Source organism: Primulina tabacum, chromosome 3 (genome assembly GCF_025594145.1).
Source record: "Primulina tabacum isolate GXHZ01 chromosome 3, ASM2559414v2, whole genome shotgun sequence".
NCBI classification, from domain to species: Eukaryota; Viridiplantae; Streptophyta; class Magnoliopsida; order Lamiales; family Gesneriaceae; genus Primulina; species Primulina tabacum.
Genome location: NC_134552.1, coordinates 16,578,593 through 16,650,681, shown reverse-complemented (window position 1 = coordinate 16,650,681; position 72,089 = coordinate 16,578,593). Strand labels below are relative to the sequence as shown.

The 72,089-nt window shown below is 35.0% G+C and overlaps 5 protein-coding genes and 1 pseudogene across 7 annotated transcripts in view; 3 read left to right on the top strand and 3 right to left on the bottom strand.

Annotated features, from left to right (window-relative positions):
• The window catches only part of LOC142540842 (1-deoxy-D-xylulose 5-phosphate reductoisomerase, chloroplastic), a 4,819-nt gene extending 3,204 nt beyond the window's left edge, over nt 1-1,615 (top strand). Inside the window, exons 8-12 of the mRNA XM_075647261.1 lie at nt 1-14; nt 274-378; nt 477-598; nt 705-851; nt 1,268-1,615. The exon at nt 1-14 is cut by the window's left edge and continues 98 nt beyond it. Coding sequence (XP_075503376.1) covers nt 1-14; nt 274-378; nt 477-598; nt 705-851; nt 1,268-1,436 — 557 coding nt within the window. The 3' untranslated portion in view covers nt 1,437-1,615. The remainder of the gene's footprint in view (nt 15-273; nt 379-476; nt 599-704; nt 852-1,267) is intronic.
• A 4,868-nt stretch (nt 1,616-6,483) lies between these two features.
• LOC142538519 (uncharacterized) lies at nt 6,484-7,287 on the bottom strand. Its single transcript, XM_075643830.1, has one exon. The coding sequence runs from the start codon at nt 7,285-7,287 to the stop codon at nt 6,484-6,486; it is 804 nt and encodes a 267-aa protein (XP_075499945.1).
• An 8,053-nt stretch (nt 7,288-15,340) lies between these two features.
• On the bottom strand, nt 15,341-18,511 carry LOC142540841 (putative inactive poly [ADP-ribose] polymerase SRO5). The gene is made up of 5 exons (XM_075647260.1): nt 17,295-18,511; nt 16,932-17,173; nt 16,681-16,817; nt 16,490-16,585; nt 15,341-15,842 (listed from the first exon to the last, which is right to left on the bottom strand). The coding sequence occupies exons 1-5, from the start codon at nt 17,828-17,830 to the stop codon at nt 15,792-15,794; spliced, it is 1,062 nt and encodes a 353-aa protein (XP_075503375.1). The 5' UTR covers nt 17,831-18,511; the 3' UTR covers nt 15,341-15,791.
• Nucleotides 18,512-26,464: 7,953 nt separating this feature from the next.
• LOC142538518 (uncharacterized) lies at nt 26,465-40,480 on the top strand (annotated as a pseudogene).
• Nucleotides 40,481-52,556: 12,076 nt separating this feature from the next.
• On the top strand, nt 52,557-54,428 carry LOC142540840 (dof zinc finger protein DOF5.6-like). The gene is made up of 2 exons (XM_075647259.1): nt 52,557-52,800; nt 53,228-54,428. Exons 1-2 carry the CDS (start codon nt 52,747-52,749, stop codon nt 54,134-54,136), a joined length of 963 nt encoding a protein of 320 aa, XP_075503374.1. The 5' UTR covers nt 52,557-52,746; the 3' UTR covers nt 54,137-54,428.
• A 1,740-nt stretch (nt 54,429-56,168) lies between these two features.
• On the bottom strand, nt 56,169-71,710 carry LOC142540839 (pantothenate kinase 2). Of its 3 annotated transcripts, none has more exons than XM_075647255.1 (23): nt 71,593-71,710; nt 70,686-71,049; nt 69,542-69,754; nt 69,341-69,399; nt 68,680-68,796; nt 67,958-68,077; nt 67,787-67,881; nt 67,609-67,702; nt 67,009-67,140; nt 66,146-66,258; nt 65,802-65,994; nt 64,538-64,746; nt 63,795-63,839; nt 63,606-63,654; nt 61,667-61,749; nt 60,453-60,569; nt 59,485-59,548; nt 58,830-58,976; nt 58,568-58,726; nt 57,818-57,901; nt 57,172-57,366; nt 56,972-57,043; nt 56,169-56,590 (listed from the first exon to the last, which is right to left on the bottom strand). In XM_075647255.1, exons 2-23 carry the CDS (start codon nt 70,996-70,998, stop codon nt 56,501-56,503), a joined length of 2,763 nt encoding a protein of 920 aa, XP_075503370.1. In that variant the 5' UTR covers nt 70,999-71,049; nt 71,593-71,710; the 3' UTR covers nt 56,169-56,500. The 3 variants fall into 3 exon arrangements, with proteins under 3 accessions (XP_075503370.1, XP_075503372.1, XP_075503373.1); XM_075647257.1 differs by lacking the exon at nt 71,593-71,710 and adding an exon at nt 71,272-71,424; XM_075647258.1 differs by lacking the exon at nt 71,593-71,710 and having other exon boundaries at nt 69,545-69,754; nt 70,686-71,174.
• Nucleotides 71,711-72,089: the final 379 nt, after the last annotated feature.

Below are 72,089 nucleotides of genomic sequence, written 5' to 3'. Positions count from 1 at the left end.
CACTCTTTAATAAGGTAATTTCCATTGGGTTGTGTTCCAAGTCTTGATAACCCAAGCCAAGCACAAAAAACTATGGGTTTAGAGCAACCAGTATCTTTGGTGGAGAGTAATAATTATCTCAATTATTTTGTTTGGCTGCCTAGATTGCATATCGATTGAAACTCGGCATTTTGGTTGATTTACAGTTGAAAAAATTATAGTTGGATTGTTATTATTAATTATAGTTTCTGGTGCAGCTGCAAAAGATTAAAATCTTTTATTTTGTCATCGCAGGGTCTAGAAGTCATTGAAGCTCACTATCTGTATGGGGCCGATTATGATGACATTGAGATCGTTATTCATCCCCAATCAATCATACATTCAATGGTTGAGACACAGGTTGATTTGTTGTCCCTTACCACTTACTAAAGCTAGCAGTTAACTTCGATTCCTTTTCTGCTCAATATTCTGAATCTACTCTTGTTTTTCCTATTCAGGATTCATCGATATTGGCACAACTGGGTTGGCCTGATATGCGTTTGCCTATTCTATACACCCTATCTTGGCCAGACAGAATCTATTGTTCCGAGATTACATGGCCTCGTCTTGATCTCTGCAAGTAATGACCACAACCTTGCACAAAGATTTTATGACTTGCTGAGTAATTTGTGGTACATGTGTCTTATGACTATGATAATAACTGAAACTATAATTTGTTGGTTCAGGCTTGGATCTCTTACATTCAAGAGTCCCGACAATGTTAAGTATCCATCCATGGATCTTGCATATGCTGCTGGACGAGCGGGGGGAACCATGACTGGTGTTCTTAGTGCTGCAAATGAGAAAGCTGTAGAAATGTTCATCGACGAGAAGTAAGTGTTCACTTTAATTAGTTTCCATTTTTATGTAATTGTCTCAGAGCAAATTAAGATCCTAGACATGGTTATTCTCCCAACTACTGAGGGTGTGAGCGAGTCATTGAGTGTTCCGTTCAAACTGTTTGGTTCATTAGCTTTATGGATGGTAGATTTTGTCGTACTCCCCAACTTCCTGTCCCAGTCTTTAATCAATTGATCTTCGAACTGTTGTTTGCGTTTCATCGTTTGATCTACTCAATCATGGTTCATGTTTTACTCGGTCTCGCTGTTTTAAATGAGAGCTTTACTCTTCCCTAGTAACTTTTTTTTTTTCCGGCAACCGTTGCACACTTTTATATTACATGCAGCATTGTTTTTACCATGTTATCGTCCCCTGTGTTACAGCAAACGACCTTTTGTCCATGTTGCAGGATTGGTTACCTGGACATATTCAAAGTTGTGGAGCTAACATGTGATAAACACCGTCAAGATTTGGTGTCTTCGCCCTCTCTCGAAGAAATCATACACTACGACTTGTGGGCACGGGACTATGCAGCCAGTTTGCAGCCGTCGGCCGGTCTGACGCCGGCTCTCGTATGAGCTATGGCGAGTAGGTATGTAGACTTGTCAAGGGGACATGCAAGAAGCTGTTGTTATGTACCAATGGTGAAAACTGAAATATTTTAGCAGTTATCTGAAAACAGTTGTCCCCATTTATCTAGTGCCATTGAAATCACATCAATGAAATGTAGAATTCATGCTCTAGGAATTGGAACTCAGAGAGAGTTTTGCTGCCATAATAAGACTCTAACCCCTCTCTTCAAATTGGGAAATTTTATGGATTTGTCAAATGTATGGAAATTTCAGGTTCTCCATAAATTATAATAAAGGTATGAAAAAATAGACATGTAAAACCATACATAAAAATGCTATGCAATCACGAGGTGTTACACTCATGGTGCATCAAGAAATCTAAATTTATGACACATGGCTCCTGTGTAAAATTCTTGTATATCTCCCATCACTTTGAAACTTTTTTGGATGTGCCTATATTTATATATATATATATATATATATATATCCAAAGCAATATATATATATGATATCCAAAGCAATAATGTCATTAATAATTTATAATTTCTGCTTTCGAGAAAGAAAATGGTCAAATAAGGTGGGTGGAACTTGGAAGAGTCTCGTAATCTACACGTTTTATTTATTTAATTTAATTATGGTTCACGAATTCTCTCTCTATATTAAATGGAGCGATGAAATTGTATCTCGACTTGCAGTTATTGAATTCAAATTGAATTCGAGTTACTTGTATCGACAACTATTTAGGAGAGTTGCCGAGAAAGGATGCCCAGCTTCTAATAAAAAGAAATGGTGATAGAATCTACTAAATTTAGCCCAATTTTATTTTACATTTTTGAAGCTAAGTTTAAGCCCACTCAAATCTATACTATCTATCTATTAAGTGTGAGAACATGATAATAACTACTTAAAGAAGACACCATCTTTTTCTTCAAATTTTACCCTTATATGATATTAATATTACACTTTTGTTTTTTTTTTTCAATTTCAACACACACTTTTATTTTTATTTTTTTTATTTCAACAATTCAAATATCAATTTAGTCCCTCCATAATTTGTCAAATTTCACTTTAGTCCATCGATAATAATAAAAAATATTGTACACAAACGCATAGCATGTGCATAGTAACTAGTTGTGATTAATGATTTGCACTTGATAATTTAAAAGGTTTTTTTTTTTATTATTCGCTAATAGAAGGTTACTAGTGGACTCTTGGGTGTCCATCCCACTTTACTCTGATAATTATTGATTTTTATTTGATAAAAATAGTATATGGACATTTGGTATAGAGAATTAGACATTTATTATTTATTCAACGTCTAGCTCAAGTTTTATATAAAAATTAAGGCAAAAACTTGTATGAGACGGTCTCACGGATCGTATTTTGTGAGACAGATATCTTATTTGTGTCATCCATTAAAAGTATTACTTTTTATGCTAAGAGTATTACTTTTTATTTTGAATATCGATAGGGTTGACCAGATCACAGATAAAGATTCATGTGATCGTGTCACAAGAGACCTGATCTAAAAATTAAATGATTATAGTATCTAGAAAAAGGAAACTTACCAATACAAAATTATTTAAATGATTATAGTATCTAGAAAAAGGAAACTTACCAATACAAAATTATGAGAAAGTTGAGGTGCATAATGTGCCAAATCTAACTCAACCACTACCAGATTGGGCCTCCACTTACCAAAAGATGAGTAAAAGAACAAAACTAATTGGGCCTTCTTGGTGTTTACTCTCTCTCTTTGGGTCCAATTCCCGACATCATGTATTTCGTTAATCGTTTCGAATTTCCAATGTATTAAAAGATTACATGTATACTTTGAGCCAACGTCTCTAATGACTACTTTCTCCTTCGGTTTAGGATTATTAAAACAAGTTTGTGTAAGCTCATCTGAATTTTGTACCTTGTACGTATTCTCAAGAAATTTTTTAATTCCTTTGTGCTTGCCTCCACCTTTTCATTGGCTAGTCGCCTAGTAGGTAAAGTTTGAGGGATGGCTAACTTTATTTCAAAATATATTAAATTCTTGAACCCAAAATGGATAGTGAGTGAGTATTTTTTATTCAAACAAGTTGTATTATTTTTTAAATATTAATTTATTTCCTCAAATTACGTCTCAAACTGCACAAAATCAATCCAGAAAGGCAAAAATTTGTATGAGACGGTCTCACGGATCATATTTTGTGATACGTATCTCTTATTTGGAAAAATTATTACTTTTTATGCTAAGATTATTACTTTTTATTGTGAATATCGGTAGGGTTGACCCATCTCACAGATAAAAATTCGTGAGACCGTCCTCACAAGAGACCTACTCATCCAAAAATAGGAGAAAGTCAGCAGCCCGATGTTTTCCAAAATCAGTGTTTTGTGTTTCATGTTGAAACAACACTTACGCCGTATGTTCGAATCCATATTTCTGACTTACTCACATAGTATCTAACTATCTTGATTGATATTTTCATGCACACACTGATAAACCAAATTAAGCTGTGTAAAATTCCTTTTCATAATGTTAACTTTTGAAAAATGTTTAAACCGAAAGGCGCGACTCAGACCAACAAACATACACATCCCTACCTTCATATATCAACAATCCTCTAAGATTATGACACACAATTTCTATAGATACAGTAGGGCATTCTTTGTATATAATAATTTCCATATATGATTGCCACTAAAAAAAAAACATGTGATATGGAAGGAAGTGGTCTCTAGCTTTTGCTTTGGAGTTGGACTGCAAAATGTGACATAAAGGCCATCCGCAATAACGCCCGGACCATAAGCTTGCCAATTCATGTTCTTACCTAAAACGAAACTTTGGTTTTTTTTTTTTTTATTTGAAGTGGTCAAGTATTTGACCATGGATAAAATTTCTTGGTTAAAAAAAAAAGGTTCGTGTGTGTGGGAATTTGAATTCGGATTTCTCCGCTTGAATGCGGGAAAACATTTTATTATAGAAAATAATAAAAAGAAGACAATTTTTTTTATTGAAAATGTCAAAAAAAATATAAAATGGAGAGGGGGATTAGACTAAAATCTTATTGGTAGCTAGATCAACAAGATAAATGAAACAAACAAGATCATATATGTTGGGTGCAATAATTGTCCATGCTTGGTAGAGCGATCGAATCGTGGTGCTTGAGCTGCTGTGCGGTTTAAAATATTTGAGTTGCACCATTACTACTGACTATAGTTATCTAAGGCTGAGAGCCAAGGGAAGATGTCAAAAGTTCTAATTCTGTATGATCTTCATAAAGTGTTGTATGGAAATTTTTCCACATCTTGTAACTCGAAATTTATATTTTAATGTTATTTTTAAAGTATATTTGAAACCCATGATACTCTTTCGAAAATTAAAAGTAGACGTTATTCTAAAATATTAATTGAAGTGGTAGTGGTTCGAATTGTTCCATCCTTTTCCAATATCTTGATTGACTTTACAATAAAAAAAAAAAAAGAGAAAATTCATTTTCAAACTAATGCTCTTCACCAATAAAGTTGGTATTTTCTTCTTTTTAATTATTGCTTTGGAAGGCATTAATTGCATTATTTGATTTTAATAATGTCACAGTTATACTTAACACAAGAAATCGGCGCAGAAGAACAATTATGCACTATATATCCAACAAAACTGCGTAAGTACGAGAGAAATTAATTATTTTATGGAAATAAAATTTTCTGTTTATTTTATCGATTCTTAGTTTACATAAGTAACGTTTAATCTTTAAACAAAAAATTAAGTGCCATCATTATATATAATATATGACATGATATGAATTTAAAAAATTAAACCTGAAGTGGTTGGGTCACTTGTGCTAACCTTTATGCATATTAGATATTTGTTTTTGTTTTTATTTTATTTTGATGGCAGAGACATGTGACCACGCCTACTAGATAGACCACATTAGACAATCTATGTGTATCATGCTCGAACCAAAAAATTTTGGTAAAGAGCAACGAATTCACGACAATTATAATTAGGTCTCGCTCTCACTTATTAGATATTGACAAAAATTTGTGTAAGACGGTATCACGGGTCGTATTTTGTGAAACAGATCTCTTATTTGGGTAATCCATGAAAAATTATTACTTTTTATACTAAGAGTATTACTTTTTATTGTAAATATTGGTAGAGTTGACTCGTCTAACAGATAAATATTCGTGAGACCGTCTCACAAGAGACCTAATCTTAGATATTTGTTTGTCAAAGGAGCGTACTATAAGTTGAGGCAATTAGGGATATTTCATCAAAATATTATTTACTGATAGACGAAAGTAGGAATAATCGAAAATTGACAATTCGAAATTTCCTGGAAAAATACATCGTCAGAATATTAGTGGCCTCACACTTGATATAAGAATATGCTAGAATAATAATATCATATTATATAGAATAAATTTTAAATCATGTGACATATATTTTAAAATTTTATTTTTCTTATACGTGAGAATTCAAAACTGTTATTTTTTTGTGCAAGTAAACGAATCTTTATCTGTGAGACGAGTTAACTTTAACGATATTTACAATAAAAAGTAACTCTTAGCACAAAAATTAATATTTTTTCACGAATGACCTAAATAAGATATCATTCTCACAAGTTACGACATTTGAGACTGTCTCACATAAGTTTTTGTCTTTTTGTACGGACCGAAGAAAATGTCGAATTAATACAATAGTCAGTAAATCACGTTAGCCGAATAAATCATATTGGATAAAACATGTGTAACAAACTCGTTCAATAAAATGTTAATAGAGTTAATCGAACTCTGAACAGAAACGAGAAATCTAAATATTGTTTCACTATTCCGATAAAATTAATTAGAATATTCCTTTTTTCACTCAGAAGAAAATAACATCAAATTAAAGAACAGAAAAAGGGTAAAAAAAATTAAATTAAAAAGGTGCAATATTCGATATATATACAAACACACCCAGTCTACATAACGATAACTGAAGAATTTTTAAAAAAAATGTTAAAAAAATAAAATACAATATTATTATTATTATATTATAATTTTGAAAAAGGCCGCTTACTCAAAACCCATTTGAAGTAGAGAAAAACCCAACCAAATCCTGTCTGTACGGTAAGTACGTCCGCCGCTTCTCCCCGCCGTCTCGGTTATACAGCGACGTCGCCGGAGGATGTGTCGCCGCCGATTTCAACTTTACGGCACTCGCCGCTGTTGCTTTAGTTTTATGTTCACTTTCTTTTTTTCTACCGCTGTTACCGGTAAACAAAACGACACCATCTTTACTTCCCTCACTGTGGCTCCTATGCAAAAAGTCCTTCAACTTCCACCTCTTCGAACTAGACCCCGTTGAGCTGCTCTTGAGCGACGTCGTCGCAGCCTTCGGCCTCCAGACGCAGTAAGTCTCCGCCGGGACTCCTTCGAGTTCGTCCACGTCTGAAGACGAGCTCGACGAAGTGGTCGCCGTTTCTCTTTCTTTAATGAAAAGCTTCCTCAAAGAGAGCCGAATCGTTTTCGTCCCATTTTCTTGGAAAACCTCGTTCTGAATCTTATCTCCACCGATCAACAAATGCGTATCGAAAACCGGGTAAACGGGTCTGATCTTACCGTTGTAGAAGATCTCATCAGCCGAAATCGGCGATGATTCGGAACCCTTCGTGGAGAACTCGAATTCGAATTCCTCATCCTTATCGTCGTATTCACCGTCCCTTTTCATGGACTCGAAACTCTCTTCCCTGTCGAAGTAAAATTCAACTGAATCGTTCTCCGCCCGAAATTCTTCGACGACCCGAGCGGCTATTTCGACAAGATTGGTGTTGGAATAACTGTTGAAACTGGGAGAAAGCGAGGTTACTTCCCCCGACTGCATTTCTTAAGGTGGCAAAAATGGCGGAAACGTCGAATGCGTACAAATGTGCGTGAGAGAGAGGGTAGAAATTAATGGCCGAAGCTGAGAAGACTAGCATAGGAGATTATATAGCAGCGATTTTAAAAGAAAAAATAGGAAAAGATCAACGCGCCACGGGAAGGCTGTGATTGGGTGAGGTAGGGTGCAGAATAATTTAGCAAGGTAATTATTTGGTGATATTGGTGTGTGTTAATGTGACTCCATTACTTTGTTGGGACACCTCAGTTACAGGTTTATTTCATTTAAATAATTGATAAAAAAAGAAATATATAAAATAAAATTATTTTTAATTTTCAAATAATTTTTCAATTAAATTTCTATTTTTTAAAAATTATTATTAAAAATAAAATTATAAATATCGATACACTATTAATTATTAGTATGTCTCTTGTGAGACGGTCTCACGGATCTTTATCTGTGAGACGGGTCAACACTACCGATATTCACAATAAAAAGTATAACTTTTAGCATAAAAATAATACTTTTTCATAGATGACCTAAATAAGATATCCGTCTCACAAATACAACCCGTGAGACCGTCTCACACAAGTTTTTGCCATTAATTATTATAAAATTATCGTTATCATAAAACTAATATAACTATTTATCTTAATTTGATTTTTGTAAATAATATTTTGTTTATTAAATATTTTCCTTATAATATTTTATTTTATTATATATTTTTATTACGTGATCATTAAATTATTATTTCAATATTATTATGATATAGATTTATAATAGTTAAGTTAAATAAGTAAAATATTTTATAAATATAGAAAATGTGGAGTAAATGGGGAGTGAAAATAAGTATTTCAATCTAAAATGGATGGAATTATTATTTAAATAAATATTTTCTCATATATAAAATATAAATTAGGCAACCTAAGATTCAAAATGTAATATCTTGATTTAATGGATGAAAATGAGAGATATGAGTAGATATCTTGTGAGATTGTCACACACAAATCTGTATTCGTGAGACGATCGATTCAGTTCATACCTACAATGTGAAGTAATACGTTCGACATAATAAAAAAAATATTTTTCGTAGTTGGGGTCAGACCGGAGATTTATCTCATAAAATTGATACGTGAGACATTTTTATAAGAGTTTTCTCGGAGAAAAATTTATATATAACTAATCTTATTTGCGCGTATTCAATATTGTTAAGACCCTATATAAATGTGATGGATCGGAAAAATCCTCTAAAAACGTGATGAGCTGCAATAACTCGTGTTCTAAGAATGTTTATACTGATTAATTAATTCGAGTTTGGTTTTCAAATCAAGCGGAAGACACTTGAAGTCATCCTTCGTTAAGAAAACTGATTGGTTAAAGCTTTTAATCTTGAGCAACTAATTAACTGAAGATAAGGGAGATCATTTCTCGCAAGTATCAGTTCAGTTATGGTTCGAACTGATCAAGTCAGTTTAAAGCTAGAGGTTAACAGTTAGAGTACACAAGATATATTTATAGATGTTCGGAGACAGAACTGCTCCAACATCACTCCTTCTACCTCCTCGAGTAGGTACCACTAGAAGACTTTGATTAATTACAACAAATGTAATAGCCCACCTAGCTTAGGACTTACCCACTGCCTAACTGAACTCCTAGTCTAGACTGATGGGAGCACCTTCCAGCCAACACTTGTTTAATGTCTGCGTGTCAAAGACTACATACACATGTTTTACGTCATTGTGCAAGACAAAATTTGAGTGATGGGGTGTGTGTGTGTGAGAACTGATATCTGAAAACTACCCGAAAGTGTTCTGACACACTGAGGGAAATATGCTTCTAAAACTAAGTTGATAACACGTTGAAATGTTCCCTCTGGCTGATTGCTTCTTCAAAACTGATAAGCATTATGCGTGAACTCTCTGTTTTTTATCTTTTCACTTGTCAACTCTCATCATTGTCTTCACTGAGCTCCAGATTCTATTTATAGGTGTTTGGCTGAACGTACAGTGAGACTCAGTGAATGAACCCGTTGCAGCTTGAATTTGTTGCCCCAATAGATATATGGAACATTTGGCTTTAAGCGCTGCTGCAAATTCTCTTATTGTACCTTGATCGTACAATAGCTTTTGCACCTTTGTGCACAGCTGGATTAAGCTTGTCGTATCTGCAAACTGGTTCGCTTCTAACTGATGTTTTGAACTGGTCTTGAACTGGTGAGGTTAAATCAGTTGGCTCGTCAGCTGAACTGATTTCACTGATTCAGTTGAACTAGTCAGTTGGGCACTTCATCAGCTGGTTGGGCTTCTGAAGATTTTCTGCTGAACCACCTATGAACTGGACAATCAGTTGAACTGCTATTGATACTTCAGTTGTACTGGATTAGTTCGATCAATCAGTTGACACTTTCAATTTGCATCTCGATAGTTTCAGTTTAAGTTTAGTAACTGATCAGTTCGAAACCTGATCAGTTTCAGTTTCTGCGCACTTAGGTAAACTCATTAGAAACAAATAAACAAGTTTTGTTAACATCAAAATCAAGATTGCGAACATGAAATGTTATTTTGCAAAAAGCCTTCACTAGAAGTCATCCTATCTTAATTCAAATAACTAATCTAATGAAATTTGAGTATAATTTTACATATGTAATTGTTTTGTTTAAATAAATACCGAAGCTTAAATAATTATTCAAATTGTCGTAGGGATGGCATATATTTGAAAGTTTATTAAAAAAAATTAGAAAAAATTGGGTGGATTTAGGTAACGGAGATGATTAACTTTGGACTTTTTCAAGCCCCGTACATGTTTAATGTTTTGTATTCCTTGCTTGGTTCATACGTAATGATCCCTAATTCACACGTACACTACTTTTTCCTGTGTTTTTCCTCAATTTGACGTATAATTATTAGTAATAAAGAGATTCTAAAACTTAAATTAAATTTTATATAAATCCCACATATATGAATTGTTATTCCCAAAAAAAAAAAAAATCCCGAGGAGCTTGATTTTGTAGTTAAGGATATCCTACCCGACCTATAAATTATTTTTTATATCAAAAATATTTATTTTCATTTTAAATACGAACTGAATCGACTCATCTCAGAAATATTTATATATATATATGTGTGTGTGTGTGTGTGATATTTTTTTAGGAGACCTATTCTTCTAATATAAATGTCAATGTCAACCCGTGAGAAAAGTATATATAATTATTTTGTGTTTTTATAATTGAGAGTGTTAAAGATGGGATGAATAATTGAGTAATATTATTTTTATGTTAGTGGTGTGAAATAAAATAGATGTGAATGTATTATTAAAATGAGGTACATTAATAATAATGAGCCTTATCATTAAAATATCTTAATTTGGACAAAGAAAGATGAAAGACATGACCAAACATCGATTTTACATATATATTTCCAAGAAAGAAAATGAGAGGTAGAAAAAAAAAATTTGTAGCTTTATTAATGAAATTAACAAGGAAAAAAGGGCATATAAAAACGAAATCAATGACCTAGAAACAATAAGATAATTTATAATTTATTTAAATTTCTAGAAAGAGTTTGCCCTTATCTTTGTCCAAACATGTTGGAAATAGTCAATTAACATCGGATAAGTTTATTAATTCACTTTGCATATATTCTATTATGCATGGATCTACTTCCATGATAAGATGACAAAAACTTGTATGAGACGATCTTACGGGTCGTATTTTGTGATACGAATCTCTTATTTGAGTCATCCATGAAAAAATATTACTTTTTATGCTAAGAGTATTGCTTTTTATTGTAAATATCAGTAGGATTGACCCATCTCACAGATAAATATTCGTGAGACCATCTCACAAAAGACCTACCTCGATAAGATTGATGTCGGAAATCTTATATATCTTTTAAATTTTAGTCATTTTTTTCTGTGAAACAAATGATATTGACATATAATCTCCCGTGAGAAAAGAATAATTTCAAAAAAAAAATTTATAAAACAATAAAAAAAATATTAAACATATATATGATAATTGATAAGCAATCATTTGAATGGCTGCAGATTACAAAACATGTGATTATTTTTGCTTCTAAATCTGGCCTGCTAGCTTAGTAAATAATCATGAAAAATCATTAAACTAAAACTTGCAACATCGGACTCAATTGTTAGGACAACTCACCAACTAGATTTTTTGCCCTAACAAACAGACAAAATAATTCATTTTTTTTTAAAGTTGTTTTGAGTTGATGTATGGATAGATTAGAAAATTCTCTTATCAAAATCGTGCAAACGTTTTAAATGTCATAGGTGAAATATACATTAATATAATTGGATGAAAATGTTGATGGCTTTCTAGTTTTTAGTAAATAATGCAGATAAATGATTAATGAATCTTGAACCTTTTTTTTGTAAAACTATATAATGTCAGTTTGTCATATATTTGATAAAATATATGTTACGTCTGGCGAAGTTCTCTCTTCATATATTGTCAACCATTGGATTATGAGTGGAATCTACCTAGCTAATCCATTATAATGATTTTCTTATGTAGGGAGAAGTTCTCCCAACACAGGTGATAAGCACAAAAAGTATCGTCGTTTTGTAGTCTATTTTACGTCGTTTTGTACTTATTTTGACGTATATGCATCCTAGCTATGCCGTTATTCATTGAATTATTTTTGTCGTGTAGTGTTGACGAAATATGAAAAAATGAAGAGAATTGCCTCCATGGGTGTCCCGTTAGTAATTCAGCACGCGTGCAGAATAAGGAAATCAGATTTTTGAATCCTTACCTATTCAAACTCGATTTTATTTCTTCCAAAAGTATTAGGACTCTATTTCTAGATATTTTTTAGGGCATTTTGAGGGAGATGTAAATAATAATAAAAAAACCCAAGAATAATGAAAAAGGGACTTTTGAGGGATAAAACATTGGCGGCTAAGGTTGGAGAGGAAGAAGAGTACTTCAAGATATATATATACTTATTCACATTGAGATCTTTCAATCTTTCTTTTCTTGAATATTATTTTCACGGATTTAAACATTGATATATTTCTTCGTTTTGAATTTAAGGAATAATTTATTTTTGAATGAGGCCATGATAAGATCGAGACTAGAGTACGTATATTTGATATTTGGTTGTTATTCAACGAACTTAATTCTTTCTTGTATCTAATTATTGATTGATACTTGTTTATCGTCACATGTGAATAATTTGATCAATTGTTTGTATATTTGTTATTTGATCTCAAACCAAAAGGCTAGAGATTGAAGTTTAGATTTACAATATCAATCAATACATGGTTAAAACAACTAGAATAATATTCGATTTCAGTGTGTGATTCTAGGTGACAACTGAGATCCCATAAATCTTAATGTATTTTTGTTTAATTGAATTCAAATAAAAATATTTGGATTTTTGAATAAAAATAGATTTATTAATTCTAAAAATGGATTAATAACAGTTTTAATTTGTTTTTTCATCCAAGTAGTGTTGAAGAATATGTGGCACTGGACTTTTTGATAAGTAAACAAGAGATCCGATGCTTCTAGAGTTAAAAATTTATGCTCTTTTGGAAAATCACTTTAAAAATATTTTTAGTGTTTGTTTTTTCAAAAAAAAAATTCAAAAAAAATTTTAAAATTGTTCTTTTAAAGAACAAATAATGAGATATGTTTTTTAATGTTTTTAAAATAAAAAATGTTAGTTTATCGAAATTAAAATGTTTTTTTTATTAAATTGTTATTCAAACACATTCTTAATTATTTATATATATATAATCATTTTTTTTAAAATATTTGTACAAATACATTTCAACTTTAAAAACGTTTTTATAGAATAATTTTCAAAACACGTGATAATTATTCTAAACCAAATTTTAAAACAGTTAATTTTTTTTTTTACAAAAAAAACACTTTTATACAAATGTTTTATTAGTATTTGTCTAAACAAAGGCTTAGTAGTTTGTGAACAAATTTATGGGAAAATTGTCAATTTGGCCTAGTATATTTATTTGTCTATTTGTATTTATGGTGCTCCGTTTTGTTTATTTTGAATCTTATGTATCTTTTAATTTTTAACAATTTTTATCATTTTTCCCAAATAACACTACATAAGTCAGTGTCATTTTTATTTCATATTGGTGAAATATAAAAAAGAACAAGATTGCAAAAAATAAAATCTAAGATAGAGGACTGAATAAATATTTGACAACATCAATTACTGAAATCATAAAGAAAAACATACATTATTAAAATTTAAGTTTTCCTTAAATTTATATCAATGATTTGATCAACCAGATTATTAATAATTTATTTCTTTAAAATATTATCATAATTACCTGTATAATTAAAATTTCATGCCATGAACCCCATGGGTAATCTCAAAAAAAAAAAAAAAAAGGAGAAAAAGGGTTATTTTGTCATATCGCTTGAATATTAATACCACTAATATATATTACATTTTACGGTTCGGTTTTTTTTATTACGATTTTTAGGATACATGGGTTATTTTTTTAGGCAAAAACATGTGTTAGATGGTCTCACATGTCGTATTTTATGAGACGGATCTCTTATTTGAGTCATCCATGAAAAAGTATTACTTTTTATGTTAGAATATTACTTTTTATTGTGAATATCGGTAGGATTGACCCGTCTCACAAATAAAAATTTGTGAGACCGTCTTACAAGAGATCTTTCATTTTTTTTATATAAGAAAATATATTTTTTTGAGTTTTTTTTACCATAATTAATAAATTAATACGTGACATTTACTCAAATAAATTTTATTCGAATGATTCAATTGCTTTTATAAAATTAAATAAATAAATAGATTAAAATGTAGCTTGCCTACAAAGAAATCTACAGCATTATTGTGTTTCAATTTACAAAGAAACAATAATAATTACAGGCTTGAATATAATGTCCACATATATCTCAATTGTCATTTAATGATATCGTTGGAAAGAAACACAAAAACTTGTGTGAGATGGTCTCACGGATCGTATTTTGTGAGACGGTTCTCTTATTTGGGTCATCCATGAAAAAATATTAATTTTTATACTAAGAGTATTACTTTTTATTGTGAATATCGGTAGGTTTGACCCGTCTCATAGATAAAGATTCGTAAGACCGTCTCACAAGAGACCTACTCTTTGGAGAAAACCTTTCACCAAATTTGTTTTTGAAATATTCATGGCATTCACGTTAAAAAGCTAAACCATATATGCTACTAAATAATAAATCATCCCCCACGAATTTTCTCCCCGAATCTCAAACTTGTTAATGAATTCGCGATACACTTTCGACGTACTGCTTCCAGTGTAGAGATCTAGATGCAAGCTCGATACTATTACTATTCCAAATTAAGCCTGCACGGTTGCATCTGGTCATTGGGTTCAGGCTAAAGGTCTTCTAGTAAATGAGATGAAAGATGGAAATTTTGAAAGCAGAAAAATATATAGCCATCATCTCGTTTACTACTAATAATCATAAAGTCAAGTTTTTTCGAGAAACAATTTAAGTTTACGTTGTTAGAAAACAACAAAGACGAGTGGAAGTTTCCTAATTGGATATTTGCCTATTTGGAGTCTCTTTCGGGTTTCTTTAAAGAAAATTTAAAAAATTAATTTTAAAAATAAGATAAGATGGTGGTTTTTTGCAAAATTAAGACAAAACGCTACCATCAATGACGGACGCTGCAATATATTTTGCAACGTCCGCCATTAGTAGCAGCGGATGCTGCAAAATCCAAGATGCCATGTGCAGCTCACTGCAAAATCGAGATGTTACACGATTTAAATTTATGATATGTTTCACATACTTCTTTTTAGAAAACGTTATGATATACACGTGACAAATTTAATTGTATAATATGATTTCCTAAAGAACATGATCTTGTCATTCTGTCATGCTAGACAATCTAAACCAGAAAAAAAAAATCAGATTTTATACATGAAGCTAAGCCTGTAGACTTGAAGAAGCAAGGGAGTGAAATCTCATCTGAATATAGAACACAATCATGCATTCACGACGCATATCATTAATAACCACACATTTTTGCTATCAATAATATGCAATTCGAACTAGAAGTTCTTGTCATTTCGTCTTTGAATCTCTCGACTTGAGAGATACAGATCGAGCCGAGCATCGCCAAATTATACAGCATTGGATGATGCTCAAAACTAAAGCCTCTACCCGGCCTTACATTTCATTAGAGTTCAGCAACAAATCTCAATCTCATAACAAAGCCAAAATTCATCAAGCGAAAATTACAAATCTCATCATACTGGAATATTCAAGGCCGTAATATGATAAGACAATGACGTCTTAAAGAACGAAAAGTGTAATGCTTTATTGTCTTGGATCAATTTAAGGGCTGCGTTATGGTAAAAAAGCAAGGGAGAAAAGAAATACAATGTATAGTAATCTTTAGTGTGTATTCAGTTAAGTTCATTTATATTCCGCAGTGTGGGATTGGCAACCTCCATAAAAATTAACAATAATCTCTGTTCTTCGAGAGAGCTCAATTTCTTCTGTTCAATTGCTGTATGATGTTGCTGTGGGATGGTTTGATCTGTGCACCAACAGCGGAAATGTTAATCACTCGCTCAAATTAAACGAGGCTTAATTTCAAGAAAGAAACCGATTAAAAGCTAGACTACAAGTAGTAAGCAGATCCATTTTCCATCTAATGTGATAACCTTTCATTTCTCTGTGAGTTTGTGCAGCAAAAGAAAGAATAGAATACGGCTAAAGACAAGCACCACTACGTGGGAACCGACAGGAGCACACAAGGGCTACTCAACAAACTAAGGTTGGAGTGAGATCTTGGACAGTTGAACATGTTCGGATTCATACGAACTCTATTTCATGCTATATTACATATGATTGGAGGATAACAAAGTTGCGTCACTTGATCAAAATGCAGGCATAGCTCAGGTGATTTTCAACAAAAAATCATGTGTCAGTGATTGGAGACAGATCCAGAAGTGTAATAAAAACGTGAATCATTCAAATAACAGAAACAGCCGTTCATCGTTCTTGCTAGTAGCATCATTGCGTCGTTTAATGACTAAATTACAACTGGTAAGTGAAAGCTAAAACCAAGTTAACTTTCAATTTATTTCTTTCTTAAAAGCATTCTAGAATAAGCATGATTCCCCGTAAGAGAAATCAAAGTAAGATAACAAGTATCCACTAAGTTGGAATAATAAGCTTTACCTTTTCTCGATTTGATTTTATAACCATGATCAATAACTTGTCCCCGGCTATAAGTCTCACTCGTTGAATCATTTCATGCCTTGTTATCTTCTGCTTCTGTTTGACGAGAAAACGCAACAAAATTACAATTGCCCTGAGAATTTCCCCATTGGCCTTCACCTAAATCAGAATGAGTGAGTAGAAGCACTTACTTTGTGTTCATTGTGATGCTTAGTGATCAATTTTATGGCATCAGGCGGCAAGAACTTGGAGAGAGCGTTTATCAGTGTTGCGAATGGCATCCAATCTGAATTTGGTCGTTTACAAGTTTGTGGGATCCCTTGAAATCCTGCAACAACAAAATTGCAAACAAATTTTCGTGCACCATATTACAACGAACATGCAAGAAGATGGCAAAAAAAAAAAAAAATTTAGTACATAAAACTTGGAATTGAATCCTCACCACCGTGACTATAGGATGTCCTGAAACTGACCACAAAATCTGGTAAAATACGTGTGTTCATGCTCGAACTCCAAACAATATACTTTCTCGGAGACAACAAATTATCAACCCCAGAATCAAATTCTTCTGAACTCGGATTATACATGCACGATCCGACAGGAACAGCCTCCATCCTTCCCAATATTACCCGGCAAAGTAACACATGCTTCAGCCCATCTTCATCAGCAACCAATGATTGCATACTGGATCACAAGTATAAATGAATTAGCAGACCAATCAAGACAATAATAAAAGACTAATCCAAAGAAAGCCTTCAATCATATAACGACATACAAAGCGTTGACAAGGTTTAGATCATTCTACCTTTCACCAATGTGATCAACTGGAAACAGATAAACGCCACGACCATGAGCACCGGTGCTAGAAGGAAGGCCGAAGCCATGGGAAAGAATATTGTCAATCTCAAGCTTTGGAGCGCCATACCAAGCATACTTCACGTTAGCATTACCATTGCACTTCTTCTCCATGGCTTTTTCATATATACCGAATGATAACTGCCTTGCTCGGCTCATGATGCCAGAAAAATCGTTCCTCTGAATGGTCTCAACTTGAGCATTAAATCCACAAGAACTCAGACACGAAACCACCTTTTTCTTGATAGTGTCATGAATCTTGTCACCTTCATCCATTCTAATCAATCCCTTGCCAGAAAACCGGATTTCTTGAACATTTGGGGTCCCGGAAATCCCACTCTCGCAATCAGAAGGTGCATAATCTTCCTGATCAAGATTACTACCAGTGTGCAAGTTTTCCGCATTCGAATTATAAGGAACAAATATCCCCGGTGTTGTGGCCGTATTCGGAGCCAAAACCTTCCATCTTTCAGAATAGTCACCCATTGATTTTACCGAATGAGAAAAACAAGTTAAAACTCCTATTTCTTGCTGACCAGGTGACCGACTTAGAAGATATTCAGAAACTTGCAAAAAAAGTTAACTTGGTCTACAATCAAATCACTTCGCACGGAAGAAAAAATCAAAACGGTTTCGGCACTATGAAAAGAAAAATAACTGAATTGGAACGGTTAAACAAGGAAAAAAGAAAACGTAATAATCTTTTCTAATTACTTAGTCTGACAAAAAAACAAAGACACGAAGAACCATCAACAGATTCTTCACACAGACACCTAAAAAGCTCTACCACAGAATCGGGACTTCGAAAAATTAACTCCATAACATAGGAAGAGGGATCAATGGTCTCAATCAAGAAAGAACGAACCAACGAATATATGCAAAGAGGAAAGACGAATATTTGGCCACTAATTCAAAGGAAGCATATATGCATTCAAGAATCAGTATATAATACTGTAGGATCGAAGTAGATCAGAAACATAAATATCGCAAAACCATATCCTTGAAGAAATCAATTTGTAAAGCTGGATTTTTTGAAGAAATTACTGTACAAAGACGGCTTAAAAAAAAGGCGGTCTATATATATATATATATATATAATTATAAGCTTGAAATGAAGAAGAGGGTTGTTTAAGAATCGGAAAAGTGGAGGTATAAATTGCGAGTCCAATGGAAAACACCGCCTCGAGGTTTCTTGTGGGCGGTGCGTGTGTGGATTTAGCCATTAAAAGCTGGCAGATTTGAGTGGCCGACTGTTTTATGGGTTAACGTGGGTAGGAGGTGGCGGCATGTAGAATTACTATTTTAACCATCGACGGGTCTTTCGACTCTATCCACCAATAAAGCAACGATTTCAATATTTTTAATGAAGCGTTATTATTTTTTCCATGTTAATTAAATCAAAAGGTCATTTGTTAAATTATTATTTGTCACACGGAGTTTATCCAAACGTGACTTGTAAGATACGATGTATAGTGATCGTGGGTTCTAATGTTAAAAAAAATAAGCAAAAATTTGTGTGTGACGGTCTCACGGGTCGTATTTTGTGAGACATATATTTTATTTGGGTCATCCATGAAAAAATATTATTTTTTATAGTATGAGTATTACTTTTTATTGTGAATATCGGTAGGGTTGATCCGTCTCATAGATAAAGATTCGTAAGACCGTCTCACAAAAGATCAACTCAAAAAAATGAAGCGTTATTATTATTATTATTTTATAAATGTATTGAAAAATGAATTTTTGTAATGTATATAAATGAATCATAAGATTTGTTAAAAATAACGTAAAATAAAGGTAAAAAATTATGTGAGACGGTCTCTCACGGGTCGAATTTTGTGAGACAGATCTCTTATTTGGGTCATCCATGAAAAATTATTACTTTTTATGTTAATAGTATTACTTTTTATTGTGACTATCGGTAGGGTTGAGTCAACTCACAGATAAAGATTCGTGAGACTGTCTTACAAGATACATACTCTAAAATTTAATTACTTAAACAAATAAAAAACTGTCAACGACTAAAATGTCTTTAGAGTAATGATTTAAAATCCAATAATTTTTTTTTTTAAAATTGATCATCCAAATTATATGTCGATATAATTGTTATAAGTGCTTGTGAACCAAGATACATGAAAATCCGATATTTTAATTATTTTTGCTCGAGATTAGAAGATAGTTTGATGGAATCACAGAAAATTGTTTATATTTATCACTCTAATATATCAGCGGAATCAAATCGATCATTCTCAAATGAATTTTGTTGCGATAATAATATTAAAAATGTCGATATCTTTAAATTTGATATTTTAATTTATATAAAAATCGACAATTTATTTTTGAAATAAGATCCGAAAAGTTTATAAAACAAACCATAAATATATGAACCCATAAATTATTTAAATAAATATAGTCGAACACTCACCAAGTAAAACAAATTATACACTCAATTACAGAATAATATTAATTGTTTACATAAACATATATATGTGTACATATTAATTTTTTACCGAAGGTTTTACGTGAAATCGCCAAAAATAATGCATGATTTACATATTCCCTAGCTATGAAAGTTTTTGGCCTTTCGTTGCAAGAAACCGAACATACACATGATTGATTAATTAATTAAATAGGAAGTTACGCGTGTGAGACATGTAGAAACAGGGTTTTAGTTTTGTACGTGTTTTCGATTTCAATTACTTCTTTATTTATTTATTTATTTATATTATATATGACAAGGATACAAGTTGGCCTATCGTCTAGTTGGAATTCTACTTTTCTGCGAACTTAAAATTGAATAGCGATACGAGACCGGACTTGTAGTCCATTGGTCTCACCTCCCGCCAGTTTAGCTGGCTCTCTGAGTTCGAATCCTCCGCGTATGTTGTAATAAAAAAAAAATTGAATGACGATACTATTATAAAAACAAAAGTAGAAAACAATATATGTAAAAAATTGTGTGAGACGGTCTCACATGTCGTATTTTGTGATACATATATCTTATTTGGGTCATCCATAAAAAAATTTTATGCTAAAAGTATTACTTTTTATTGTGAATATCAGTAGGGTTGACCCGATTTACAGATAAAGATTCGTGAGATCGTCTCACAAAAGACCTACTCAACAATATATTATTCAATTTTTATTTATTTTTAGTTCAGTTAAGAGTTGAAATTAAAGATCATGGATGTTGATAGTTCAATTTGGTGGCAAAATAATGAAGTGACGAGGTTCTCACACATGCTACTCATCAAGTCTTGACATTTAACCAATGACCAGGATGAATTGGAATACAATCTATAACTTGAAAGATATAATTAGTACTAGGTTATTTTGCACATGCGATACGTCTGTGTACAGTCTTTTTTATCATTATCGATGGACTAAAGTGAAATTTGACAAATTATGGAAAGACTAAGTTGATATTTGAATTGTTGAAATAAAAAAAATAAAAATAAAAGTGTGTTGAAAAAAATACAAAAAACAAAAGTGTAATATTAATATCATATAAGGGCAAAGTTGGGAAAAAAAATTGGTGTCCCCTAGATGGTTACTATCATGTCCTCACCCTTAATAAAATAGAATAGAAGAATAGATATACAAAATCAAACGGACAAAACTGATAATAAGCAAAAAATATAACGATATCATGTTAATAATTGCAGACACAAAAATGGTGTCTTGGTGATTTTTGTTTTTTTTTTCTTATTATCATTTCAAATTGCAACATAGTTCAGCAATAATTTTTACAATTATGATACGACTCATATTTAAATATACTAATTTCAACTTACGGTATAATCTTTCAATAAATTTTAAGATTATGATATTATCAATATTTATAAATACATTAAAATAATTATAAATAATTATATAAGTATGCAATATGTGGGTCGATGTATTAGGAATTAGACCAATTGTACCACTTAAAACCGATTGAACATAATCTTTATTGGACGGGTTACCTCGTGCTATTCGAGTTTTAGCTGAAAAATGGTAATGAAATCGAGCTTAAAGCTGGCCTAGAAATGACCAAAGGTAATAAACATTGAATTTAATATAAATTTATGATATATTTGTATGTAAAAATAAAACAATCACATTGGAATAATAATTTAATTTATCAAGTTTTATACTAATGTTTTGTATGTTGTTCCATTGTAAAAAGTAAGGAATTTCATAACATACTTTATTTAGTATTGATATAATATTTCAATTTTTTTACAGCAATATAATATCTCTAAAAATACACTCTCCAATTTTATTTTGTTAAACTGGTTTTACATTACTGAAAAAATGGAACAAAACAAAATCTTGAAAATAAAATTATTTCAACATTAAATTATTAATAATCATATTTTATAAAAAAATATAAAAATGGGAAAAACGAAGTCACCCTCTTGCAATGGGGAAAAAATTAAAGCAGAAAATGATTAAAGCAGGCAATTCACCTTCCCCCATTAGCGAACTCGCGCCTTTCACCTCTTTTCTTCTTCTCATTCACTCGTTTCGTGTTGTATACTATTGTCATGGGCTCTTGCTTTTTTGACACCAATATTCATATAACCAAGTGAAAAGGTCAGTTTCTTTCTTTGAATAATTTAAATCTACCAATTTTCAATGAATGGAATTTTGATGCAGAAGATTTATGTTAAAGAATGAATGCTTTGTTAATGATGTAGTGAGGGTGCTTTTTTTGATTTGTTGAGAAAAATGGGTGTTCTTATTTATCCAATTTAATTTCATTTATTGATTGTTTTCTTTATGTAAGTCATTGATGATACCAAATTTTCCCTTGGTTCCCTTGGTCGGGTCTGGTGAGCTTAAGCTTCAGATCAACAATGTTTGAACCGGATCGGATGGAACACTACTGGTCCATACAGACCAATGGATATTGGAAGGTGTCGAAAATTTTTCCGACGCGACCACTTTGACCTTTTGATCGGATTTAAGAATAAAGAAAATGGGAAGATGCGATATGTGAAAGTTAATATCTTGATGCCTTTGACCATGAAATAGACATGAGTATTTATAGTGGTTGAGAAGACTTCTTCACATACCGTGTCGAAGTCTATTTTAGGTAAATTTCCTTATAAAATTAAATTCTTCTCCAATCACTGCAAGTTCGGCCCGGATTTCTTGTCACATCTAATCATACGGCGAGATTCTAGCATATTTAAAGATTATTCACGCTTTTGACATATGACAAAGTTCTTAGGATAGGAACATGACATTTGGGCCTGAGATTCATGTCACAAGCACCTGTGCTTGACAGAACTCTGCTCCGGATGCTGGTTATACCTGTGGTTCGGCTGAGTTCTGTCCAGGGCTCGGCTACCAAGGCTCGGCTGAAGTGGCTCGGCTACCAGGGCTCGGCCATTGGGGCTCGGCCGGCCGAGCTTGGTGCTCGACCGATCGGCCGAGCCCTACCTCAGGCTTGGCCGAGCTTGGTGCTCGACCGATGTGTTCAAGAAGAACGGCTGAGCTCGTTCAGAGATGGTACCGAATTCGGACAAGTCGTGCTCGACGGGTTACGTTTAAGATCCTCAGGATGAAATAGGACTCAAGCGCGGTTGAATATTTGGGGCATCAGTAGTAACCCCCCCTTGTGGTCTAAAAGAAGTATTGAATTTTAGACCAGTGAATTGCTATGATTGAGCTTTAAGCCCTTGAGTTCAACATTGGTTGCGAGAAGATCTAGACCGTTCAAGTTATTTGCAAGATTTTGGTTGGCTAGGATCAGACGGTGGTACGGATCCCGAGGCCTTTGAACAGGCATGATCCTAGTCGTCTATTCTTGATTTAATCGGACGGCTCTCCTTCGTCTGACCTTCTTATAAATATGGCCTTCCCTTCATTCTAAAATCTCACAATTCTCTCCATTTCTCTCCCAAGTTACAAAGCGTCTCCCGCCCTTTCGACGTTCTCGGTTCGGACAACTTTCTTGAGTTCGGTAACCTCTCGCTCCCAACTCTGTACTTCTTGACCACTTTGGTAAGTTCTTCTTCCTGTGTTAATTGCAATACTTTGGTTAAGACATGGATGAAGCTATAGGCACTTCTTCCCCCTCCCCTTCGGAGACTTCGGTGGAGCTTCCCTGATACGAAATTAAGGCTTCGGTCTTAGGGTATGATGATGTCTCTAGGATTAGAGAGTTATCGGGATTATCTTAGGATATTGATATTCAGATCCCTGAGATTACAGATAGGGCTCATCTCCCCCCCGACGGATATTGCACATTTTACTTGGACCAACTGGAGATGGCTCTTCGGTTTTCTATCCCCAGGATAGTTCAGTGCCTTTGTGATCACTATCATATATGCCCAAGTCAATTAGCTCCCAATTCCTTTAGCACGCTTCTGGCTTTAGGAATATTGCTTAGGTATTTCGATATACCCCTCTCCGTAGCCCTCTTAGATCGCTTTGTGAAAATCAAAAGAAAAGAAATTGGTCGGTTTTACCTATCACCCCGGCCCGGGTGTGATTTTCTGGGCGGGGGAACCTTTCATCTCACAAAGGTTGGATGAACAGATATTTTTATGTAGAGTCTGAGCCTCTTCCTTGGCACTGCGCTATGGCTTAGGCCGAGCAGTTAACCCTTAGAGATCCTCCCGCACCTAGGCGTGCCATCGACCTGACCCGCTTCCTCGCTAGTATCTCGGAAAGGTGTTTTGACGTCAAAAGCCTGGTCCAGGATGATCTTCTTTGTGAATTTAGGTTCTGCAAAAAAGGAGTCGAAGTGGAGGGAGACATAGGTATATTTTCCTCAGCCTTTCCACTTTCCCATTGAAAACCAATATTATGCTGACTCCATGTTTCTTTTGCTTCGTATGTCTCCCCTTCCCCAACATCTTCATTTTCTTCTTTTTTTTTTTAACAGACGAAAGGATCATGAAGTCGGAAATGCTCCAGAACATGAAGAGGAGGAAAGCTGAGATAGGAGCCTCTTCAAAATCCTCCACTGCTGAGGCCAAAGGGAAACAAAAGAAAGTGCCCATGGAGTCTGATGGGCAGCCAATGAAGAAGACTCTCAAGACCACTGCTTCGTTCCCGACCCCCCAAGGCTCTGGGTAGAGGATACACAGTCCTTCCCCCGTTCATGACCACCATGATTCCGAAGAGGTTGAGCTGGAGGCACCCCTCGACCATGAGACCTCCTTCATAGCCCGTCCTTCCGGACCGAAAGCCCTAAATTTTGTTCGGCACTTGGTATCCTCTGAAGATCTTGCCCTCGTGAAGGCTGCCACCGACCTTCAAGCCATAGAGGCTATGCTCCTTAACTTTATGCAGGTAACTAGTTTTGTTTCTTTCGCATCACTAATTTTTTTTTTTTTTTGAACATGTGCCTTCGCTTCGCAGGCTCTGATTTGGGGAGGAGAAGTCATTGGTCGGATATGTGGAGCTCGGGAGATGGCTAATTCCTCCCAAAAATCAATGAATGACGTCCTCAGTCGACATGGGGAACTTATGAAGCGGATGGAGGATCTCCACACGAAAAAAGAGGCAGAGAAGGTGGCTTTCCTAGCCGAACTCGAAGCTGCCCGAGCTCATGCACAAGTCTTTGAGGACAAAGCCGCTTGGGCTGAGCAGAAGACACTTCAATTCGAGGAACAACTGCGGAAAAAAGACCATGAAGCCGAGGCCATGTGGCTTCAAAAGAAGGAAGAGTTCATCCACTCTTCGGAATTTGATTCGTTGTGCTCGGCCCAAACCATATCGCAGTGCCAAGGAAGAGGCTCAGACTCTACATAAAAATATCTGTTCATCCAACTTTGTGAGATGAAGGGTTCCCGCCCAGAAAATCACACCCGGGCCGGGGTGATAGGTAAAACCGACCATTTCTTTTCTTTTGATTTTCACAAAGCGATCTAAGAGGGCTACAGAGATGGGTATATCGAAATACCTAAGCAATATTCCTAAAGCCAGAAGCGTGCTAAAGGAATTGGGAGCTAATTGACTTGGGCATATAAGATAGTGATCACAAAGGCACTGAACTATCCTGGGGATAGGAAACCGAAGACCCATCTCCAGTTGGTCCAAGTAAAATGTGCAATATCCGTCGGGGGGGAGATGAGCCCTACTGTAGTCTCAGGGATCTGAATATCAATATCCGAAGATAATCCCGATAACTCTCTAATCCTAGAGACATCGTCATATCCTAGGACCGAAACCTTAATTTCGTACCAGGGAAGCTCCACCGAAGTCTTCGAAGGGGAGGGGGAAGAAGTGCATATAGCTTCATCCATGTCTTAACCAAAGTATTGCAATTAACACAGGAAGAAGAACTTACCAAAGTGGTCAAGAAAAACAGAGTTGGGAGCGAGAGGTTACCGAACTCAAGACAGTTGGCCGAACCGAGAACGTCGAAAGGGCGGGAGACGCTTTGTAACTTGGGAGAGAAATGGAAAGAATTGTGAGATTTTAGAATGAAGGGAAGGCCATATTTATAAGAAGGTCAGACGAAGGAGAGCCGTCCGATTAAATCAAGAATAGACGACTAGGATCATGCCTGTTCAAAGGCCTCGGGATCCGTACCACCGTCTGATCGTAGCCAACCAAAATCTTGCAAATAACTTGAACGGTCTAGATCTTCTCGCAACCAATGTTGAACTCGAGGGCTTAAAGCTCAATCATAGCAATTCACTGGTCTAAAATTCAATACTTCTTTTAGACCACAAGGGGGTTACTACTGATGCCCCAAATATTCAACCGCGCTTGAGTCCTATTTCATCCCGAGGACCTTAATTAAACGTAACCCGTCGAGCACGACTCGTCCGAATTCGGTACCATCTCTGAACGAGCTCAGCCGTTCTTCTTGAACACATCGGTCGAGCCCCAGTGGCCGAGCCCTGGTGCTCGGCCAAGCCCGAGGTAGGGCTTGGCCGTGCTCGGCCGATCAGTTGAGCACCAAGCTCGGCCGGCCGAGCCCCAGTGGCCGAGCACCAGCCGAGGTAGGGCTCGGCCGAGCCCTGGTGCTCGGCCGATCCCTGGTAGCCGAGCCACTTCGGCCGAGCCTTGGTAGCCGAGTCCATGGTAGCCGAGCCCTGGACAGAACTCAGCCGAACCACAGGTATCCGAGCAGAGTTCTGTCAAGCACATGTGCTTGTGACATGAATCTCAGGCCCAAGTGTCCTGTTCCTATCCTAAGAACTTTGTCATATGTCAAAAGCGTGAATAATCTTTAAATATGCTAGAATCTCGCCGTATGATTAGATGTGACAAGAAATCCGGGCCGAACTTGCAGTGATTGGAGAAGAATTTAATTTTATAAGGAAATTTACCTAAAATAGACTTCGACACGGTATGGGAAGAAGTCTTCTCAACCACTATAAATACCCATGTCTATTTCATGGTCAAAGACATCAAGATATTAACTTTCACATATCGCATCTTCCCATTTTCTTTATTCCTAAATCCGATCTAAAGGTCAAAGTGGTCGCGTCGGAAAAATTTTCGACACCTTCCAATATCCATTAGTCTGTATGGACCGGTAGTGTTCCATCCGTTCCGGTTCAAACATTGTTGATCTGAAGCTCAAGCTCACCAGACCGGACCCAGGGAAAATTTGGTATCATCAGTCATGATATTTTTTTAGCTGACATTTATTCGAATTATGCTAAGTCTGTGCTTATTTAGCTTGAAAGGTTGTAGCTTTATCGACTTATTTTTATTTATCCAATTTAATGTTATTTAATATTTTTCTTTATTTAAGTCATGACACTTTTTAGCTGACATTTAATCGAATTGCGCAAGTTTGTGCTTGTTTAGCTTGAAAGATTGTAGCTTTATTGATTTTTTTAATTATGTCTTTGCATGGTCATAGCTGGATTGGTTTAAATTTTGTTTCTTGAACTTCTGGCTCGCAAGTTTGTTTGTGGAAGTACATAGTTTTCAAATTCTGGTGATTCAATGTTTGTACTCATGTGATGGCGTTCTTTCACAAATTTTCTACAATTATGCAAATTCAGATGCTGCTATAATTTCGAAATCAAACAATTCACATTTCCTTCTGTTATGCAATTGCAACGGTATGAATGCTACATTTTCCACTGTTCTTTCTTTATTTGTTCTGATGAACACTGCTGGTTGGTTCAAACATGGGGTTTGATTTCCTCTCATGAATGGATGCTTTTGGGTAGCTACTAATATACTTCAAATCTTTATTGGGGAATCATTCTTTTCTAGTTTTTAGTTTGCTTGAATATTTTCGGCAGTAATTTATTACACGTGGAAACAAGTTGAAACATAAATCTGTGCTGTCACTTTGGTTACATGCCTTAATTTTTGCTAAATGATGAATACGATATGTTCTTAACTAAATGAACTTTTCTGGTGCTATGGGTTTATTCTTTTCAATTAACAAGTTCTGATGTATGCATTGAGAATAGTGTATAGAAATAAAAAATGGAATCGCATAGTTCTACGCGGCAGATACTTCGTTAATACTAATTGCTGGTATTATTCTGGTGGCCAATGTTTGAGCTCTGCACCACGATCAGAGAATCATTCGTCTCGAGATAGTTTGACAGACAGATATCTGTCAAATTCGGCGGTCATCAGGACTAGTTCATGAGAGAAGGCGCACAAGTGTTCATATGAGGTTTGACGCTAATTGGGGAAGCTTTCTACTAAGATTTTATAGTTCTGAAGGCAATGGAAGGAATGCAAGTGAGGATAAGCGCGTACAGGCCAAGGATGTGGCTGATTGTGATGAGAAAAAGGTTCATAAGGAAGACAAGTCCGAAAATGTAAGGCATGCACATGCACGACTTGGGGTGGAAGATCAAATGGAGTGGCTGAAAAATGAAAAAATTGATATGGAGAATAAAAAGAAGGAATCCCCTTTTCTACCCCGGCGAGAAAGATTTAGAAATGAGTTTTTGCGAAGGATTGTGGCATGGGAAAAAATCTCTCTCTCATGGGATACTTTTCCTTATTTTATTCAGTATGTGCTATCCCAGATTTTTGCTATCTTCCCTTGCTACAGTTAATTGCTTGTTGGGACTCAAAAGAGATTCCTCTTGCAGTGAACACTCTAAAAACCTTCTGGTGGAATGTGCAGCGTCCCATTTGAAGAACAAGAAGTTTACCACTGCCTACGGTGGGCGTTTGAGTTCTTCGAGTGGGAGAATATTGCTTAAGAGCATTGTAGGTAGATCTTTTACCGATACAGCTTCAATTTTATTAGAAATTGTTGTTAATCTAGGAAGTTATTATTTTGTTGAGAATGAGTCCTTGTTCTAAAGGTACAGAGCTTTACCAGGAAAGATTGGTCCGAACACTTGCAAGGGACTTACAAGTTCCACTATTAGTGCTTGATAGCAGCATTTTGGCTCCATAACTGTAAGCTTGGAAGTTGTTTGCCCCCTATTTGATGGGCCTGCGTCCCCTGTGCAAGAGTTTACCAATTTTTATTTCACTCGTTATAAATGATACATCTTCAAAATTTAGTAGTAAAATGAGGATTTACCTGCTGTAATTGTTTCTGTATACATTATATTCCAAGATGTAGCCCCGCTTTATTTCATTCTCGGCGATACTGACTTTCTGATATTCTATTTTCATGTTTCTCTTGTTTTATTAGTTGGAGAAATGGTCCAGATTATGATAATACTCTTTTGTGGGCGATTATTTAGGATTCTACTGAAGATTGAAGTTAACGCAGCGGGATGGACAGAGAATCGGCTGAAAGCACCGTATTCTTCTTCTTATTCACTCCAATGATTAGGTTACAAAGACTTAAATAATATAAACTAAGAGATAAGATAATCTACTCCTAATCTAATCCTAGGAAAACAAAATACAAAATGAATATAGATAACGAAGATAAAAGATTGATAAAAGATCCTATTCAACTAATTACGAAGATAAAAGATTAGATAAGATTGTTCAACACTCCCCCTCAAGGTGGGTCATATAGATTTATCATTCCCAGCTTGGAAGATAATTCAGCAAATGTGGGACGGAACAGAGCTTTTGTAAGTATGTCAGCTAGCTGAAGAGGAGAAGGAACATAGGTGACAGTAATAACCCCATCTTCAATCTTCTCGCTAATGAAGTGACGATCTACCTCAACATGTTTCGTCCTATCATGATGTACTGGATTCTTTGATATGCTAATGGCAGCTTGATTGTCACACAACATTTCAACTGGATGATTTTCTTCCACCTTTAACTCTATTAACAGTCGTCTGAGCCACATCCCTTCACATATCCCATGGGCCAATGCCCAAAATTCTGCTTCTGCACTACTCCGGGCAACGACAGATTGCTTCTTACTCCTCCACGTCACTAGGTTTCCCCACACAAATGTACAATACCCTGATGTCGAGCGTCGGTCGGTAGTGGATCCAGCCCAATCAGCATCACTGTATACCCTAGTTCTTCGATCGGCAGTCTTTCTAAATAGGATTCCTTTACCAATGGATCCTTTGAGGTACCTCAACACTCGATATGCAGCAGTCATATGTTCCTCAGTCGGATTGTTCATGAATTGACTGATAACACTTACCACAAAACCAATGTCTGGTCGTGTATGTGAAAGATATATTAGTTTTCCCACTAATCTTTGATATCTTCCCTTGTCTACTAATCGATGGTCCCCTTTTTCACCCAATTTGATATTTCGATCCATTGGCGTGTCTGTCGGCTTACACCCTAACATTCCTGTTTCTTGCAAAAGATCAGTAACATATTTGCGTTGAGAAATAAATATGCCACCAGTAGATCTGGCTATTTCCATTCCCAGAAAATATTTTAGATGTCCAAGGTCTTTCATCTCAAATTCCCTACTGAGGAGAAGTTTCACGTGATCAATTTCTTATTTGTGATTCCCTGTGAGTACAATGTCATCCACATAAACAATAAGAATAGCAATTTTACCTTCCCTGGAGTGTTTCACGAATAAGGTATGATCAGCCTGACATTGAGAGTAGCCATCGTTTTTTAACACTTTCATGAATCGATAAAACCAAGCTCTAGGAGATTGTTTAAGTCCATACAGGGACTTTCGCAACTTGCACACCTTGTTACTCGGAATTTGGGATTCAAAGCCAGGAGGTATTCTCATGAAGACTTCCTCCTCAAGATCACCATTAAGAAATGCATTTTTGACATCAAGTTGATACAATGGCCAGTCGAGGTTAGCCGCGAGAGACAGAAGAACTCGGATAGTGTTAAGCCTAGCAACAGGAGTAAAGGTTTCTTGGTAGTCAATGCCGTATGACTGAGTATACCCCTTGGCTACAAGTCTAGCTTTTAATCGTTCTATACTCCCATCTGACTTCTGTTTCACTGTGAAAATCCACTTGCACCCGACCGGTTTCTTACCTGATGGAAGATCAGTGATGTCCCACGTGTTGTTCTTTTCTAACGCCTTTATTTCATCAAAGACAGCAATTTTCCAGTTTGGATCATTTAATGCATCTTCGATATTAGAAGGAATCCGAACCTGATCTAGATTGGCCAGGAAGGCACAATATGTAGGTGAGAACCGTTCAAATGAGACAAAATTGCCTATAGGGTGTTGTGTGCATGATCGGGTTGCTTTTCGTAGTGCAATAGGCCTTTCATCAAGATTATCATCAAGCTCACTGCTGTTAATAACATGAGTATCAGTATTAGTCAATTCTCGAGAGTGTGTACCTGGATTTATTCTCGGGGAGATGTCATTGGCAGCCTGAAGTTCTGTGGGCATTTGTATAGTCTCTTGATGATGATGCTTTCTACGAGAATATGTATGAATTGGCTCATGGAGGTTAGGTTTTCTATGATCTGGGGAGGAGTCCATTGGTGTAATAATAGATGCAAGATGCTCTATATGTGGGATGGATGGGATTGTGAAATCCAAACTGTCTGGTTCATTAATGGATGACTCCCCATGAAGTGAAGAGCCTGGGTAGAATGACTGAGATTCAAAGAATGTGACATCCATAGAAGTGTAGTATTGTTTCGTGGTGGGTGAATAGCATTTGTACCCTTTCTGGTATGGTGAATAGCCGAGAAAGATGCACTTGGTAGCACGAGGTTCGAGTTTGTTACGGTGATGTGAGTGTATCTGGACAAATGAAGAGCAACCAAACACTTTAAGGGGAATGTCATGTAGTAAATGAGGTGAAGGATAAGTTTCTAGGAGGGTTTGGATAGGCGTTTTAAATTGCAGTATCCTTGAGGGCATTCTGTTTATTAGGTATGTGGCAGTTAGTATGGCGTCACCCCAATAGGACTGGGGAACATTCGAGGTAAGGAGTAATGCATGAGCAACCTCAAGGAGATGACGATTTTTGCGTTCAGAGACTCCGTTTTGTTGAGGGGTATAAACACATGAGCTTTGGTGAATAATCCCATGTGATTGCAGATAACTTCCCAACTCAGAATTGAAATAATCACGAGCCCTATCAGTGCGTAACACACGAATATGAGAGGAAAATTGGGTTTTGATCATTGAGTGAAAATGTTTAAAGTTCTTAGTACTTTCAGATTTATTTTTCATGAGGAAAAACCACGATAGCCGTGTGTGGTCATCGATAAACAAGATAAACCAGCGAGTTCCGTTAAGGTTGGGGGTATTAGATGGCCCCCAAATATCACTGTGGATAAGAGAGAATGGCGAAGATGGTTTATAACAATTGATCTGAAAGTTGTACGTGTGTGTTTAGAAAATTGACATATATCACAATTAAATGGAATTTTATTGCCAAATAAGTCTGGAAACAATTTTTGAAGATACAATGGATTTGGATGACCTAAACGATAGTGTCATAAAACAATATCCTTGATCTTATTAGAACTTAAAGCAGAAGTAGAGTGAGGTACTGATTTTGGGGCAGAAGTTAAGTCCAAAGCACCATCTGTCTTGAGAATATATAATCCCCCTGAAAGTTCAGCACTGCCAATCTTCTTCCCCGATGCCACATCCTGGAAAACACACGAATTACACAAGAACTTAGTCAGGCAACCAAGCTCATGATTCAGTTTACTAACAGATAGTAAATTACACGCAAGTTCTGGCACAAACAGGACTGAATGAAGACAAATATCCTTAGTTAACTGAATGGAGCCATAACCAGTCACGGTGGATAGAGAACCATTGGCTATTCGAACTGTGTTAGGAGCATTGCACTGCTGAAAACTATGAAAGTAGTTGAGGCACCCAGTTATATGGTCGGATGCACCTGAGTCGATTATCCAATAGGATGACATATCATGTTGTGAGGATGTAAATGAGGCAATACCTGAGTGAGCCACATTACCGATGCTGCTGAGAGATGGAGTGGCAGTGACAGTAGGCTGTCCAAACAACTTCTGGAGAGCATCGAGTTGTTCCTTCGTGAAGGGTGGCTGTTCTGAATTTTGAGAATCAACAGTGGCTGTGTTTGCGCGTCGTTCTCTTGCTGGTTTCCAATCGGCAGGTTTCCCATGAATTTTCCAGCAAGTATCTATAGTATGTGAAGATTTGCGACATTTTGGACACCACAGACGGCTTTGTTTGTGTTGGCCAATACCGGGTAAATTTGGAATCATACGCATACCACCATTAGAGTCATCACTTGGTGAAGGGAGACGATGTTGGGCAGCCAAGGCAGATGCGTCGACAGTTGAGGGAAGATCTGTCGTTGTTAACATAATCTTCCGACGGCTCTCTTCATGACGAACAACAGAGAATACACCTCGAAGGCTTGGTAATGGTTTAGTGCCCAGAATTCTCCCCCTTACGTCGTCAAGTGATGGATTGAGTCCAGACAGGAATCTGAATATCCTTCGCTGCTCCACAATACACCTAAATCGGTCACCATCTGCTGGACACTCCCAGTCATGTACTTCAAAGAGATCTAATTGCTGCCATAGACGTGTAAGTGCATTGAAGAAATCAGTGACGGAGGACTCTCCTTGGCGGATATCTTGCAACCGGCATTCGATAGCAAACAATTCGGAGGTGTTATCTTTGCTGGAGTATGTGTCCTTTGCGGCTTCCCAGATTTCCTTGGCACTGCGATATAGGAGAAAGTTCTCTCCTATCTCGGTTGTCATGGAATTTATTAACCAAGACATAACCATACAATTCTCTGAATTCCACATCCGGGATTTTGGATCGTCAGAAGTAGGACATATCGCTTCCCCGGACATGAAGCCATCTTTACCGCGGCCACAGATGAAAAGCTTGACAGATTGTGACCACTGTAAATAATTCTTGCCATTCAGACGATGACAAGTGATGGGTACCGACGGGAAATCAATTGCCGAGGGGTTGTGTTCTTGAGGAAGAGATATTTTCGGCGTTGCCATACCTTGTTTGGTCATGTATATCCCGCTGGCTCTGATACCATGAAGTTAACGCAGCGGGATGGACAGAGAATCGGCTGAAAGCACCGTATTCTTCTTCTTATTCACTCCAATGATTAGGTTACAAAGACTTAAATAATATAAACTAAGAGATAAGATAATCTACTCCTAATCTAATCCTAGGAAAACAAAATACAAAATGAATATAGATAACGAAGATAAAAGATTGATAAAAGATCCTATTCAACTAATTACGAAGATTAAAGATTAGATAAGATTGTTCAACAAAGATTGTTCATCTGAAAATGAATCAGATGAGGACAACACAGAATCAGTTGTAGAATGCATATCAGACTCTGAAATCGAGGATGAAAATGAGGCCAGTAATGAGGAAGATTGTGCCGGTGGTGATGGAAGAACGGATGATAGTGATGATGAAGTTGATGTACAAGCTACAGCTGAAGCTCTGAAAAAGCTTGTACGTTACAACCTTGATGAGATGAAGAAGGTAACATTTTTGTAAAATCTCAAACAATAACAGTCTTGAATCCGAGGAGAATGAAAAGAGAGAACAAGTGTTATGTACATTATTAATGTGATTTTGTTTCACTCTTGAAGGAGCTGATCTTAGTGTACCTCTGCATGTGTGCGGAGCACATTTTTCTGTGGCATGAGTGTCAGATATGCATAAACTATGATATTATAGCTCCAAGTTTTGTTTGACTAAGAATCGCTTAATACACTTGAAGTTGTTGGCCATAATGCTATCTGAGATAATCATTCTCAAATCAATATTTTCTTTTTTAGGGCACTGGAGATACTCCTAAGAGCTTGGAATTGCATTATTTTTTCAGTAAATATACTCACAAATTTGTATTTGTTATGGCAGAGTGTTTCTGGAGAAGTAGAAAGCTCCTCAGCATCTTCAAAATCGTTGGCTGATGAGCCTTCTGATCAAGCTAACCAGGTCATTAAAGAATGGTAATGCTGCCTATTGCAAACTAATTTTACAGGGTGTATGATTGATTTCTAGTTCTGATTGGATTTTTGGTAAGGCTCCATAGTCTTGTATTGCTTTATGTATTAAATATCAGCAGCCAGTTACATATGCTATGTATGGTAAGGAGATATCGGAGGATGGATTGGAGGATGTGAGGGCCAAGGGTTACACACTTTCCCTTTTGTTTGGTAGGATGATAAGATGGAGAGGGAGGGAAAGAGTAAAGATATTGCAGCCCCTCCACAAATTCAATTTTTTATCCCTCTAACATCTAGGAATTGTAGGCAATGACCTTAAAACACATATTTGTCTCTCTTCTATTTTCTTGTTATGTAGGAACAAAGTGAAGTAGCTGTTGTCTTCGTCCCTTCCACCAAACCTAGCAAATCAAAGCTTTAAATTTCACCCTCCCCTCATGTAGTTTGGTAAATCGATGGTCTGACATCCTTCGTTTTAGAAACTCAGGGTGTCAGGGATCATGTTCGAAAACATAACATCGACATGTCTCTTTAGTTAGATGAAGGTTTTAAAAATAGATGCTGTTCACTTTTGTATATGATTGATTATGTTATTTAATTTTTTGTAAGTATTTTCAGGTTTTATATCTCACCTATATATTTTTCCAGGGGATTGGGTGAAGTACATTGGACCTTCCATCAGCATCGAAGCAAATAAAAGGTTACTGCTTTCATGTGGCATTCGTTGTCAAGTTTGTCATTTTGTTTTTGTTTTTTTAAGCTTTAACCATTGACACAATCATGGGCAAAACAATATAATTAGTGTACGCTTTCACCCCAATTATTTGCCCATAGTTTGTTAGCATTTTCTACATTATGCCGGAGATTTTGGATTGCTTGTGACTTGTTCTTTGCGTAGTGAACCATTCAACTTAAATTTGTTCCATGGTGTAACCATCTTAAGAAAATAATTTTCATTGATGCAAATCTATGTGCCTTGATGCTAATAATCATGTTTCAAATGCTTATACCAATATCACAAACAACAAATGGCATTACTCCCTGAAATGTACTTCAGATTATGCTAATATTTAAGTTTTTTCGAACCTCTGCAACGCCCTACATGAAATTAATGATATTTTAAAACCGTGTTTTTAAATCGAGCATAAAACCCCCTGTGAATGAGTAAATCTGCTTGATTTTTCAGAAACAGGGTTTGCAAAAACCTTTAATTTTATGTAATGATTTTTATGATTTTTCGATATTTACATGGGTGATAAATGCAATTTGCCTTACACTTTCCTAATTATAGTGGACAGTGATAACTTCCCAAAAATTCTGTTGTGTGTTTTCCTCGTTCTCGTGCTTAAAATATGCATAATATTATTTTGTTGATGGGCTACAGAAGCTGAGAAAGTTGTTGGCTGGGCTAAAAATCACTACCTTTCCTCATGCCTTTTAATCCTTCTGTTAAGGGGGATCGGTTGCATGTGCCTCGTGAGAGGTAATTATCTTTATATGTGTTTTATCTCTGAATCATCTTTTATCTTCTTAAAGGTGACGGCTGTCGGTTGTCATGTGTAGCCTTGAACTAGCAATTTTGAGGTTAAAGGAGCACGAAGTAGCAACCAAGAAGCCTTCTCAAAATTTGAAGGTTCTCTCTCTCTTTTTTTATCCAGAATATGAACACTCTGTTCACATATTTTTCCATTGACTGACAAGAAAAACTGCTTGTAGAATCTTGCTAAAGATGAGTACGAGACCAACTTTGTTTCAGCAGTAGTTCCTCCAGGTGAGATCGGTGTCAAATTTGATGATGTTGGTGCCCTTGAAGATGTGAAAAAGGCAGTGACTGAACTAGTGATCCTCCCGTTGCAGAGGCCTGAACTTTTTTCCCATGGAAATTTGCTACGGGTAACTCAGCTTGAGATGTATAGTATACAATTTTTCCATTTTATGGTCTTTCAGCCTATAAGCAGGTCATACCTTTTGTCAGCCTTGCAAAGGGATATTACTTTTTGGGCCTCCTGGAACGGGGAAAACTCTTATTGCAAAAGCGCTTGCAACAGAAGCTGGAGCTAACTTCATCAGCATCACCGGTTCAACACTAACATCTAAGGTAAAAGAAACAGTAGTGTTGGGTATTTGTAATTCTATCTACATCACATTCTGACTTATGAGTGGACCAAGTTTTCAGTGCTGGTTGCTCATAAGTCCTTACCATATAATATTGGCTGTTTGTTTAATATTTCAATGTGAATTTTGAGGAATCTTCTTGTGGTCAATAATAATTAGCTTGCTTAATTTAATGAATGGAAGCAAGCATGGTAGAGAGGGAAAAGATACAGTGCCTCATACTTGATGCTGTTTACTCAAGAACCGATGGTCAAGCTTTTCCCAATTGATGATTATATGATTCTGATTTTTTTTTTAATGCTCTACAATAAATTTAACTCTTTTGGCAAACTTTATGTCAGAGAACTTTAGGGGAGGTCTTGTTGTCTACTGCTAAAATTTAAAGAACACTAGTGTACCGGCGGCCGACGCACACAACTTTTATATCATTAATTTGATTTATATTCAAATAGGGGTAATTTCGTAATTTTAGAAAGTAATGAATGATCATTGTGCAATTTGGGTTATATATTTATATGGGGTTATGCCCCAATTGTAAAATTAACAAGGGATTAAACTACAATTTGAATTGATGAAATTAAAAAGGAAAAAAAAAAACAAAATAGACTATGACACAAACATTTGTTTCTATTATGCTGAGAATTAATAACAGTAATAGATAAAATACAGACCAAGTAGGCATGTAAATCATGAGATTATACATAATTAGGTAAGTATACACCTTAAGTTTAACATCATAAATTGGGATTTCAGTAACATGAACTATCAGCATGTGTTTATGATACACCCACCCTTGTGCACATAGTTTCATGGATTCAGTACATCTGGGCAGCCAGAAAAAGAAGATGAATTAAGTTACTTGCAAGTCAGAATTCACTTCAGCTTGCGAAAATATGTTGTAACAGCAGAAATTGGATTACCATCGGATACAATTTTTTTTGTTCTTTGAAAAGTTCTTTTGTTTAATTCAACTGACTTTGCGAATTAGTTACTTTCTTTTCGTGTAGTGGTTTGGGGATGCTGAAAAACTTACGAGGGCTCTCTTCTCCTTTGCCAGCAAGCTTGCGCCAGCAATAATTTTTGTTGATGAGGTAAGACCTGCTATGTTATGCCTGCCGACTGATGGCCTATGTGTGGTAAGGGGGAATAGTTCTAATCCCTCTTTGCTCAGAGTGCTCAATTGAAAATTTTGAAATAAATGTTTAGTGTATTATAATATGTTGTTAAGGCTATTACGTTGGTGATGGCTTATCTTTTCAAAATGATTTTGTCAAATTATCAGGTAACAGATGGCTTATGAATTATAGTAATGATTCGGTATGCTATTATTTTGTTCATATAATACCTTTTTATTCTATTATTATTTTTTAAATCGGAAACAAAATATTTGTATTCTATGTAGGGCTTCATACATGAATGAGGTGAAGATTCAATTCCCAAGGATGTGTCACCTTCCTTGGAGAGGGTGACTAATGCTTAAGAAGGAATCACAGAAGTTTTTGTATCCATATGAGATCAGCTTTGCCAAAATTTATAGGTTTTGATGTTATAAAAGAATAATTGTGTGATTTGTCTATATTCTAATCACAAGTTCATCTGAAAACTCAAGTTTTGTGAATAAGAGAAGCTTAGTTCTTGATACGCTCTAACATTCCCTGTCACATGCTCATCTCGAATGCAAATCATTCGACATATTAAGTGAAAGCTGTGTAATTGTTCTGAATGTTAGGATACTCACAAAGGCTGTGTTTGATATAATGTTGTTGAGATGATTTATGATTTTTCTCATCTGCTATTTTCAGCAGTTCCAATATCAACATTGAAGCTTTATAGAATCTTGATTATTGTTTACTTTGTGGAACCTCTAGAGTTTCATCTCTGTTCACAAGGAGACCAATTATGAGGAGGATTACCATGCAACTGAGCCACATCCATGCAGTTCTAAATTGCTACTTCTTGCCTTTCAGTTTGTATTTTCACCTTTATTTACTGGCTGTGTGGTGTTAAGCTCCCTTGTTATCTTCTTAGGATGTTGTTAAATCTTATTTATTAGCGGGCAATCGCATTTTAACTTTTAGATATTAAAATAAAAATTTACTCATGCCTGTGCATGCAGGTCGACAGCTTGCTTGGTGCTCGTGGTGGTTCTTTCGAGCACGAGGCCACTAGAAGAATGCGAAATTAGTTTATGGCTGCTTGGGATGGACTGAGGTCAAAAGACAGCCAGAGAATCCTTATCCTTGGTGCCACAAAAAGGCCTTTTGACCTTGATGATGCAGTCATTCATCGATTGCCAAGAAGGTAACTTTTACCGTCGTTCAAGTTGATACTCATAACAAAAAAATAGGTTATGCTTATAGTTCAACTTCTAAAAGAATATGTTTTGCTTCTTTTAGAATTTATGTGGATCTACCAGATGCTGAAAATCGTTTGAAAATACTCAAAATAATTCTAGCTCGAGAAAATTTGGAATCTGGATTTTCTTTCGATCAACTCGCAAATGCTACTGAAGGATATTCGGGGAGTGATCTAAAGGTCATTTGTTAAATTTCGGAGTGAGCTAAATTGAACTGCTGCCAGCCTTGCCTATTTAGGTATGGTGCTGAAATTTTGTGAATTTTTTTTCTTTGCAGAACCTTTGCATTGCTGCAGCATACAGACCTGCGCAAGAATTATTAGAAGAAGAAATCAAGGTAAACTCTACCAGTCATTATTATCTTAGTGATGAAATTTGCCGGTCCCGCATGATTAACTTCTTTGTTGTGTGTTTGTTTTCTGTATGTATGAAGGCGTTCTTTTTATTTTTATTTTTATTTTTTTTGGGGGGTGGGATGCGGGTGTGGCTGGTAAAAACCCTATGTTGGATGGTTCCAAGAATTAAAAAAGGTAAAAAGATTGGCTAAACTGAAATATCATGAAGCCAAATCGTCAAAGAATCTGAAAAACAGGAGAATGTGTTATCAGGCCGAAGCAAGCCCATCGATCTCTTCTGTAACATCCTTAGAATAGCCTCCGAGAAACACAGCTGTGAAAGAAATCACTAGCTAACAAACCTGTTGCTATAGTTCTTCAAAATGTGTTACCCTCCAGCACGTGTTGTTGACGGTGAATCAGAGAAACCACACTTTGCAGTCGTTTCATTGCAAGCCTTATTGACACCGAGTTTCAGAACTTGATTTTGTTCTTGATCCAACAATGGAACTGCTTTTCCTTTGATCCTGTTTCTTCCATGTCCCAGAACAAGTGTTTTGATGATAAGCAAATGACTTTACTTCTCTTTTTATCAATTTTTCTTCATTCTTGGCTGCTTGATACTCGAGTTTTTTTACAGGGTCACAGATTAGATGAAATCGCCGTGTTACGACCACTAAATTTGGATGATTTTGTTCATTCCAAAGCGAAGGTAAATTACTAGAAATTCTTGAGCAATCCATACTCTCTCTATTTTACATGATGTAACGAGCCTCGATACTTTTTACCTTCGAATGGTTTCCTGGAGCATATAAGGTCAAAACTCTTGCATAATATTTGCTCACCCTTTGGGCCAATACAAATTCGAATTTACCCACAATGTAGTTAGCTTATCAATCTTCTGTTTTCACTATCTTTTATGACATTGTTCTGTATGGTAACCTTTTCAGGTGGGACCATCGGTTGCATACGACGCAGCGAGCATGAACGAGCTACGTAAATGGAACGACCGGTATGGTGAAGGAGGAAGCCGGAGAAAATCCCCCTTCGGTTTCTGATTCAAATAGGTTGACAGATTATTTTTTTTTTCCCAGTAGAAAGTTGTACCAATGAGGTAAAATGTCCACCCTTTTTTGTACGAACGATCGCTGATTCATCTCTACTTGAATATGAATGACACCAATTTTTTTTTAAATCATATTGATATATGATGCATGAGATGAAATGTAGGAGAGATGGAATTTCATGTACATTACTTCATATGATAGGCATTATTAGATTTTTAGAAAGAACATAGAACTCATGAATCTCGATACCAATGTTCTTTATTACAACTTAAATTTAATTGTATTATTTTTACTTTCAGGAAAGATAATTATTTTATTGAAATTTTTTGTCGGCTTTTGGATGGCTTTCGATCCAATTTTAATATTCTAATTCAAATGTTATTGATATCATGTTTTACCTGCATGGATAAATTTATGTACCTATGATTCCAATGTACACTTTTAATATGTTGTAATTTTACATGTTGTCAATAACCTTTTATTCATAACCATTCCATTACTTTGATGTTGGTTCATATTTAATCTCTTCATACTTATCAAATCAGATATCGTGTGAAGGAGAAGCGCTCTTTTATAAAGCGGCCTTGGGCATGCGACACCAAGGAAGCTGATCAGACCAGCATATGTTCAAGTGAACTCGAGCTTTTAGCTTAGACCCGGACATGACAATAGGGCTTAAAGGGTCGGGAGTCTTGCCCTTGTTCTCACATCGCGATCATCTGCGCGGACACCTTAGTATATGAAAGTTCCGTTTCCACAGGGTGAATGTGATGAGGGTGAGTGTTGTGTGTATCAGAATGTAGGTGTTGTGCGTATGTGTTGTAACACCCACGATAACATGCAGCGAAAATTATAGTTTCACACATTAACACACAACTGGAATGACAATAATACGAGAGACGAGATATAAATTATGCACAAGTATAAAATACTTGCGCGGTGCCTCATGGCAAAATAATTCACTAGAAAAACTTGTAAGTTTATAAAAACCAATACTAGTGAAAGAATCAAACAACTCCCTAATTAAGGCGAGTAAAAAAACAATTGCATCCTAAACCTCTAACAAACCGTATAACCAATATACAGATGATGCATCAACTGAGAAATGAAAAATCTTCAAAAATTAACACATTAATTAAAACAGTAATTAGGTGTTGTCTTCAGATGTTGTCAGTGCTTCACAACAACACTTTAGCAATGGCACGAGCTTGCCTCCGAAATTGTTATGCTCTCTATCGTCACTCTCTGTAGTTTCTTCTCCTTTGAGTCCTATTTAACATAGAAACACAATTTCATTAGGAAACAAACTCTTTTTAAAACAACGATAATATCTTAAAGATATTATGATATCATATCTTAAAGATATTATGAGTCATATCAAATATAGTCTTATATCACATATTGAATTTATACGAGATCATATCATCAATTTCGAGATTATTCTCATGTCTAGAAAGGCAAAATATTAAAGATAAAAAAGAAAAATATATCAAAGAATAAAATTCCTTTCAATCTCCCCCTTTTTGCCTTTCTGGACAAAACAACCCAAAAAATGGTTGTACGACTCAGCTCCCCCTGAGTTAGCAAATCAGTGACTCAGCCAATTTCAGTTGACTCCCCATGAATTCTACCGTTAAGTCTTCCCCTGATGAAAAATACAGTTCACACAGGTGTTGTATATTAGATGTTGCAACATTCAGATCATAACACCGAAATAGTTCATTAATCAGGAGGGACAAAGATCAGAGAGAATAAAAGGACAACTAAAGTAAGAAGTACTATAACCATCAAGAGAGACCAAAACCATCAAGAGAGAAAAAAACTCAAAATCTCATTATCCTTCATTACTGCCATCATCATCAGCCATTTTTGCTCCACTGGTTCCAGCTATATCTGTATCTACTCCCCCTTTTTGTCCAGAATGGGCACTTTCACCCAGCAGAAGCTCATAGTCTGCCACTTGATTTTCATAATGTTCAATGGTTTTCTTGGCATTTTCAATCTGTTGTCGACCATAAGCAATCTGAGCTTGAATGTAGGATATAGACAGTGTGACATAACCAGTAGGAGGAACATCTGTAGGTGGCTGTTCAGCTGTCTCAGGCACATGTTCAGATGTTGTATCATCAGTGTTGCCAACATCCGGAGCAACATTTGAATGCAGCCAAGGCAGATCGATCTTTCTGTTGCCTTTGAAATAAGCAGGAGAAATCTTCAGAGGATCTCTGACAGGGCAATGATTTTCATCAATATCCCTAATGAAACCTTGAGATTCCAAGATTCCATAAATCAGTGAAGGGTAGGGCAGCTTTGTTTTCTTGAAGTCTCCTTCAGCATATTGCAATGCTGTCCTGAACACCAGATTTCCAAAGTTAAATGCCCTTCCAGTACCAATAGCAAACAACACCAGGGCCTGAGATCTAGTCACAGTAGTAGAATTGGTTGACGGTGTCCAATTCCAGATTGATGTCTTGTGCAGCACGGAGAAAAAAGAAGTGAGATTAGCAGCACTCAACTTCTTGGGATAATCAGGGAATACTTTGATCAGGCCTCCAGTGAGCACAGAGGTTACAACATTTATGTCCATATCCTCTTCAACTTCCTCAATATCCGGAGTGTTGTAGAATGCATTGATCACAGAAGGTGAGAACTTGTAGATACGATCACGAACAAACACTCTCCCATATTTCACCGATTCCTCATCTCCAACACTGCCCAGGAGATTGCAGTAGAATTCTAACACTACACGGCGACAGTAGGGCATAACAGTAGTGACTGTGGATAGCAACCTTTGGTTCTTGAGAAACTCAATCAAATTGTATTTCCCATATGCATTAACATCAATATTTTTCTCCTCAATCAGCTCTCTTTAAATCATAGTCAGCCGAGTCAATGTGGTGCTCGGTGTTGTCAACATCCACCTCAACATTGGTTTCGGCTGTGGGTGTTGTGTCAGGTGATTTTCCACCCATGCTCGCAGCCATTTCACTCCTAATGTCGTGAGGATCGAAGCCAGCCATCTGCGAAATCAAGAACAAAAGAAGTAGATCGGTTCGAAGGACACAGAAAATCGCGAAGAACAGAGATATTTTAAGCAAAAACAATGAATAGTGAGGGCATGAGAAATTTTAGAATGTGAGGGAAAATACTAAACAGTAAAGTTATTCTTCGTCCATTCCTAATTATTTAAGCACAACTCTCCAACGGTAACATTCTGTTGAGCCGCAACTTTAGCACCTTTTCAACTCAATTTTTACTCTCACCCAACAGTAACTTTCTGAAACAGTGCCATCATTATTTCAAGAAATCGGGCAGGATAAAACACCACGTCGAATTAACCCCACAAACAGTTAGAAATCAAGAAATTTCAAAATTAAGTCAGTTAGGGTTTTCTTCGTATTTCATGAATTAAAAACTGATAGCCCACTGGTCATGATGAATTCACATAACAGCAGTATGAATGACTTAAATTTATGCCTAAAATATGATCAAAAATGAAATGCACACGCATGTGATCAAACTGTGATCAGTCTGTACTTAGGTGTTGGCAACACCTCTTAGCAACACTCACTAGTTGGACTCAAACTTTCTTGAACATTTTTAATTCAGACATGGTAGCTCCCACTCTAGAAGAACGGTCTTCATAGGACTCCTCTAGGTAGCTTTTTCCATCTGTATTTTGAATTAGAAATGGTAGCTCCCACACTAGAAGAACGGTCTTCATTGGACTCCTCTAGGTAGCTTTTTTCATTTTCTTCTAAACATTTTTTTTTTCTTTTCTATTTTTCACCTTATTGCTCAAGAATTTTCTAAGTCATTTTCTACATTGGACAAGATCATGTGGTACACGAACATCCTCACAGCTTAATGACTTAGATTGAGCACACTCCATACTTTAGAAAATTTTGATAGAAAGTTTGATTCACAACTGAGAGTACACCATTCAGTATCTTTCACTTGTACAGGCTTCACACAAAACAGGATGTATGCAATATGTCTAGCATCCTAAAAATAAAATGCACATGCATGCTGAGTGTTGTCCATAGGTGTTGTAACACCGAGGACAACATCCGTGAGTGATCATTGTGCACACAAGCTGAGACACTTCCTAAGATTGGAAAATCTCTCAAAATCTAATGGTTTTGTAAAAATATCAGCCAGTTGGTTCTCAGTTCTAACAAATTCCATTCGAATTGTACCCTTATCAACCAAATATCGAATAAAATGATGTCTAATGTCTATGTGTTTCATTCGAGAGTATTGTACTGGATTTTTTGAAATATCAATTGCACTTGAATTGTCACAGTATACAATTAAGGTGTCACTGTTGAAACCATAGTCTTTAATCATTTGATTCATCCACAAAAGTTGTGAACAACAGCTAGCAGCTGCAACATATTCAGATTCAGCAGTGGACAGAGATACACAATTTTGCTTTTTACTATACCATGACACCAAATTGTTACCTAGATAAAAACATCCTCCAGTGGTACTCTTCCTATCATCTAGATTTCCAGCCCAGACAGCATCACTAAACCCCACTAGATTTGTGTTTGTTTCTTTGGTGTACCACAAACCTAAGTTAAATGTCCCGGCTATATATCTCAAAATTCTTTTGACAGCTTTTAAATGAGTGACTTTAAGATCAGCCTGGTACCTGGCGCACAAACATACACTAAACATGATGTCGGGACGACTTGCACTTAAGTAAAGAAGACTGCCTATGATGCTGCGATACTGGGTGTTGTCAACACCTGCAGCAACATCGTCTTTGGACAATTTTTCAGTCGACCCCATTGGTGTTTTCATGTGTTTAGTGTTTTCGGTAGAAAATTTCTTCACCAAATTCTTGGCATACTTGGATTGACACAGAAAGATACCATCATCCATTTGTTTAATTTGCAATCCAAGAAAGAAACTTAATTCTCCTACCATGCTCATTTCAAATGTGGTAGACATGCATTTAACAAATTCATCAACATGCTTTTGAGAAGAGGCACAAAAAATGATGTCATCCACATAAATTTGACACACAAGAATATCATGCTTCGATTTTTGAATAAAAAGGGTTTTATCAACCTCACCTCGTTTGAAGCATAAGTCAAGCAGATATTCAATAAGTCTACCATACCATGCTCGTGGAGCTTGTTTAAGTCCATAAAGTGCCTTCTTCAACTTGTAGACATGGTTCGGGTGGTTTGGATCTTCGAACCCTTTAGGTTGGCTTACATAAGCTTCTTCATTCAAAACGCCGTTCAAAAAGGCACTTTTCACATCCATTTGATATAGTTTTATGTCCATGTGACAAGCGATAGCAAGTAAAAGTCGGACTGACTCAATCTGAGCAACAGGGGCAAATGTCTCATAAAAATCAATTCCTTCAATTTAAGTATACCCTTGAGCAACTAACCTAGCTTTATTTCTCACAACAATCCCAGATTCATCAGTTTTGTTTTTAAAAATCCATTTGGTTCCAATAACATTCACATAAAAACCCTCATCTTTACTTTCCATAATGCATAGTTTGATCCATCCAACACGGGAGGTCTAAAAACAGTGTTTGTTGATGCTTCCATGATCCTTTTCCACCTGGAAAACAAAACAAAACAGGATCTCACTTAGTAGCGTCAAGTGGAGGCTCTGATACCAATTGAAAGTTCCGTTTTCACAGGGTGAATGTGATGAGGGTGAGTGTTGTGTGTATCAGAATGTAGGTGTTGTAACACCCACGACAACATGCAGCGGAAATTATAGTTTAACACATTAACACACAACTGGAATGACAATAATACGAGAGACGAGATATAAATTATGCACAAGTATAAAATACTTGCGCGGTGCCTCAGGGCAAAATGATTCACTAGAAAAACTTGTAATTTTACAAAAACCAATACTAGTGAAAGAATCAAACAACTCTCTAATTAAGGCGAGTAAAAAAACAATTGCATCCTAAACCTCTAACAAACCGTATAACCAATATACAGAGGATGCATCAACTGAGAAATGAAAAATCTTCAAAAATTAACACACTAATTAAAACAGTAATTAGGTGTTGTCTTCAGATGTTGTCAGTGCTTCACAACAACACTTTAGCAATGGCACGAGCTTGCTGCGATATCAAAAGGATTCTCAGTAAAAATTCGTCTCTCCGAAATTATTATGCTCTCTATCGTCACTCTCTGTAATTTCTTCTCCTTTGAGTCCTATTTAACATAGAAACACAATTTCATTAGGAAACAAACTCTTTTTTAAAACAAAGATAATATCTTAAAGATATTGTGATATCATATCTTAAATATATTATGAGTCATATCAAATATAGTCTTATATCACATATTGAATTTATACGAGATCATATCATCAATTTCGAGATTATTCTCATGTCTAGAAAGTCAAAATATTAAAGATAAAAAAATATATATATCAAGGAATAAAATTCTTTTCAGTATATGTGTCAATTTTGGGTCCACGGATATAGGATAGATATCATGCTTCGAAATCATTGATATGATGTTCAGTCTTCGTTTCATATTTGACTCAAGTAAATCATGATGTTATTCATATATATATATATATAGATTTAAAATTCATATAACATATATAAGATTTGTTTTGTATATTTTGGAAATTCAATATAAAATTTGATTTTGTAATTCACGTAAAAAATTTAATAAAGATTTGCCACCTCATTTTAGGACAAAAATGTAGAAAGAAGCTAAATCACACGAGGCGACAAGCCGACGAATACCTTGTTTGCTTGTCTCATTATATTTCTAATTTTGTTTGCAGCCGAAAACCATAGTCAAACTATGTTGGGTCCAAATCTTTAATTTTCTGTTGATGAAATTGGTATAAAGATCTCGATGGTCTTTGGATAAATTATTTAAATCAATATTTTTCATTGATGAGATATATATATCATGTGAGTTTTTCCGGTCCAGCTCGACTCGATATTATTCTAGATCTAATGCTACTCCGAAAACCGAAGATCAAACCGAAAAAAATTTCATTTCACAGAATTTTCTTATGGAATTTTGAATTAATCTCTTGAAAGGTTTTCAATTGTTTAATATACATTGGGTGAGAGTTTTTATTGTACATGACTAGTCAAAATTATTAATTAAACAGAGCAAGAATCCCAATTGCTATCAATTTTTTATTAGTAGCACACAAAAAAAAGATCATGTCCCCACCGACCCTCCAAGATTTTTCAACAAAATTATTGTCACGATATACGTTACATATGCATGAACTTAAATTCAATTTCTTGAATTTTCAAAGGAATGAGAAACAATAATTTCATTTGCGCATGCGCATGCATTAATTCATTCACAGCTAGCTAGTTTTGTCTACTTCTTTATTATTATTATACACAAAAATTAGTTGTCTCATTAGTCGATTTTGTGATACAGATCATTTATCTAACTCCACCTGTGAAAGTATATCATTTTTTATGCCAAAAATATTATTTTTCATTTCATGTATAAATCGGGTCGACCTTTTTCACAAGAAACATAAGTTGTCAAATATAGTACACATTAGTCGATACGCTAATGACGATAAAAATCTGGCTAGTTGAATTGGTTTTCATTCTTTTTGTCTAGTGAAACTAATAATTGCTGTGATTTCTAATTGAAAATTTCAATTGGGTACTCGATCGTGTTTAAAAAAGCGTAGTTGGGGTATCATTTATTTGAGAAAAAAATATTTTTTTATTTTTGTCCATGTTGTCGGTCAACTACAATCTAAATCCACTAATTTCACTTTTTCATTTTAGTAATTTTTTATTAAAGTGCTGATGTGACATCAGAAAATGATGACGTCACACTGAAAATTGTTGACATGGTATCAGATATTACTGACATATCCAATATCATGTCGTTACTTCAATGAAAAATGAGTAAAATCGAAGAAAAAAATGATGAGGTTAGGCCACGAATGAACCAAAATCTGGATTGAAAAAATGAAAAACATGCCATCACACAAAAAATTGTATTTTCCTCCTAATTTATTACAAAAACTTATTTGAAAAAAGATATTTAAATGAGGCTCGCACTCAATAAATCGTGACATGATAATGTCTTGTTGTCCATGTTTGGTTTCCATGTAATATCCCATCAATCCTCGTTATTCACCAGTCTTCGTTTGAAAAAATTAACATGGGAAAGCGTGACTAAATGACAATCCACATCGAAGATTAGACCTTAATTTGATTGTGTTAAACATGGGATATAACAAATTACACTAATCATAATCCAAAATCTTAATAATCATGTTCACACTAATTTATGAGTAGTGATTTCACTTGTAATGGATAGATAAATAATAATAAAAAAATTATTATGTCTCTTGATTATTATCCATATTTCTTTTTGTATTACTATTTTTACGTTGTAATTCCAACATGATGTTACATAGTTTTCCCTTTTCAAATGATCTTCTCCTTCACTCACTGGTCCACTACACACCACAACAACGTACCATCACTACAACAAAATCTTAATTCAATAACACGTCAAAGACAACGGTTTTTCATAAAAATCGTTGTGCTTTGTCTTTTAACAACGGTTTCAAGAAAAACCGTTGTCGAAGGCTCAAAAAACCGCTCATAGACAACAGTTTCTTAAAAACCGTTGTTGTAGCCCAAAAAAATTGGCAGTGTAAAAAAAAAAACGGGTTTTAAAACCGTTGTCGTAGAACGCACTTTCAACAACACTGCCAATTACAACAGTTGTAACAGTACCTACGACAACGGATAAAATCAGTTGTCGTATAGCGTTCTTGTTGTAGTGCATATTTGATACTCGAATTCGCCATATATATGGAACGTGTTCACGTCCGTCGAGTTGTGGTTTCGTCTGCGTTATCGATGTTCACATAAATATACACGATAGCTAAATGTGCAACATATCAAAATTATATATATCATTAGTCATACGTTCACTTACACTCATGCTAGCTAGCATTGTCAATTTCGGAAGGGATCATTATAGGTCTATGTTTGAATTTGAAAACAGCCAATCTTAAAAAACAAAAATTCCCTCGCAGGAATCATAGCCCCGGAGCAATCAAAACCTTCAAATTTTGAATAGGAAAAAGCTTTTATCCGATATCTTTAATGAAATTACACTTTAGCATCAATAGAGGGACCTTCAATGGTCCTTGGCACCATTTGGGTCACATGCATAAGCCAATATGTATATATACAATAGTCACACCGATCGACAATTCTTGGAGTGAGTGCAATTCATGTTATGCGTCTTTTCTTCCCTCGTTTGTAAGGACAGCCTTGCATGAGAAGAAAGGTAGCATATTTTATTTCCTTTCCATCATTTTTAGTGGGGGGAAAAACTTTTTTTATTTAATTTTTTAAATTATTTATTTATTAATTATTATATAAAAAAGGGTTTTGAAATTTAAAGATTTTTTCACAACTTGTCACCTTTTATTTTTAAAATTACTAAAATATCAATTAAATTGTAGGGAAAATTGTTTTTTTGTCGATATGTCTGTATAATGTTAACAATTTTGGTATTTTATGTTATCATATTTCAGTTTTAGTCTGTTATCTTCTATTACAATTTTAATAATTTTTTCTAACTTGGTGTTGACATGGCATAAATGCAGTGCTGATGTGACGTTGACGTGTAGTATCAACACTCCAAATAAAAAATGACTAAAATTGAAAAGAAAAAAAAAATCATAAAATAAAGAACAAAAACTGATATTTGATAACATATATTATTAAAATCACAAATCGACAAAATTGCATGACAATGCAGTTTTCTTTTCATGTTGATATTTGAATTTGAGTTTCGGACCATTGTAATGGCTTCATCCCCAATTAATCCTTATTTGGACTAGCTAGCTTCATTTCAAACTTCAAAATTTGTATTTGTAAATATTTCCAAAATTCGAGTTTCGTCTTTGATCATTGCACAATTACATCTCCAAAATACTTTTGCAATAAACCTAAGAATTCATTTCTGACAATATTATAATTGCAAAGACTGTACATACTTAGATTTAACTCAAATTAATAATAAAAAAAATTGTGATTATCATGATCACAGAATAATGAATGATGAGTGACCTCATGATTGAGTCAAAAATAGAAAGCGATCCCCACAAACCAAACGAGGCAGGAGTAGGGAAATGTTTGTGTATTTCCAATCATCTTTACTTTGTTATATGTGAAATTTAATTTGTTTGGTGTTGAAGACACGAAACTTAAAAGGGAACTGAATATTTCACTTTTTCTACCCATTTGATTCATCATTTCCAATTTTTGATTGGAGCTTCAAGTATCCAATGCAATTGATTATTAGCCCTTGGGGGCGTTAGAGTTGAAAAGGGGGAAAAAGTGCTTGATTTTGTATTCTCACCATATTCTTATATTTAAATGATAGGGTGGTTGTGATATATAATTTTGTATTTTTTACTTGATAAGTTATTTTCAAAACCCGTGAGACCGTCTCACAAAATACAACCCGTGAAACCGTCTCACATAAGTTTTTGACTATATATATAGATCATTAAGCAAATATGCCTTATAATTTTATACTAATAACTGTGGCACACATGCATGATTCGTGTCCTCAAAATATAGAAATAAATTCAATTGAGATATTTAATGCTGTAATAAATCAAAGAGTTTCATTATATATGAAAGACTGCAACTTTTTAAAAAAAAATTGAATTTTTTTTAATTGTAATATAAGGACATCCACATTGGTGCATTAATGGGTGATTATTAACACCCATTAACATTCATGCACCAATGTGGGTGCATGAATTATTAATCTTGGCTGCCATGTCAGCCAAGAGATTCATTAGAATGAACGGCAATATTTCGCAAATAGCGACGGTTTTTCGTAAACCGTCGCAAATTGAAAAACGTAACTACTTGCAACGGTTTCTCAAAACCCGTCGCTACTTGCGACGGTTTTCCACAAACCGTCGCTATGTGCGACACTTTCTCACAAACCGTTGCTAATTAAGGCATGTTCTGAAGAAATTCTCCCCAACGGCTCTTTTCAAACGGTTATATGTAGAATATAATGTAAAACTAGCCGTTTGATATATATATATACTAAAATTTATTCACTATAAATACTAATTCTCTTTTCAATCATCGTAATTCGTGTTCAATGAATAAATTATCTTACAATGGGCCGAATTTTATGTATTTTGTGGTTTTTTTTAAAGAGATTGTGTTGAATCTGCATTTTTGAGAACATTGAATCTGACGGCTAGTTAAATTAGTGTTTACATAAATGAAACTCGTAAAATAATCAATAAAACTATTAAAATTTTGTTTTTTCATTTTTTAAATAATATTTTAAATAAAAGAGTCCAACATTTTTTTCATTTTTTAATAATATTTTAATGAATATTGAAATTAAGTTATTTTTAAAATAATAATACTATTTATTTTTAATAATATTTGTTGTAAAATTTTAACAAAATTAGAAAGATATTGAATTAATTAAAATAAAAAAAAATGAGTAAGTGACAGTGGAACCCATAAATAATGAAAGTTGATATTAAATGAATGTGAGTGTGTGTTAATAATGAGAATGTGTTAATGTAATTAATATGTGGCTCGTGGACCCTATAATTTTTGAGGAGATGGAAAGTTAATAACATAGATTAATGTGGACGGATGCGGATGTCCTAATGGAAGATGCCACCTAGACTAGCTTATACATTTCAGCTAGCCAACTTGAAGTAAAATTAAGATCAAAATGGTAAAAAATATACAAATTCTCGAACCAAATCTTATAATAGGAAAACGATGATATCTTAACACCACAATCGTATCTTCATTTATATATTTGTATTCATATGTTAGCAATATAAAAAACATAGAAAGGAACAGAAATTCAAATAAAATCTACAGATATATATTTTAACTGATCGAGTTCAAATTAACTTTATACGCACAAAATTATAAAACAAAGACCCTATGCAGTGGGTGGGGTCGTAGAAGAATTTATCCTTTGCTTGCGAGTAGAGAACAAGTGGGCCACAAATGGAGTTCACTTTCGGTTTCTATAGGCTGATTTGTGTCTCCCCTCTGCTCTTTATCTTGGCCCCAAAAATTCTCACATGTCACCTCACTGTACACTCTTTTTCTTCCTTCTTATTCACAACCAAACTCCCACACTTGTCCTCACTCATAATATTTACTCGCTGTAATCGGTAAGTTTGTGTATTCTTGTCAAAAGGGTTGCTGAATTTTCTTCAAGAATTGTGAGATAATACTCAATGGGATTGACTTCTCTGCAAGTTTGCATGGATTCCTCAGACTGGTTGCAGCAGGTAATTAATTGTGTTCAAATGATGTGGTTGGAATATGTATCGATGCATGTGTTCTGCCAATGCCATGCATTTTTTCTTTCATTCACGAAGTTATCTTCACCCTATAAAAGTCTGTTGAGATAATGGATAAACGGGTTGGATATTAGTCATAGATAATTATTTTTGAGGTTGGACTAAATTCGGAACTCGAAAAGTAACTCGTTTTATGTTCAAACTCAACTTGAATCAAAGCATCGAAATGGCTAAACAATTCAAAAACTATCCACAAAATAGTATATATTCATGAAACTCAACCCAAAATTTTTAGTAATTAGTTTCAAATATCAAACAAATGTCCTTCATAGTTGCCGAAAAACTGGATCTTTCTAGCTGACATACGTCATCTGACCAGTGTTCCACTAAAACTTGTACTTTCTTGATTTTTCAGGGCACAATTTCCGAGGAGAATCCAGGACTGGATTCTTCGCCAATCACGCCACCATCTGATCAAGAAGACATACTCGCATGTTCCAGACCTCTAATGGAGAGGAGACTCATTCGTCCCCAGCACGAACAAGCCCTACAATGCCCCAGATGTGAGTCCACGCATACCAAATTCTGCTACTACAACAATTACAGCCTCTCGCAGCCAAGATACTTCTGCAAAACCTGCCGCCGTTACTGGACGAAAGGGGGCACCCTCCGCAACATTCCGGTCGGAGGAGGATGCCGGAAAAACAAGAAAGTTTCCTACAATCCCAAGAAACCGTCTTCAAATACAGATCTCCAGTCATCTGTACCGATATCTGATCTTCACCTTAACGGCGGCCAGCAAAACTACGGTGGATTAAACTATAATGCTAACAATATGAACAGTTCCACGGAGCTTCAGCTTGCTTTTCCTCATGACCAAATCCACTTCTCGTCACTCCTTCCAAATGGGCTTTTTGCGAGTAATTTCAACGTTACAAACCCTAGTTTCTGGATGGAAAATCCTGCTCAAATCGAATTCATGGAGAACAAATATGAGAGCCTTTTGGGGAGAGATGATTTGATGGGTGGGGTTAACGGCAACTTCCATGGCATTTGCTCTTCATTTGAAGCACTCCCGTCTGTTGATCATCACCACCATCAGAATCAGATTCACCATCGGGGCGATGGACCAATTCTTGAAAGCTATCATCATCAAAATCTTGAGGTGGACATGAAGCCAAACATGTCGTCCAAGAATGTTTTATCACTCGAATGGCATCATGATAATCATCATCAGCAAGCCGCAGCATGTAATTCTGATGCAGGGATCGGATCCTGGACTGGATTGATGAATGCATACGGATTTTCAAATCCTTTAGTCTAATTAATCGGTTAACTAATTAATTACTCTAGATTAAATTAATTTAGTAGTTGATTGCCTGCGTGATCATCAGTTTTTCTTGGCTTTCTTTGTTCATCTTGTTGCATTTATTAAATTGCAACGAATGTGGGCTTAAAATTTCATTTTTTTAAAAAATTTATTTTGGTTTTGTTTTTGGTCTTATGTTTAGCAGCTTTAATTTACTTATAATTACGTACTAAGTGGATGAGTGTGAATCAGGGAATGTCGAAAGACTTGAGAATGATAAATATATTTTATTAAATGCAAGCTTTATGCCCCTGATTTATTTCATTTTTTATATGCTTTATTGTTTTATTTTTCAAGATTATATTGTTGTGTTGAATGATTATTTTTTCTTTTTAGACTTTTAAAAATTCATAATCTTCAATCTTTTGAAAAAAAAAAAACATAACCATTAAGTATTCATAATAATATGGACAAAAACTTGTGTGAGACGGTCTCCCGAGTCTTATTTTGTGAGACAGATTTCTTATTTGGGTCATCTATGCTAATAGTGTTAATTTTTTATTGTGAATATCGGTAGGATTGACCCGTCTCACATATAAAGATTCGTGAGACCGTCTTAAAAGAGACATGCTCAATAATATGATACATTGTTGTATCATCCCATTTTGATTCAAGTTTTACAATAATTGAAGTTAAAAAAATAATTATGTTACTCTTATGACCTTATCTTTTGTTTTATCATCACAGTCTTCGTTATCACATCTTACCCAGGTGATGTCTTAAAAGATTAATGTATTTTAAACAAAGATTAGTTAAATTTTTTTTATTTGAATTTGAATTAGATCGAGTTTGTTGATACAAAAAATATCATAGTATTAACCGGAAAGAGGCTGCAGCATAAAGCCCAATAATAAAAATAATTTTCTCATAAGTATATTGTTTCATAAAAAATAATAATTTTATATTTATTTAAGTGATAAAATATAAAAAACTTGGATTTATTGTGAATTTGTGCTAGACTTGTTCTAATGAAACAGGACTAGAAATAGGGTCATTTTCATTAAGAACATGAGATGTATGATTACTGAAAGACTCTTACATATATTCAAAATAAATAATCTTGAATTATATTCCTTTCTGGATCCATTACCACTTCTGCAACATGCATAGTCTCCTCGACCCAAACTGGTATTGCATTTATATCTTGGTCATAAATTTATGTAATTTCCATGTCTCCTATTATTTCTATAAGCCCATATTCTATTACATATCCATGAGATCTATTTGAAAAATGCACATTAACTTCATTGCCACCACTCAGTGTGTATTTGTCATCTAAGTTGCTATAATCAAACTTATTAAACTCAACTTTTTTAAATATGCGAAGAGCTTTGGTTTTTTATAATAATTTTTTGTGTTACATGTGATTTTATAACTTCATAGGATGACCCGAATAAGAGATTCATCATACAAAATACAGTTCGTGAAACATTCTCACACAAGTTTTTGCCTTAGTTTTTTATAATAATTTTTTGTGTTACAGGGTGATTTAAAAATCTAAAATAATATATAAATATAAAAATATATGATTAAGATATGAGGGTTTTTAGTTTATAAAAAAGTATCATGAGCTCAAAGTTGGTTGATCCTAAGTTTCTTCTTAATATAATAAAGTTAGAACTTAGTTAATATAAATTATGAAATTAATATTTTCCGTTGACTATTTAAACGTAAAAATATATAAATATATTAATAATTTTATAAATAGATATTTTATGAAAAAAATCATGATGTAGATAAAATAACGAAAAATACTAAGTTAAGAATATTCGTTTTACGAAGATGGCTGAAAAATTTTGTGCGCGTAGCAAAAAATGCAGTAATTAAACATGAAATCTGCTCTAAACCTTATAATACACAAACATTTCAAATGCTAAAAGAACACAGAATGATCATACTTGCCAAAAACTTGATTAAAATCATTTCCATATTTGTACCCGAATCAATATATCGTCGAAAATAAAACTTTGCGCACACAACGAACAGGTTACAAGAAACAATAATGACTTTTGTAAAAAATGATTTTTCCAAAGGAACTTTCACTCAGTCTTCACTCATATAGTTACTTCGTCTCAATTCTCGAGTTTTATAGAGATCCCACCAATAATTATTATCGAAAAATGAGCGGAAAAGTAGATACAATATGACCAAGTTTATCCAGGAGAACTTGCTGTATCAAGAATTGAGTGCCTTTAAACATATGTAATACCATTTCTCAAAATCATCCTCAAAGGTGGCAGACAGCTTACTGTCTTAGTCCTCCAAAGCATGCTTTGAATACGAAGTGGTCCAACGACCAAACAAAATAATTTTGGCTGTTCAGCTGGCTGGTTCAAATCGGCAGACACAGTCGTATAAATTTCCTTTGATTAGTTTGGCTGCCAATCGCTGATTCTTCACCATTGCAAGCTGCATATCAAACACAAACACTTGGCCAGGTTTTTTTTTTTTCCGCGGCAATACATTACACAAAGATTGACCTTGTTTGAGTGCTACAAGATAGGACATGTTTGGTGGTAAAAACATGAAGACGCAACTCAAATATTTGATCTATCCAGTCGTTTTGATATATTATGAAGTTACTGTATATGATGATGGCCCGATAATCCCACCCCATAAATCGATCTAACTTGTAATACAGGATCTTTACGTATAATACTAAAGATTTTTGGTAAATCAAAAGTGACAACCGTTGGTAAGCAGCCTGAGGCTGTGTTTCGATCGTTGGGCCACATATGCTACTACACATGGTATGCCGTGTATTGGACGGACAAAATATAAAAAACTGACCTTTAGAGCATCACATTTAAACCGTGCATAGAAGTTTGTATGCAAAGCGCGTCCCATCCCTTCCAAAATTATCTGCTCAAGAAAACCAGATGGCATTTACTACAATGATGGAGTTTGTTATAAGATGTAGTGATCTATACTTTATTAAAACACCTCAACTATAACACGCTCCAAAAAATGAAATGCGGAATTTTTTTTACCAGATCAGCATCCTTGGCAGCGGCAGCTAACTCCAAGGTTACTTGTCTAAAGTCTATGCAAGGACTGCCACACCCATTCTCAACAGCCATCAAAGGTACAGAAGACGATCTTTCTTTAGGACTATCTTGCAAGGTGATCATTGCATCCACAAGTAAGCCTCCTGCTTCAGCTGCCCGTCTAAGAATGTCGCAATGCTGTTAAGCAAATGGTTAGTCTGATTCTAGCCATTTACTGGATCCCGAATATATGCACATTAATCGAATAAGGCAGTTAAAAAGTATTATTTACATGTAACGTGTCGGTTAAGATGCATGTAAGCCCGCACAAGAAAAATAACAACAGCTTGGTGCTCAGCAGAGTAAGAGACACAGACTAGACAACAATAACAACAGCTTGGTGCCTAGCAGAGTAATGGGTATAGACTAGAATATTAAATACACGATATGCGATACAAGCAAGTAATCTTGGTTCAAGTTTCTTCTGTTTGACTTTGATGACAACATAGATAACATCTCAACCAAAAATAGTTTTGATGATTTATGGAGAGTATCACAGGTATATAATTTCTTCCTTATTTGAAAGTTAGCATAGGCATTAATTGCTGAACAGCTATTGCAAAGACATTGTGCATAAGAATTAACAGACCTTTGCAGCCTCAGCAATAATATCAGGTAACTCCATTGCAGTAACATCATTGAGTGCAGGAAACGTATTTGCAACCAGGACAACCTGAAAAGGTAACCTCATCATATTGCATCTGGGAAATAGATGAGAATGTTGCAATAGAACAGTCATAGTTCAGAGGGCTAATTAAGTTCCATCTATGATATAGCATAAAATTTGTGTTTGCTAAAAACTTGAAGCCGTTAATTAATCAAGATTAGACATGCACAAGGCTGGAGTAAAAACCTCTCTGACTTTTCTTGGACAATGTGGTTGAGATCATGTGTGATTCTTAATAAGAAAAATAACTATAATGTTTTATGATATAGTTGCATACAGTTCAGGCACGGGACAAATTTTTACTGAAGCCGATTAACTGCCATTTAGAAAATATTTGCTACTATCGTCAAAGCATCTTTTATTGGTAAAATATATGTCCTCCAGCTAGGATGCATGTTTCACTTCTGGTAACAAAAAATAATGGGAAGTTGTGTTGTCCTCGTTTCTCCACACTACCACAAGCATTACAGTTTCAAATGAATTGTCTCACCACAAATTCTGTAGATAACACATAAAATGAGTTTCGACATTGACAAGGAAAGAAAACTAACTCCCTGACAAAAAATGAATTTCAATGTAACTTTGGGATAAATCATTCGCTATACTCACGGGAAAATCCTTCCTAATTTTCCCAAAACTGATTTTCTCAACAAATATATGTGAAAAACATACTTCAGTTCCACGTCTGAGAAATTCCCTTGCAAGTGGAAGCATTCCCAGTATAATATCAGCACCTGAGTTGTCCACGAAAAGCAATGCTCTTTTATATGGGTGAGACTTCTTTTTGTCAGATCCAAACATCCTCTCTTTAAAAACATCAAAATCATCCACCTGAATATGCATTAAACATAGAAGCACCAACCTATAACAAAAAGTTTATTTATTTGAAAAAATTATGTTCCAGCATTGTGAGAAATAGTAATGTCACACCAACCCGCCAAGGTCTTTGCATCTTGTTACGACTCATTCTGTATATTTCAATAATTGTTCCTTTATGATAGAGATCAACACAAGCACGGGATCCCCAATCAAAGATGTTCGCAGCAAGTACCCCTTCAATTAATGTAAGCAATCTTGCTTCCTGCATGGGAGAAACACTGCCAAGTTATCAGTTGCTCAAAACCATAAGGTAAAGGGCACCTATCAATGCTTCGGTTCATGTTTCATTTTCCTTTCAATTTTTTCATCTCGGTATTCTTGATTTGGTAGATTTAATCTTCTTTCTCCTTTACTTTGAGGCCTGGTTTAGAGATTTTGAAATGGATTTGATTGGTAATGATTACTGTTGGAACTTGTTGTGTTACCTATGTTGGAAAAAAAGGAAATCAAAAGAGTATTTGTGTACTTAATGTTTTAAAAAGACGTGAGATATCAACTTTAGTAAAAAAAAGAGAGGTTTGCCTTAAGAAAGGGTAAAAGCAAGCAGATTAATAAAAAAACGTCAGAAATGAATTTTCTGAACACAATAGAAAGTAAAGAGAACAATGCATGCGATAAAATTTCATCATGTAAATGGACTCACAAAAACATCGGGCAGAAATTCTTATCCTTCAAGTAATGAGAAATTAAACTTATCAAAGCATGCATACCTCATTCATACCGTCAAGCTCCGCCAATAGATCGGGTAAAACAGCTAGTGACGCTTCATTCTCCCTATTGCAAACAAAAGAATCCATCAAATAATAAATAAACTAAAAAAAACTTCTAAAAATGATTTTTGTAATTCCAGTTATTAGCACGCAATCAAATTGAACCATAGCCTAACTTCATGAACTGCATGTGATTTGAGTGAGAATCCATGACATATTCGAAGATGAGAAAGGAACAACAAAAGTTTGTCCATGTCCAAAAGCACAGGTAAACTTGATAGTTCAACACATAGTTGTCAAAGGCGAGCGTCCTCTCGCCTCAGGCGTGGGCGTTGCGCCTGGGGCAACGATTCACAAAGGCGAGCCCAGGCGTGAGACAGCAACGATTCACAAAGCGAGCTCAGGCGTTGGAAGGGCTCTCGGGCGCGCCTGAGATTGCTTTTTTAAAAAAAAAAATTCAGTAACAGAGAAGTCGCATTTTGAAAATGCAACTTCTCTGTTTTTTTAATAGTAACTTAAAATGTAGAAGAAGAAATTGATGTCGATCAAGAAAGTGGTGAAGATCAAGAAGAATACAAGTCCGAAATTCTAGGGACTCTGATGATCCGATGCAAAAAGATGAACTTGATTTGGATGATTGAAGAATTTTAATCAGTGTTACTTATTATTATGAACTTTTAATTATTTGTTGTTTTGTGTGACATTGTGACTTAATTATTTCATATTTTAATATATTATTCTAATTTCTAAGATAAATATGTTTTTTAAAAAAATTTAAAATGTGCCCCTTGCTTTGGCCTCAAGGCTCCAGAGCCCTTGTGCGTCTCGGTGCGCCTTGCGCCCTTGACAACTATGGTTCAACATATTTTTGCACCTAAAACTTTATGCTGCCAAAAGTAATGTCATCGCAGAGTTCATGATCAAAATGACAGACAACCAACATATATCACCAATGAACGCAGTTTTACCTCTGTTTTATGCTTCTGTACACATCAATAAAGTGGAACTCCCTCAAGCATTCTTCTCTTAGTTCTAAGAGGTTGGCCAGTCCCAACTTTCCATATGCAGCTGGCTCCTCCATCAACCTATCAAGCGGGGCAAAAACATTTCAAAAGAAGATCAAGGGAAAATATGCCTATGAAGTTAAATCACAACGAAGAATATTCAACAACTGAAATTTAATATTTCTAAACTATTTACAACAAAAAGACTAATAAAAGAACCAAAGGTGTAGGATTAAATAAGAACAATTCAATTTATCATAGCTTTCTCAATCATGCTGGCTGCAGCTATCATAATTTACATCGATTTGAGTGTTTACCATGTGAAATGCCAGGATTACATGCAAAAAATATTCATCAGGTAATTTTGGTTTGATTATCTGCTCAAAAATTTACATGGCCATCAGTGAGGTCACAGATCAGCTTATATATAATGTGGTTAAGCAGCATGTTTTATTTATTCAGACATTCTAAATTTAAGAAGACAGTAGTTAGCACATATTTTAATAAATAATATTTTCAAACTGACATTATGAATTTTGTGATTGTAATGTCGAAATCAAACACCTTCAGGATTAAGACCTTCTGAACTGATGAACACTCTTAACTAAATATACATCCATGAGAAACTGCCACATGCTCCAGTTATGCCTTCCCTATGTACAGATAATTCCAGATGCGTGTATGAGGAATGACAAATTCACAGAAGCAGAGAACCGAGTAAATTTTAAGCATCATGGCAGTTATCCCTGGGGATTAGAGGATTGGGCTGGCAGACTGAAGATAAGGTGCAGAGAAAAGGAGGCATCAGCTGATGTGATCTCAACCCTGACCTTCAAAGCCCAATAAAGGGTCGAGCATTAGAAACTCTTTTTCATCTCCTCATTTGCTCGCCTATTTATTGAACATTTGAACTCTAATGCTCAAGCTCGACCACTTGTTAGGTTTTTGAAGGTCAGGTTCAGGATCACATTATTGGCAACGGCCCATGTATAGCATATGAATTTGGAATACCATGTAATGATGCTAGTGAACTTATAAAATATCTCCACAATGTAAATGCTTAAGACTCTACACGAACCTTCTTTTCACAGTAAACTAATTGTCTAATCCAGTAACAGATAATCAATCTCCTCTAAGAAAAGATGTACGGCATAAAACTTCAATCAAATTATAGGCACCTCGCCAAGTGAGCAAAGAACGCACGGGCAAATGCATCACCTCTTCTTTTTGCATCATCAGTACCACCTTCACTAGCCACAGCCTGCAAAATTTGCACCATGCTCCCATGGTCATTACAGAGACTGACTTAAGGCCACAGTAGGCAGTAATGGTAAACCAAGCTCAGAAAAATCAACTTATACGATATCGACAGAGCAATTCTCCAATTTGAGCAGCTAGAAAAAGGAAACAGCAGATGAATCCTGTTTCAACTAAATATTACTTAAAGACTGCAACCTTGATTTGTTTTCCAGGAAATGTGAGTTTTTTTTATCCCAAAAGAATCAGAGGAAAACTGTGTTATGCTGATCATGAAGGTTAACAGAAAATTCTAATGCAGGTGAATGTACTCATGAAAATGTTTGGGAACGCTTGGCTATGTTTCTCGTGTTTTCTTGAAAATATTCCCGAAAATGTGCTTCCAGGAGTTGAGTTTAGAAATATGAATGACGATCGATATATTTTCGGAGGAGAAATTTTTTATATCAGTCAAATCAATTTAAAAAGTTAACTGGACAAAGTGATGTGAAATCAGATTTTTAATAATTGTCAGTTTGGAGTTTGAGGTAAGTTATGATTAAATGGATACAATATGTCCTAAGAATTTTAGATTAAATTAATTTTGCCATGCCGCGTGAATTTTATCTTGGTACGACATGAAGCTTAAGAGAAACTAGAAGTAAAACTAAAAATTAATTAAGATTTGGAGCAGTATTTGATCACTGGATTTTGTTGTCACCTCACGACTAATTAATTGACAAACAATTAAAGAAAACACTAACAATACATTCCAGCAAGAGTGAGGGTTTGGATGGAGTAGCTATCTTAACCAAAAGAACTTTATCTGGAAAAAACTGACATTTGGATTTTGGATACATAAGCTATATTAAGTGCTTAAAAAAAACCCAGTTATCCGAAGCAAAAAAGAAAGTGTAGCTTCCGGGCTTCTTTCTCATTGAAAATTAAAACCCCATCATGACCATATCCACACATGAAAACCATTTCATTTTTTTTTATAAAAAAGAGTACTTACAAAGATGATATTTTAAGAATGTTATGCTTAAGTTGTGGCTTTTGCATACCCTAAATTTGTATCTTTATAACCAAGTAAAATTTTCTATGCCATAAACCTACACCACTAAATTTTCATACAAAAATCCGAATTATGCCAACATCCAATATTTCATCTCTAAATGATCATTTACCCATGTAATAAAATATTATGGAATTAAATTAATTTTTTTAGAAAATTTTAATTATAAATTAAATATTTGCGTGGATGAATATCTACTTGTAATTCAACTATCATTTTTGTATCAAATGATAGAATTCCAGGTAAGATATATGCCCATATATTAAATGTTTTATTCAAATTATTAATATTTTAAATTAACTTAAACAAAAATTCAGTAATACTTTAAGTATGATAAAGAATAAATTATTTTCATTTAATATGAATTTGATTTTAATTATATTTAGAGTAACTATAATACATTCTCGATTTTGAACTTGTACAACTAAATTTAATTAAGAAGCACTCTTTTCGGGAAAAGAGCATATTAACAGTTTTTACCGGGTGGGCTTCTCGAAAAGATAACTAAACATATCCCTGCCATGCTTAACTGCTTATCAAAGTTCATATGTTCAGTACTTATTTGTTTATATACATAGATTCAATATTCTGTATGTTGACATTATTCCTTCACATGCTAATTTTTTAACTTCACTCAAGTGTAAGTTGGAAGATAAATAAATATGCTGCTATGATAAGCTCAAATTGTGCATGTTATCCATTATCCATTCATCATTCATGAAGTATGGAACATATCCATGTATGACTTGTGGAAGAAGAAAAAATCAATAGTAGCTAAACCATAAGGATCTAAATAAATAAAATACCTTATCAACAAGATCCGGCATGTGTTCTGACAAGACAGTGAACCAATATCTACATAAGACCAGACATCAAAAATCAAGAATTTGAATATTTGGAATAACATAGGGATATTCATTGAGAGATATTCTATTTGCAACAGACTAATTAGAAGTCGAGAGAAACATAAAAGGAATAAAAAGCATGGTACTTACTCTAGCTCACCATGCTCTGAAATATCTATAGTGTTGGGCTCATATCTGCAAACAAAATTTGAAGCATCATTTTCAAAAAGTCAGATAAGAAAATGCGTTCCTTGGAATCCATTTCAATATAGGGTCCACAAAAGTAAAGGAAATCAGAAAACAATTGATTTTCCCCTTTTTCATGTGCATATCACTGGCTGAACTTGATACAATCTACCAAAATTTTAGGTAGAGGACAAACATCACGACAACATACATTAAACTACTCTACCTATGAAGCAGTCTCATTCAGGAAGAGATATATAGCGTAAATGTGTCAAAAACAGAATATGCAATGTAAGAAAGAGAAAAACTGATGAAAATTGAAGTTTGGATAAGATTTATCACATTAATAATGAAAAGGACAAAGTGCATGAATAACAACATAAAAGAAAAGCTCAACCAAGATGAAAACTTTCAATGAGTATTACACAAGGAACAAAGAGAATATAAATCTTGGTAAATGTACAAGTATAATTTCTGTCAAGGGAGAAGGTAAGGCAATGATCACTTGAAAAAATTGAACAAAATGTAAGGACGAGCCCAAGGAACTCGAGCAATCACAATTTAAATGTGAAGAGGGTGTTAGATCAGGTTTGGCAGAATTAATAGAAGACAGTCCAACATGAGCAAGATAGCAAAAGTTTAACCTAAAACAGGTTAACTATTTTTACATCGGAATGTGAATTCTGGAGTTCATACAATCATCTTACAGTTTTGGATCCGCTAACAGTGGAAACACCTCCAAACTTGGTACAAGATGGAGAACACCCACATTTAGTTTGCTGGCATCAGGACGCAGGGTATCTCCTTTAGATGATGGGACTTCAAAACCTCCCAGGCCAGTAGTTCCAGGAGGGGCCATTGGAACAGGAGCAGTAATTTCAGTTCCTTTCTGCACAAACTTCTCCATCCAGGATATCTGCAACCGTATGTGCATTCATGACATGTTCAAGAAGTTGTTAATATGCACAATCGCAAAGTCATGTTGAATGTAATTGCACAATGAAGGGGAAATTTTCATTTCAATTAAAATGAACTCTAACCCGCATATGTGCTCTGGAAATTCTTGTGCTGGGAAATATCAATCAACTAAATTTCTAAATAATAAGGTTCTCTTTAGTTTGTTTGGATTTTCAAGAAGGCAGTCAGTGGTTTTGGGCATGGCATGGCCAAATCAGTAAATCAGCCAGATATATCCCATTCTTACCCACATGCAACCGACCAAACTCTCTCAATAATTAAGAATTACAACTAAATCATATGTGGAAAACAAACCTTTGGACGACAGTAAAGGAGTCAAAACAATCAAGCACCAAAAGTGGCTCAGGTGTTCAGCAACGTATAAAACTTAAAAAGAACGAGATCTAAACCCTTGGATCATTCCACAAAAACCATCTCAGATCAAACTTACATGTGTACAGAGTAATTTATAGTCATTTTGCGAAATCTAGAAATTCTGTTGACTGCCATCGAATTTTTAAGAGGCTTTGCCAACAAATTTTGGACAGTTTGTAAAAAAGCAGTAGTAATATATTCCAGATGCTTGAAGCATCTTTCAATGTAAGGCCAAAGCTTTTGAAGTCAGAAAAGCAAAATGAATATATTCCAAATACTCATTCCCGATATGTTTTATCATTTTCTTTGGGCTATAAATAGAGAAAAGTAACTGTCCGGTGCAATAAATGGTCAGTACGCTGCACGAAATTTATTACAAATATGCACGCCAAATAAGGAAAATATGTCGGAAAACATCAATTGAGCTAATCTAAGATATCAAAGTAAATCACTCTTATATAAGCAACCAAATAAATATTTCCCTGGAAAAAAATTCATAGATCAGATCTAACCTGAAAGTTGTAAATGGAAAACAAATTAGAATCAAATGTAATGCAATTGAAAAGTGAACTCTAATATGATAATAAAAGACAAAAATGTAAAGCACCAACACATATGGTGAAGTGTGATTAAGCTTGCCTTCTCATTGAGATCTCCTAAAGGTGGACCGTGGACATTTCCTCCAATATATGGTGCACCCATGGGAAACCTTTCTACAAGATGGTGAGCCTTAAGGTCATCCAGCCCATGCTTCTCGTAGCTCATAAATGCACCTAAAGCTCCTAAAAACCCTTCGTGTCGCAAAAACATAGCTTGAGCTTCTCCCTTCGACCTAAAAAAGCAGCAATACAAAGAAAGGTAATAAAACAAAGCTAAAAACCATACCACATGTTCAAGCCATTTGATCAGTAACCTGAAAAGGAAAATTAATTTGACGACATGACAAATAACTTCAGAAAAAGCTTCCATTAAATTTTGTCTACCAGAAGTGGACAGCAAATGAGATGGTGTCCATCGTGTAGGCATGGCCCCTGATGAAAAATCCTCCGAAAAAAATTCTCTTGAGTCCAAAGCGCAATGCATTTAAGTAAGATATCTGCAACAAATTCAGAAAGGATACGATTTACATCTGAGAACTTCTATCAATCAATATGTTGTCATTGCCATAATGTCGTCTAGTCAGATCATGGCAAGAACAGAATCTGGTATACAAAGAAACTTTTCTTGAAGAACAAAACAAGAATTGTTCAAACATCCTTCGATGATTCATCCAAAATTTGAAACATTTGGAACTGCATGATTTTATTCTTTGGCCAAAAAAATGCACTTTGAACGTCAGTGGTCATACAACCACTGTCCCATGCTATATAGGTCCAAATAAAAAGTGCAAAATTCCTTTTTTTTCCCCCTTTTTTTGCTAGTTTTAATCATGATTAAAAAAAAAGGTTGGGTATTAATATCAATATTATGAATGCAAATGGCAACAGAAAATTTTATGAGCAAAATAATTCATAACGTGATTATGTGGTCCAAGGAAAGGACAGAGGAGATAAATATGATGATTAAAGCGGGCAGCTACAAAAAAGAGGATCTCTCAGAGTTTATTCGTTCAGCCACAAATAAGGTCGTTACAAAATTAAGACTAGCTGAACTGACAAATTGTAGATGTGTATTATTCAACGAACAGGTAATTTGTTTCTGTGTTCATTAAATCTATCACATTCAGACATTTAATTTACAACCTATTTATAATTGAAAGGTCAAAAGACAAATGTAACTGACATTCTTTAATGTGCATGGACAGAAAAAATATTCAACATCAAAGAAATTGCACAATCCAACTTGCCTGGCCGATATTATAGGAGATCATTCGTAAGAGGGACAAAGATATATCTTCAGGGCGATAATCTTCAAGCTCTTTATTTTCAGATATCGTCTTGCCAAAACTAGAAGCAATTGTTGATGCAGAGAGACCAATCTATGTCATTCTTAATGTTGTCAGAATATTAGAGGCCAGGAAAAAAGATTACGGAATAGTTATAGAGCAACCCAATAGATAAATAACGTAGAAAGCTATTCACTCTCCGTGAGTGCCAACTGAAGTTTCCAAAAGTTAATTTTTTCCATTTCAACATCACGTTGTATGGCCAACTGAATAAAGCATAGGTAAAATGTATGAGATCTATTCAAGAATGACAATGAGATACCCAATATCATTTAACTGCAAAGAAGCTTATTGCATTACACACAAAAACAATGAGCCATTCACTAAGTTAAACAAAATTAATCAATGACGGAACATTCCACGTTAATCAAGCTATGGTAAAAAGAGAATACTACAAATCCAAAGGAGGGAACACAACTTAGAATAAACTGTGGTGGTGAAATGCTTCAGATAAAGCCAGGGGAGAAAGACATCATGTTTTAAATATTTTAGAAGACGTACCTTGGAGTAGTCCATCCCACCGTAAATATCACCCACAAGCATGTCTATGGTTCGATTATCTCCCCGTTGGCTCAGCTCCAACAATTCATCAAAACTAGTACGACAACAATTGAAAACTCAATTAATCAAATACAACAAGCTAGAAACAACACGAAGTTAATTGTTACATCAAGACAACCACTTGCACTTGGTTAACAGCTTCCCCAGACCCCAATACGTGCCCCCACCAACATTTGTTCCACTAACACGTTGGAAAACTCCATCCCCATCTACCTGTAACCAGGTGAATTTAAGTTTATGACAGTAAATGAGTCTTCTAGGTGAGGGGAAAAAGGGGAAAAGATAAAACCTTGATCATACTGACACCAGACCCTATATTAACGAGAAGATATGGAAACATATCGTTGGAGTCAATCTGTACAAACGCTTTATGACCCTCCATATGCGTAAAAGCCTCATGCCGAATCGCCTACACAAATCAGAATAAGGTAGAAGTGCTCTCAGAAGAAGGTCCCCGAAGGAAAAGAGAAAACTAGCCGTACAACCAATAGAGTGTATCATAAAACACGACAACACTTCCTAGTGATCATTTCTCATTACATAAACCCCATTTCAGAAATCATGGTGCACTTTTGTGAGCAACTTCCACGATTAGGGATATATACCTAATGAAGTTGGTTCATTAATTTTCACATGCACAAGCAACACAAATTTATGATTATATTTAGTTTATACGGCATATTTCTCGTCTCTAGAACTCTCGCTTACTTCCGTCACTTTTCCTAAAACATGGGAAAAAGAATTTGACTTTTGACAGGTCGGTTCAATATTACTTTCTTTGCTCATTCCTTTAAGTTAAGAATTATCCAGGCTCATCTAAATAGTTCATACCAACATACAAAATCGGTATATCACACTAATGATGATTTTGCATGAATGGAGATTGACAATGTAAAGCACGACATTCATCATTCTAAGAGTTAAGATCAAACCAAAAGGCAAGAAGCACCAGAGTAATAATCTAAAGATAACACAGTCATAATCTATTTCAGGAAGGAACTATAACAATACCTTGAGCAAAAAGTTTGCACCAGCCACAAGACAGTCCATTTCATCCTCTTTCTCTATACTGATGCCAAGTCTCTCCTTAAAAAGATCAGCATATTTGTGTGCCCCACCTCCTGTTGCCTTCACTTATATAATCAAGAGTTAATGTAGATACAGGTTTGTTTCAATTCATAAATCTAAAGGTAAAAAGGTCTTCGTCATATAAAATAAACAAATTAATTGAGCAAAGTTTACTCAAAAGAGAAATTTGAGAAAAATCAGTAGGCAATGACAGTTTCTTCACTAGTTAGTCTTGATATTGAATGCAAATGTTGTATTCACATAAAATCGCCCAAAGGAGGGAAGAAGTAAAAGAAATAGCTGAGATTGTGCAAAACTGCAGTTTTGAACTAATAAAAGAAGGAAGCAAAGTTCTGTAATAATTCACCGTTTCAACACTTTTAAGGAGAAACACTAATATTTGACAAAAAAGTTATCAAATGAATGTAATATAAAACTCAAGCACCACAGCTTCATTGCTAAATGAAAAAAAAAAATTGCAATCATAGAAATTATATACTTAGTCAAGTTAATAGAAATCATGTTTAACACAGTCGCTCTGTAATCTATATCACATTCAAAAACTGAAAAAAGCTCCCACTTGCGATAGTATACAGCTGAATACCTTAATTATCGTGTTCTCGGTGTCTGAACCCTGAGCTTGCCAATGTCGTGAATCCATGCCTATAATCAAACATCAGGATAAGAATCAACACATAAACCTATAAAGTATAATTCACTCTTAAGAAAATTAAACTATGCTATGATAAACAAATATTTGAATGTTTGCTATATATTAAAAAATCAATAGATAAGTGAAACTTGCCACCACGATGAAGCTGCTTGGAGTAGATGAAATCCAAGCAATCATAAATCTTAGATGTCTCAAACTTTACAAAATGTAATCTCCCACCAAGTATTGGGTAGCTCCTTCTGTTTACATTGGAAACAGCAAGTCTTTCCTTAATTGTTCTTTTCCTCCTGTCATTAACTGGCTTGTTCTCATGTCTTGAGAAATAAATCAACTTAATGAGGGATCCTGAAAATGCAACTTAGATTCTGACTTTAGAAAGCACTGCAGTTATAAATCAATATTACAATTAACAAGCATCTTGATGGCATGAATTTCACACTTGCATGGATAGTTTCCATGATCAACAGTTACATTACAACTTTTTAATCAGATGATGCAGTTTCGAGCTTAAAATAGACAGGTTCAGAAATACTGTGACGCGAAAGGAACAAGGCAATGTGAGAATCCTGGTGACAACAGTATAGGAGTCCATGAAGAAATTGGAGATTATTCAAAAACCCAATGTTCAAAACCTAGCAAGATCCATGCAAAAAAGGTCCAAGTACTAATAACAAACGTGGATATGGCGAAGCACGTCAGCAGAAAGGTGTATACGGTTGGTTTCAAACTCAAATTCTTTTCCAACCACTACAGAATGAGATTTTAATGAAATAACATAAAATTATCTGAAACCGGAACAAGATTACATTTTTCACCTCTAAGAAAAAGAAAACAGAAACAGTAAGTAAATGGGATCTATAAGGGGAAAAAATATTGATCTAGAGGCGAAAATCTCCACGATATTCTGTCTTGTAAGTGTGAAAAATGGATGTCAGAAGTCGAGTACTGATTGTGCCTGGATTACAGAACACAATGGTTCCTTCTTAATGAAGTTTTTTAATACTGGGAGTAGTTACATGTGGGCAGCGGACTGTTCAAACTATGCCACAGCACATGCATACTCCACTTAGCAATATATAATTTTACGTTTGTTCAGATTCCAAACAAATCCGAAGACAGAATCGAAGCAGTAATTATACATACAATATAAAATCTTGCAACTTCCTCTCTGGCTATCGCCAACACAGTCAAACCAACTAGGACATATCGAGAAGGAAAATATTCGATGTGCAAGTGACTCAAATCAACAAAAATTCATTTTCGCAAAAAGATATACCTCCAATGTCCAAAGCCAAGTGAGAAATATCATCCGACTGATTAGGCAACAGAATTGTGGGGTCCCTCTCCTCAAAATTTCCTTGTATGGCTGCTCCACTGAGGTCCAGTAGTGGCCGGGATGAGGACCGGTGAATTGAATTTCCAGTAAACGATGTCATTTCCGTTTCTCCTGGCTCCCCTCTTTCTAGAGGAGTACTTTCAGGTTTTTCAGTATCCGAATTGGGTTCATCTTTTCCATCAAAATTATCAACATTTATACAGCCGGCAACCACACTGTTAAGTTGTTGGTGGTCCTCTTTTGAACTATCCATTGTAATTACTCCACCCGACCGGCGGCCTAACCCCAAACTGTTTCTCTCCTACTATCCAAGTCAAAAAAGTCAATTTTGATTCAGTCAGTAATCCTACTTTCCAAGTCATTAATGGATATAATATATTATCACAAATGAGGTATAAATAACCAGATGTCTGATCCAAAGCAAACAAATTATCAAAAAGGCCAAAAAAAAAAACGAGTCAAATGCATAAGCGGCCCAGATAAACAAAACCCATATACAACAATTAAGCGTTTGAGAATCTCGCACCTAACCGGACTTGAAAATCTAAATCTTTGAAAACTGGTTTGGGAAAAAGTAAAAGGGCTTTTCTAGAATTAATTTTTACATAAATCCAAAAAGCTTTTTCCTGCTGAAAATAATAGTGGCGGTGGGTCGGGAAAGACAGCGCAGTGAAGCAATGATGAGGCCAATAATTTACAAGTTAGCCGGGAGAGAACAGAGAAGTAATTACAAACTCGCAAAAAGAATCGAACTTTTTATGCGCGTGTTCTTGCCAACTGCAAAAATTGAGAAATAATCGAAATGCATGTGGGATAAAAAAAATGCACAAAGTATGAGTGAAGTAACCTGGTCTGTGGCGTTGGATTTGATTTGGAAATTTATGGAAGAATGGAGAGATCTTGGGGTGTAAAACACAAAGAAGCGCGTGCTCTTCCTCTTGCGAGAAACCGCGGGTGGCTTTGAGGAGATTTGTAAGCCGGTTGGGATTTAATGCTTCCTTTTTAAATTAATTAATATCTCAATTATTAGAATATCTACATTGCTTGCTGTTAAACTCTAATCACTTATAAATTATTTTCTCTGCCATTCATTTTTATATCAACTCTATCTTTATTTTTATTTTGTATTAAATAAATATGTATTCAATTTTATTGCATTCTTTAAATGATTATTATTTAATAATGTTATTTTCAATTTTTTAATACTTAAAATTATTTGATTATTTAAGATTGTAATTTATTTAAAACTAAAATTTAATTATTAATTTGAAATGAAATAGTACAACAAAAATCATAATTACATAATATATAAATTAAATATTATGAAATATGTAAAATATTAAT

What these genes read in the sequence shown, in the direction of transcription:
- LOC142540841 (XM_075647260.1), bottom strand. Translation starts at nt 17,830, where the DNA reads ATGGGTGACTATTCTGAAAGATGGAAGGTTTTGGCTCCGAATACGGCC. An exon ending in AGCATCACAATGAACACAAA is followed by an intron (nt 16,586 to 16,680) that starts GTAAGTGCTTCT and finishes CTCGTCAAACAG; the next exon opens with AAGCAGAAGATAACAAGGCA. An exon ending in TAAAATCAAATCGAGAAAAG is followed by an intron (nt 15,843 to 16,489) that starts GTAAAGCTTATT and finishes GTTGGTGCACAG; the next exon opens with ATCAAACCATCCCACAGCAA.
- LOC142540839 (XM_075647255.1), bottom strand. Translation starts at nt 70,998, where the DNA reads ATGGATAGTTCAAAAGAGGACCACCAACAACTTAACAGTGTGGTTGCC. An exon ending in CCGAGAACACGATAATTAAG is followed by an intron (nt 68,797 to 69,340) that starts GTATTCAGCTGT and finishes ATATAAGTGAAG; the next exon opens with GCAACAGGAGGTGGGGCACA. An exon ending in CTGTTAACCAAGTGCAAGTG is followed by an intron (nt 67,703 to 67,786) that starts GTTGTCTTGATG and finishes TTGTCGTACTAG; the next exon opens with TTTTGATGAATTGTTGGAGC.
- LOC142538519 (XM_075643830.1), bottom strand. Translation starts at nt 7,287, where the DNA reads ATGCAGTCGGGGGAAGTAACCTCGCTTTCTCCCAGTTTCAACAGTTAT.
- LOC142540840 (XM_075647259.1), top strand. Translation starts at nt 52,747, where the DNA reads ATGGGATTGACTTCTCTGCAAGTTTGCATGGATTCCTCAGACTGGTTG. An exon ending in CCTCAGACTGGTTGCAGCAG is followed by an intron (nt 52,801 to 53,227) that starts GTAATTAATTGT and finishes TTGATTTTTCAG; the next exon opens with GGCACAATTTCCGAGGAGAA.